The 72,089-nt window shown below is 32.7% G+C and overlaps 2 protein-coding genes, 3 long non-coding RNA genes and 2 pseudogenes across 8 annotated transcripts in view; 4 read left to right on the top strand and 3 right to left on the bottom strand.

Moving 5' to 3' along the window:
* The first annotated feature begins 4,566 nt into the window (after positions 1–4,566).
* LOC105420515 (Tetratricopeptide repeat (TPR)-like superfamily protein) lies at positions 4,567–7,182 on the top strand. Its single transcript, XM_011624435.3, has one exon. It carries the CDS (start codon positions 4,943–4,945, stop codon positions 6,728–6,730), a length of 1,788 nt encoding a protein of 595 aa, XP_011622737.3. The 5' UTR covers positions 4,567–4,942; the 3' UTR covers positions 6,731–7,182.
* Positions 7,183–9,575: 2,393 nt separating this feature from the next.
* LOC148782580 (uncharacterized) lies at positions 9,576–11,560 on the top strand. The gene is made up of 3 exons (XR_016054765.1): positions 9,576–10,042; positions 11,100–11,155; positions 11,311–11,560. It is a non-coding gene; the product is annotated as an uncharacterized LOC148782580 (long non-coding RNA).
* A 2,284-nt stretch (positions 11,561–13,844) lies between these two features.
* LOC18422293 (putative rRNA-processing protein EBP2 homolog pseudogene) lies at positions 13,845–15,171 on the bottom strand (annotated as a pseudogene). Its single transcript, XR_016054764.1, has 2 exons — positions 15,075–15,171; positions 13,845–14,927 (listed from the first exon to the last, which is right to left on the bottom strand). The product of XR_016054764.1 is annotated as a putative rRNA-processing protein EBP2 homolog pseudogene (transcript).
* A 6,572-nt stretch (positions 15,172–21,743) lies between these two features.
* On the bottom strand, positions 21,744–42,392 carry LOC148782579 (uncharacterized). Its single transcript, XR_016054763.1, has 2 exons — positions 42,325–42,392; positions 21,744–21,953 (listed from the first exon to the last, which is right to left on the bottom strand). It is a non-coding gene; the product is annotated as an uncharacterized LOC148782579 (long non-coding RNA).
* Positions 42,393–43,753: 1,361 nt separating this feature from the next.
* On the bottom strand, positions 43,754–47,519 carry LOC18422292 (tubulin beta-4 chain). The gene is made up of 3 exons (XM_006826797.4): positions 47,062–47,519; positions 46,271–46,540; positions 43,754–44,720 (listed from the first exon to the last, which is right to left on the bottom strand). Exons 1-3 carry the CDS (start codon positions 47,453–47,455, stop codon positions 44,041–44,043), a joined length of 1,344 nt encoding a protein of 447 aa, XP_006826860.1. The 5' UTR covers positions 47,456–47,519; the 3' UTR covers positions 43,754–44,040.
* A 24,206-nt stretch (positions 47,520–71,725) lies between these two features.
* LOC148782577 (uncharacterized) overlaps positions 71,726–72,089 on the top strand; it is a 7,029-nt gene continuing 6,665 nt past the window's right edge. For both annotated transcript variants that reach the window (XR_016054761.1, XR_016054762.1), the window contains exon 1: positions 71,726–71,945. This is a non-coding gene — a long non-coding RNA (uncharacterized LOC148782577). The remainder of the gene's footprint in view (positions 71,946–72,089) is intronic.
* The window catches only part of LOC148782578 (uncharacterized), a 3,915-nt pseudogene continuing 3,768 nt past the window's right edge, over positions 71,943–72,089 (top strand). Inside the window, exon 1 of the transcript XR_016054760.1 lies at positions 71,943–72,089. This exon is cut by the window's right edge and continues 3,768 nt beyond it. The product of XR_016054760.1 is annotated as an uncharacterized LOC148782578 (transcript).

The raw sequence follows: 72,089 nt of genomic DNA, 5'->3' as shown, positions 1-72,089 counted from the left end.
TAATACAATAACAAAATGGCAAAACATAACTCTTTTAATACAATAACAAAAAAGAAAAGGTTTCTATGCTCCCCTAAACATAGAAGTTCTATCCTCCCCTTATCCAATCGTTCATTTTTTAATAGAGGGCTAAGATCGGCTCAAATACAATGTTACGTCTCTACATTGTTTTATTTTTTATTTTTTTTTCTATAAACTGTTTTGATACCAAATTTTGGATGTCCATTCTTCTATTAAACTCGCACTAACGAAAAATATAAAAAAATTATTTTCAATAAAATAAATGACCAAAATACTCTTGAAAGTTTCAAAGGATATTTTGGTCATTATTTTTATCGAAAAATTATTGTTAATATTTTTTATAGGTGCACCCCAATGAGAAGATGACACGTACAATTTCATATTCAAAAAAATTGTATTATAAAATCAAAAAATAAAATACTTTGAGACGTCAGATCTAAGATCAAACAGTGAGTAGCTCTCTTGTTAAAAATGGATGGCCAAATGGTAGGGGGAGGATAGAACTTCTATGTTGTAGGGGGAACATAGAAAGCTTTCCCATAACAAAAACCAGGTCGTCGTTTCTATTTGCCCTGCAAAGTTGGTGTCTATGTGCATGCATAGTTAGCAAGTCGGGTAATAATAAAATATTGACATATCAAAATATTGGTAATTAATCAATTTTATTCAAAAAGTCGGAAAAAGAAATCGAGTCAAAAATACGGATTGCCAAAATATAAGGTAAGCTATAGAATCGTAAATATTTCGGATTTGGTTCAAAAAAACGTAGTGAAAAACTCGGATAGGTAAAGATGACACAAAATAGGATTATGATTTGCAGCTATTGTATAAATATACTAAAATCATTAAACAATAATTTTAGAGCCTTACTAGTGTCGTTAGAGTAACACTTAACAAGTTTTTGTTGAAACTTTCAATAAATCCAGCAACAATGCTTGCTTTGTTGTTACATCACAAAACATATCGTAGATTTATTGGCAGCACAAAATGAAACAATACTAAACACAAGAACTAATTAGCAAATAACAAGAATTGTGAACCAAAGTATAGGGTTATTTTTCAAAGAAAACAAAAACAAAAAACGCCCTCAATATAGGATTGCAGCTATTTAAAAGAAAACACAAAGACCCAAATATATAAAATAGCGGTCCATCCAAAAAGCTATGTTGAATACACCAATAAAATATAAAAATAAAAAATAAAAAATAAAATTAATCAAACTTTTCTATGCATAAAAAAAGAACAAATTGCTTAAGAAAATTTGAATCTCACACTAAATTTCTAGTTACCTAAATCTTTAGTATCATTGAATTCTCTCTCTTGCTCTTTATAAAGGCGCTATGGATTTGAAGAAAAAAAAAATCTTTTTTTTTTGTTATGTTACTCTTCTTCTAATTCTGCCTATTATTTTAAAATATACGATTGTTTTAATTACTTTTTTATAGAAATATATTGCTTGTATTTTTCCTACACTTTTTTTAAAGGGAACTCATTGATGAAATGTTTGATGGAATTTTTGTTAAATTAAGATTTTTATTTCTCTTTAAACCAAAATTCTATAATACGAAGTTAATAAAGAAACAAAGTTATAGGGAAGAGGTTTTTTTAAAAAAAGATAAAATACGGATTTATATCAGTTCTATTAAAAAAAGGCAAATTTTTTAAAAAAAAGGCAAATTTTTTAATATCTTTTGAAAAACTCGATGTTCTAAACGTATTTCAAAAACTCGTGTCTTAAACGGAGACTTGCTAACTATAAGTGCATGTGTGTGTGTTTGTCTAATTTGGGGGAAAAAAAAATTCAGACTCCAAATATGAAATCTAAAGTTTGGACTTTAAACAAATAAAATTACATATATCAGGTAAAAAATGGGCGACTCCAATTAGTTGAAAAAAAGCTTTGACGATGATTGTATATCAGTCCTCTTAAACCCGTGGTTTCAAAAGCTTTGACGATGATTGTATATCAGTCCTCTTAAACCCGTGGCTTATAAGGCACTGCTATGATGCCCCAATCTGGCACCAAATTGGATTGGACTAAGGAAGAGTAAGAAATACAACTTAATCTACTAAAGCAAGACTTATAATTCTTGCTTTTGAGCCATATTTTATGAGCTAAGGGTCGGAACTACAGCAACACAAGAACATGCTGCTGGCGTCTTTTGCATGAATCCTTCAAGAACGGTACCAAATGAGGCGTAATGGCCCTTAAATTTTGAGCATAGCGTTTTTGGAGGTTGATCGATATATTAAGATTGTTATAGTGTATTTTCTAGAAATTATGGTAGTCTTTATTTTATTTTGTTATGAGTGATGCAATGAGATTGTAATTTATAGTTTTGTGTAATAAGAAGTTATGGAACTACTAAGTGGTTAGTAGTTATTGTTGTGAGTGGGCAGTTATTGTAGTAAATATGGTTGTAAGAACATCTATTTAAAAATAGGTGTATTGTGGGAAAAATTAGGTCACATGTATTAATGTTAATCTTGAGTATCAAGATTGTAAAGTCTTTGTGTACCTTTGGGTCGGATAGTTTAAGGTTAATCTTGGACGTCAAGATTGTAATGCCTTTTGTGTACCTCATGTTTTTTTTTAATAAAAGCTTCTTCTTCCGCTTCATCTTGGTTGTTATTTTTCTAACTATTTGGTTATGAATCTTGAGCTAGTGTGACATTGTTACACTAATTGAGAAATAGATTGTTTCAGTATTGTTGCATCCGACTTTCTCTACACTATAATCCCCTTAAATTTCAGCTAGACCTGACACCAATGTTGGCGATTGCTAGGTAATCGAACCCTCTTTTCGGTCTGCCGGGGGCATGGCATTGATAGTGCCTTGGCGATTGCTAGGTAATCGAACCCTCTTTTCGGTCTGCCGGGGGCATGGCATTGATAGTGCCTTGACTGTGGCTCAAGCCTTCAAAAACATTTTGCCCTCGAGCATCCGAGATGGGGAATGTCCTTACTTTTGAAGGGTGGTACGAGGATGTCTTGGATTGACCTTTAGCGCTTTCTGATCGCATTTTGAGCTGTTTTGATTGGGGTTGAATTGAACTCGTCTCCGTCATTAACAACTCGCCCGAGCGATTGTTCAGTGTCATGCAACATCCCAAACTCGTGATTTTTTTTATTGAGAGGTCATAATACTTCAGAATTCTCACGATTTCACAGTGATTTGAAATCATTTAGATGGTGTACAGTCGGTGTCGGCAGTTCCAGTATTTGATTCCCTATCTTTTAAGTGTTTGTTTGCTAATACGGGATCCTGATGTCGATTCCCGGGATTGGATCACATGTTGACAGAATGAGATAGCAACACTAATGTCCAGTCTACTGCTGCATATATGATTACACTAGATTGATGCCATGTTCCATGTTTTGATGCAAAATATGCCCAAACACTTTCACTTGATTAGGTTTATTTATCGGAAACCACTTGATTCAGACTATTTAAGGATGCCTATTTTCATTATTGGCCAATAAAGATGAGTTAAACCTCCAAATCCTATGAAAGTTGACCTGAAAATATATTTCCAACTGTGATTACGACCTTTAAATCTTTAAAAATAATGCATATTGAGCAGATATATTGACACTGGAAGATCTTGAAAATAAGTATTCTAAATAATTTATTACAAGATATATGATTTAAAAACTATTAGTTTTCATATCCACACATCTTGATATCGTGATGATAACTTGGGGATCTTCAACACTGAGACTTTTTTATCATATTCCTGCTCGGTACAAATTTTTCCTTCTTTAATTTATGAATCATGGCAAATCATATTATTTTCTTTCATTCGGTAGCTCTGTTTTGCAGCGTTTTCTATCTGAACAAGGTCAAGAAAATGGAGGGGACCGAACCTACGGCGAAAGGGCTCTAAGATGGTGAATTTTTCCATTAAAAAAAAAACTTACAAGTTTAGTGGTCGGCCAAAACAAAGCCTTCGGGTGATTTGATTATGAGGGGTGGTAATGGACCCTGACCTGACCAGTGCCCGACAGCTAGACCCGACTTGGGTTTGGGTATGAGTCCAAAAATTAGACCCAAGGGTCAGGTCCATGTCCAAATCTTGGACCGGATTACTATTTGGGTCCGGTCCCACATTTTCCACTTTATATTAAAATAGATGCAGTTTGTATTGAGCATCGGCTCTAAACAATCAAAGTACAACCCACCTTTATATAGTGTCGAGAATTGTGCTTTCAATACTGAAAATCTTTTTGATAGCCTTAAAATGTATTTTCATTTTTAATTATAAAATTTAAAGCTTCAAAAATAGTGTAGATCGAGCAGATCTATGAAAATCTTGAAAATTGACAACCCAAAAATGAATTACAAGATACCCTATTTTCATAACTTGAAATCCAGTTTTTTCTCATGTCTATGCATCTTGATGTTGAGATGATCAATTTGAGGTCATTTGGACATCAACAATCTCTTCTAATAAAACTTTTGAGGTGGGGTCTAATTTGATTTTTGAGAACCTCAACTTTATATAAACTTTTTTTTATTAAAATATACTTAAATACATAGATATTTTAATTTTTGGATAAGATCCAACAATGTCCGGTCCGATCAGGTCCATGTCCAAATATGGTTCCCACACAATATTTTTGGGTCTAGGTCCCATAACAGTTTTAGAGTCCAGGTCCAAATATGGTTCCCACACAATATTTTTGGGTCTAGGTCCCATAACAGTTTTAGAGTCCAGGTCCAAATATGGTTCCCACACAATATTTTTGGGTCTGGGTCCCATAACAGTTTTAAAGTCCAGGTCCGGCCGGCCCCGACCTGACCCTGCCACCCCTAAAATAATTGATTGGGGGTACTCCCAAGTTTTTCCAAACCATGTCACTTTTTAGCTTGAACCATCATCGTACACCAGAAAAGAAAGAACTCGGGACTTTTCTGTAATGCTCTTCTTATCTCTCTCTAGATGCTACACTCGTTTGTTTAGCACACAATCCTTATCATTTGACAAGAAAACCTTCCTCTCTCTCCTGCAAACCTGTTCCCACCCTCACCAATTGCACCAAATCCACGCCCTCCTTCTCACTTCTGGTCTCTCTCACAAAAACTCCCTCTTAACCTTTCTCCTCTCCACCTTTGCTCAATGGGGTCATATGGACTATGCCCACCTTCTCTTTCAACAAATGCACAAGCCCAGGCCCTTTATATGGAACACTCTGATTCGTTCCTACTACAAAACCCACCTCTTTTCTCATGCTCTCTCGCTGTATGACCAAATGCATGTCTCGAATGTTCGCCCTGATGAGTTCACTTTCCCCTTTGTGCTCAAGGCCTGTGCTGGTCTCATTGCTCAAAGGGAAGGATCTCAAGTTCATGCTTTAATTATAAAATATGGGTTTGATTCAGAAGATATAGTTCAAACTGAGCTTATCATCATGTATGTGAGATTTGGTGAATTGGATTTTGCAGAGAGGATGTTTGAAAGAATTCCTAAGAGAGATTTGATCTCTTGGAATGCTCTAATTGGGGCTCTTGCGCAAAATGGGCATGCCAATAAGGCACTCGGAATATATACATACATGCTCTCTACCAGAGAAGTGAAGCCCGATTCTCTCACTCTAGTGAGCGCCCTCACTTGCTGTGCTCAATTGGGATCGTTCGAAATAGGGCAAGAAATTGTGCAATACATTCGTTCTCACAATTTTGAATCCAATGTGTATATAAACAATGCGATCATGGACATGTATGGAAAATGTGGGGATGTTAAATCGGCGAGAAAAATGTTCAACAAAATGGATCACAGAAATGTTGTATCATGGAGCACCATGATCGGAGCCTACTCGATGAATGGGTGGAGCATGGAAGCATTGAGCCTTTTCTCTGATATGCGTAAAACCGATGTAGTGCCAAATTATGTAACATTCCTTGGCATTCTTAATGCTTGTAGTCATGGAGGTCTGGTAAAAGAGGGGATGGAGCACTTTGATCTCATGACCAAAGATTACAGGATTGAACCAAGATTAGAGCACTTTGCATGCATGGTCGATCTGCTTGGGCGATCAGGCCATCTTTATGAGGCGTATGATTTCATAAAAAGCATGTCCATGAAGCCCGATTCTGGTGTGTTTGGTGCTCTATTGAATGCATGTGTAATTCATCGAGATATTGAATTGGCGCAAATAATTGCAGACTTACTTTTCGATCTAGAGCCTATGGTTGCTTCTTATTATGTCTTGTTGTCGAATGTATATGCACAAGCAAAGAGATGGAGCGATGTCGAGAAGGTGAGGCGAAGGATGAGAGAGAAGGGCTTGAAGAAGGTGGCAGCTTATAGTTCCATTGAATGGGACGGCAATGTTCATCTTTTCTATGGGGGCGATAAATCACACCCTCAATCTAAAAAGATATATGAAGTTTTGGAGAAGCTGGGGGAGAAGATGAGAAACGCAGGCTATATGCCAAAGACTGAGGTTGTGTTGCATGATGTGGAAGATGAGGAGAAAGAGGTTGCTCTAGGACACCATAGTGAGAAGCTGGCCATGGCGTTTGGATTGATAAATTTGAGCTCTAAGGAACCCATAAGGGTGATAAAGAATTTAAGGATATGTGATGATTGCCACTCTGCTGCTAAGTTCATCTCTAAAATAGAAGGGAGAGAGATCATCTTGAGAGATAAGAACCGTTTCCACCATTTTGTTAATGGGTTATGTTCTTGTAAGGATTTCTGGTAGTCAGGTGCTTGATTCTTCTTTTAACCAACCATAGTATACACCATAATCCATCGGATTAATTCTCCAAAAGGGTCCTCAGCCGTTCCCTCCTGACATTAATGCATGGAGATTAATTGTAACTGGGTAAATATTATGGGGGCCAACCAGCTTCTGCTGATCTGCACTGTCCATCTGTAGAAATGGGTGGTTGATGCCCTCCCAATTGAGGTACACCATAGTGCAATATGTTATAGCTTATAAATCTTAGAATCAATGGGAGTGGGTCCTGGTTTAGTATTCTTCATTAGCGTAGTTGAGAATTTCTTTTTACCAATGAACTGTGAATTTCTCATAAAGGTTTTGAATATATGTAAAGATGGGAGACCAGTAGGTTGTGAGGTGGGAACTAGATGCCTCTGAGCTTATAAATTAATATTCAATTTAATTGAAAGGTTGGTTATTTTGGAGAAAAATTAATTTGGCAAGGAATGGTGAGTCATCTTCTGCTCTGTAGAGCTGACATTGTTTACTCTGTAGTTTATACCAGAGAGCCTTCAATGAGTAGGAGAGAGGTTAAAACTTGAAAACTAACCGAGTTAAAGTATAAATTACGGAAAATATCTCACCCTCAATTTTTAAGTTTCATTTCTCACTAGTTCTAAACTTTTAAAACATATCTTGATGCATGGAGATCCCATGTATTATTTCTTATAACCCCTTGGACCAATTTTATTCAATTTGGCTTTTTTTTTTTTAACCTAAACAAATTTTAAAAGATATGACTTTTATCACGTCTGTTTCTCTGTCTCCAGGTGTTTCCCAAACCCCTCTCTCTCTCTCTCATCCACCAACTCTCTTTCTCCCCCTCTCACTCTCTCTTTGCCAACCTCTCTCTCTCCATGCAACAACAAGCCGTTGATGGCCGACCTCAATCTCCTCTAAAACCCTCTTATTTTTTTTTATAGATTTCATCAATGACAGGGCGCCTCCAACCCCTGCAAAAACCATGAACTTGGCCCCTAATCTCAAGCCAACTATGCCGGGGCTCCTTCCTTTACTCCATTTCCTTCATCTTGGCTCTCACTCTCCCCACTTCTTCCCATCTTTCAGAAAGTTTTTCACACCCCTCAACACAAGATTGGGTATTGCCAACAGTACCCAAAAAAAGTTCAATGTTTGTCTCACCTTGGTGATCCATCTCTGGCTCTCTTTAAATTCTACAATCATGCACAGAGGGGATGTGCATGGGTACTTTATTTATTTGTGATTTTGGTCCCGCCGCTAAACCACTGAGTTAGAGGTTTTTGTGAACTTGTGGGCATGTTTGTTTGGTGGAAGTTTTGGCTTCTAAAGTTGAAATTTTGAAGTTTTCATCTTCATGCAAGGCATAAAAGGGGGTGGATGCCACTCTTTTCCAGACTTGGGCTATGTTTGACAAAACATGATGCCTTTATTCGGATTTTTCAAAAACTCAGAATAAAGACATTGTCGATCTACTATACATCTGAATATTCGTTATCCTATTTTTGGTGCATATTTGACAGTAAATTTCTACATGAAATATTTAATTGTCTAGAAAAAAAAAAGAGAGGGAAGACACGATCGACAATTTCTCCAAGAGTTCGATGAATACATCTTTGGAGAATGGGGAGAAGGACGAGAATAATGAAACCATCATTCAAGTGCTTCCTGACACTCTCAGCGTCTAAAATTTGATCTGAAGGTTTCATTTTCACCCTCTCCTCTCCTTCAAGTGATGGAGAAATAGATAGAATGATGCCCCTTCAATATCCCCAAAATCTCAACTCAGCTCTGAATTTTTAGGGATGACATTTGGATACAATTTGATCCTATCAAAACAGGGCTGACCAGTAGAATTTTAATAGATGCTGCAATGTTCTAAAAAATCAAGCCGTTAGATTGATACCAAACATACATACAAAAAAAGTTAAAAAATTTCCCAAAGCCAAAATATTTTATGCTCCTGCCAAGAGCATATTTACATCAGTGCCACCTTCAACAGACAGGATGAAATAGGAGGCACACTAATAAGCCTCTTGCTCTTTTTTCTGCTGAGTGTTCTCTTGCCTGTTGCTCTTTGTAGAGAGAGAGAGGCAATAACCAGAACCATCGAAAAGAGCATGAAAAGCAGCGACTTACTCCCAGCACAAAGAGAATAGAATCAAGGCATAAGGAAACCCAACCCCTCACTTGAAGGTTGAAGCCAACAAAAAAATACTAAACAAACATGTCACGTGGGGAGCACCCTTATTTTGCTCACAACAGGTCAGCAAAATTCAATCACAAACAGTAAAAATCTCAACAGCTCACATCATGCAAAAGGAACCTTTATCCATGCCCAACTATCAACACAAATAAACTACTAAAAAAGACCATCAAAAACCATCATTGGTGCCCCCTCTTCTACTAAAAATTCAATCCTCTCTCTCTCTCTCTCTCTCTCTCTCTCTCTCTCTATATATATATATATATATATATATATTGTGAACTCCCCATATTAATCTCCAAGGACCAATGCCCCAGAAATGCAGGGAGGCCCCTACCCCAAAAGTAATTTTTACCTCTTCCATTTTGGGAATGTGGGGTCATCCCAAAATCTTTTGCAGGCCCCATTAGAGATCTCCAGAAAAGGAACGGTTTCCAAGTATGGTGCAAAAACATGTTGTGTATTGCAGCAGGCAGAAGCAGTCATCTCTCAAATACACACACACACAGAGAATCAGACAAACACCTTTTCATACAGTTTTAAAAAGTTGTGGAGAATGGTCGGCTAAGAATATGGCAGTGTGTTGAAGCAGTTAGGCCTATCAAAACAATGGTACTTATATAGACTTGGAGGGGGGGGGAGAGGGAGAGAGAGAGCTTGTGTAAGAGAGCTTCCTGGCAAATAGTCCAATGGTGTTGTTTCTCGCCTAAGGGCCTTGCATGAAGACGTGAAGAATGATCTGCAGCCAAGGATGACTTGCCGACATCCTTAGAGAGACAGAGAGATAGAAGTTTGTCGGTACACAGAGGTATGTGGTAGAGTAAAAAGGCAATACAGCACTGCACATGCATGACAAAGACGACTGTTTGCATAAAGAAATTAAAGTATGGAGCAAAGTAGCGTCCATGTGTGTTGCAGAGAGAGAGAGAGAGAGAGAGAGAGGGGGAAGGTTGTGGGCCATGTGTTACAGAGAGAGAGTAGGAAGGTTGTGGTCAAGTTGTCTTTGGCTACGTTGCGTTCTCTTCTTCTCATGCAAGGCCAAGCCGATCCAACAGTCAATAAGCACATGATGGGCATCGAATCCATCTCAATACACTTCTTCAAAGGTATGCGATAAACAAACTTATCCCCCAACATATATGCACAGAGATGTACGTATGTATATGCCTGTGAATGAATCTGTGTGTAAATAATCCAAGGAGTCCTACAAATGTGTTTCCCTTTTTTTTTTTTCTTTTTTTTTTTTTCCTTTTTTTTTTTCAATCAAGTTATCCAAGGAAATGATGCCCTAAGTTTATATGTCCAATCAATCTTTGCTCAAAACAATTAGGCGCATAGAAAGCATAGCCATATCATCTCAATTTACCTAGAGTTGTATACGTGTCAGAATATGATAAGGATATGAGTGCGAGGAAATGGCAATGTCAAGATTGGCCTTTCACAGTAGACAAGTCAAGGTGGGGATTTAGGAATCGTTAAATACTTCTACACACACAAGGTTAGCGCACCCTTAGTCTATCATGCCAAAAAACCATTGACACTTCCCTCCATGTCACATTGCAATTTTCAAACCCAATATACATCGGCTAGTGATAAATCCAAGTATCTTGTGCCTAAGATATTTCATTGATTCATACACCAGGAAGACCTGAATTTTAGACTAATATTCACGACTAGATATTTTCTGCAAGTGCAATTTATCCAGATGATAGATGTTGTTAGTGACAACTTCGTCACCAAATGACAATTTTATCAGTTCTCAAAACAAAAGATATAAAATTCAATTAAAATTTAAAAAAAAAATTCAAAAGAAAAAAGCAGGGCAATTACCAATCCAAAGCCAGAATAGGTTAGATTCGCAATGAATGAATTAGAATAGTGACTGGGATTCTTCAATAATGTATCTAGAAAATAAGAGAGCAAATAACAGCATTTCAACTAGATTACTATCTGTTGCATCCGCAAATGAGTTTTGAGTCCTTCAACTATGGTTTGGGGAAGGAGAATACTAACATCTAACAGAACAGTAACCAGGCTGCAAATTAATTATTACAGTAGGGATTGGGTCTTGGATCATACACAAACCTTGGACTTCTTTATGGCCTATCAAATTTTGACCTCAAGTTCAATATTAACTCTCTCCAGTTTTTCCTTTTCTCTCAGGCCTCTTCTACTATCAAGCAAATTCGGAACTTAGGCTCAATACTAAGTTCCTCCAGGTTTTCCTTTTGCCTCGAGTGCTTTTCATTTTCAATGCCAACATTAGAGTTTTTACATCAATCTTTTTGGTTCTATCAATGAACAAGAAAGTTTGAATATATTAGTCTATGCTAGTAATATTGATTCCATATCTTTTATTGACCGTGTAACATAGGTTCCATATATCCAAGGTGGATGGAGGATCTTAGAGGAGACTCTTGATATTACAGGCCCATTGGATATCTCTTGGTGCCATATGCATAGAGAACATGGAATGGAGACTCTAAAGTATGTTTGAGTTTATGGCATCTTTATCTCCAGGGTAAGATGATATAATGTAATGAGTATCTTGTTTAATTATCTTAAAATCAGGATCTTTCAAAATAAAAAAGTGCATGACACACGTGGACATACGAGTCAATTCAGAACAGATTTGGTAAAAAGTAGTTCTCATTAATATCGATAAGCATGGATTTGTACTCTGGCTAGTGTTAACCAGCGATAGCAAATTGCTCATTGAACATCACGAAATTAGGGGAACCACTGAGATGCTTTCATAGAATACAAAAATCAGACAAATAATGAAAGGCAGCATATAAAATAATAAAATGAGAGGAAGGCATCATGTGCCAGAGTTTATGGGGATCAGATAAAGCTCCAAGTTGATTAACCAGTCAATAAAGCACAAAAAGAACGATCTTTAATTTTAAAAGAAAAGCACAAAAAGAACTATGGAGACAGCTAATCATTAGGAATTTTTCCTAAACTTCTCTAAAAGCAATTGGGCATACACCAGAACAAAGAATGAGACCACGTAATATTACAAAGAGATTATGTAAATGAAAGCAATATAAGCACATCCAACAATATGTCTCATGATAAGTTGTCTGACAGCAACCCTTTTCACTACAATTCACAGGGGCAAGAGAAAGCTAAAAACAAAGCTTTCTAAACTCCATTCAGATTCATGCAAGGGTGAAAGTAAAAAAGATTACCAAAGTTTGGGCATGATTCATCAAGTGGCACGCATCACCATTGGGTTTACCCATTCGGGATAAAAAGTAATGCAACCACAGATCCCAATTGTGAACATGAACCATCAAATTCCTGCTTCTCCAAGGACATGTTAATGATCTATCAAATCAGGATCTTCTACATGCAAAAACCCACCCTATGAAATAAATATTCAAGAATCCCAGCTTTGATACAAGGATTTACAGAAGTAGTATCCCATTTTATTTTCGGAATTCAAGAATAGTCCCCTATATATTATAAATTTTATGGTAAAGTCCCACTTTCGAGAGTGTGATGTATTTTAATTCGATTTATTTTTCCAAGTATCAGATCAAGTTAAAATTTGGGTTGTGCATACTTTTCACCATAACGCACACATAAAAATTACAAAAGATGTCATTTGAAAGGCAGAAAAATACTAAAATACCCCTCAAACTGGTAGGGTATTGTAGGCATTTTTATTAACAAATTATTATTTTTATTTCTTATGGTGAGAAGTACTAATACCCCAAATTTGAGCTCGATGTGATATATAGGAAAACAAAATAAAAAATCAACAGTATGCTCTAAAAGAGTGGGACTTGAGTCTAAACTATGTAACATACGGGACCATTTTGAAATTTCAAAACTAAAATGGGTTCTTCCATAGGTTTCCCTTGATATAACCAACTTTCATTAGTACAATACATTTTTCAAAAAGGTGTATTTGTAGAAATGCGTGTGACTATACACACCACAGGAGGACACATTCACCAATTCAAAGAAGATTTTATTGCGGGGTGTTTGCGTTTTGCAGATGCATACAACCAGGGCTATAGCACCCTAGGTCAGGACCTTGCCGTTTACGTTAGTTGTTCATACAAAAGGATTTTGTGCCAAATGCAAAAACAATTGTTATACATTTCGATTATGTGAAACAAGGTTTAGGGTTACAAGTGTTACCATATGACTTATGGTAAGCTTCAACACATAACCAATTGGGATAGACCCATCCACAAGGAAGGATTTGTATATTTCATATTAAAGGCCATGTTTGCAGGTGAAGTACAAAACTTGAAGTTCCAATATTGCAAAAAGAATCTGGCAGCTGAACTTGTTAGTGGAAACGATCATTTTCAGGCCAATACTTAGATTTGCAGAGCAAGGATCACCTCAGAACTGAAGGCTGTAACCAAAATTCTAGAAAGATATTTAAAAATCAAATTAGATGAAAATACACTCGGAGTATTGTCTTCTTTTCTGTAAAAAAGCAACTTGCTGAAGGGCAGCACATGTAAACGTGAAATGTTTTTGATAGTTTCTCTTCTTCTTTTTTTCTGAGATATATATTTAACGTGAAAGTTATTCACATAAATAAATTTAAAAAAAAACCATAGCTCAATGAAGAAATAGTTGAAAAAAAACGCAAATCAACACATTAAAGTTTGACAGTTCTTGCAGCCAGAAATGAATGAATTGCAGAAGGTGCCCTCATATCACAAACTTCATTATTCCATTCCTTAGTTCAATGGGTTTGCCCACATTCCTTCTTTTTTCAACAGATTTGCCCGTATTCCTGACTTTGGTTGTTTTAGTAGGATATACCACCATTTTGCATTGAAAGAAAAAGTAGGATATCCAATCATCCTCAATATCACAGCAAATTATAAGGCAAAACAGGAAATAGGTAAAACAACATCCAAAATGGATCCCAGATTGAGACACTCTTGATACTTTATAATATGATTATACATAAAACTAGAATAGATGATTCGGCAGCCTGTTTTCTTACACCAATTGTAACATCCTCACAAGATAAACTCGTAATTGAAGAATAAAAAGAAACAAAATTGGACAAGCTAAAGGATCTAGGAGGGTAAGCCAAGCAGAGGCAAAAAAGAAAACCAAAAAACAAAAGCAGCCCGTCTCATGGGATTGAAGTGATGCAAGATAAAAAGTGGAAGTTGGCTCTACCTCTTCCTTTGCTTATTCGCTTGGGCAGGCCTTTGTTAAATCCTCTAATAACATTAGCTGATTCGGCATTGTTCTGTCTCCTCAAACCTTTCTTTCCTCCATGCCCAAACTTCATGTTCCTATATTCCCTGCTTTTCCCACCCTTTCCTGACCCCTTCCCGAACTTCCGAGCATGCCTTGCTTTACCACCAGATCGATCACCAGGGGCCACGCCAGGCCTCATTTTCTTTGGCCTCTCAAACCCCTCCCCTTCTTCAAAACCAAAATCCAAGTCATCTTGGACCCGCCAGTGCCTCCATTCTGGAGCTGCTTCCTCCACTTCTTAACAGATTCAATTTCATGTTTCTTTTGCTTGACTCTCTCCTTGAGCTTTTCGGCCTCGACTTCTTTTGCAATCCCCTTCGCCTCCCTTGCTTTCCTCCTCTCCTCTGCCTCTTCACCATCTCGGCATGGTAATCAGGAGGCCTAAGAAAGGGAATTCCCATGCTTTGCAGTCTCCCAAAAGCGTGCCTCGTTCCTTCGAGAGCTTGGGTGTAGAATGCCATCTCACGAGCCAAATCGTCTCTCTCTCTCTCGATCAACATCAACAGATATCTTCTGAATCCAATTAATGTCTTTGGGCAATGCTATGTCCTCAAGTTTCTCGTGGAGGCCCTCTGCGTTGTAGATGGCATCCTTGGAAGGCTCCATGAGAGGAACATCTTCTTCTACTTCTTCAGATTAGTATTCAGACTCCATTTCCTCTGAATCAGGCTCCATGCCTATTTCCTCTGGTTTCAACTAAGGCATTGAGTTTCTTGGAACCCAAATTTAAAATTGCTCAACCTAGGATAATTCAAGTAAAATAATGCCCTATTATATTTCCACACATCAACATTTTTTTATTATCTAATAAAATATTACATAATTAACCCCAAAAATGCATCAAATAGCTTCTTGTTCAACCGTATATAAAATCTTTTCTTCACAAACCTGAGAAAACTATTTATGAAAAATGCCAGTCCAGCAACTGAATCGACCAATGGGGTAAAAGAAGAAGGCCTACAGGAGAGCATGTAGATTTAAAAGACAAACCAAACGATCCTGCTGATTGCAAATGGCAATAATTGAACTATAATAGTTCCAATCATTACATGACACTAGCCTGCTAGATAATCATCCTGATTTGCGGTTAGACATGAGGAATCAACATATATGCAATCTCCTACGACAGTAAACCTATATATCATTATGCTATAGTTTATTAGACTTTTCTCTCTCTCTTTCTTTCTCTCTCTCTCTCTCTCTCTCTCTCTATATATATATATATATATATATATATATATATATATATATATATATATATATATATACCAAAAGTCTCAATAACATACATATATAAAAAAAAAAAATTTAATCTAAAAATTGGATACGCCATCAAAACGGTAGAACAAAGTCTACCTGTTCAAAATGAACAAGAAAATCTTCAGCTTTTAACAACTAAAATTATACAATCTCATAAAAATAAAGAATATCAATATCTTCATATAGGATTAATTCAAGTAGCTGTTAAACCTTTGACTAGATTAGGATTAAATACTTCAATACTACTATGTCTATGAGATGAAAGACATAATAATTTCTCAGATTCACTCTTAGGAATAATTGAATCTAGTCATATAATGGACCAATTTATTTTAATTGCTTCCCTAATTATGCTATATCATTAAATGATCCTAATTTACTTAAAATATTAACTTTAAATATTAAAACACAAAGATTTGATATGTTACAAGGAACTCAAAATATAGCTATCATCTATCGAATATATTATAAAGTAATGACCACTTCATGCCCCAATGTTATACAAATAGATACAAAAGGACAAACTACTTTCTTTCAAACAAATATTTAAAGATCAAATGTTATTATCCCTAAAACAATCCAATGGTCACAAATACAACTCCCCCAAGAATGGAAAATTCAGACTTCAAATCCAGCAATTAAAACCCCTCAGAATAATAGTCCGAATTAAATAATAGAAAATATAGATGGAGAAGTAGAAATACTGTTTAATAAAAGATCTCCTTCCTTAAAAATAAAAGATGATAATTATCTTCCCTTATCAAAGAACTCATCAAATTTCTTATCATCTAGAAGATCTGTATCTAGTATATCCAAACCTGAAACTGCATCATCTTTAGAACCTGAAATACAAGGATTAGTTAGAACTCAAGAAAATATACATAAACCTATATATCAACCAATGTACACAGATACTCTAGATCAAGATTTTCAATTATTAACATTACAAAAAGAAAATAAAATAAATAAAGAATATATAAAGAATGATTATTTAAGCGAAAACAAAAAAGATTTTCGAAATTGGTACCTATCTACATTTTCAAAAGAATTACTACAAATGACTCATAAAAGATATAATAAATTTTTGAAAAAAGAAAAAATAAACTTAGGATTTTTTGAATGGCTCAAAACTACATTACTTTTAAAAGGCGTAAAAATTCCTGAATTCAATAAACTCCATACCCTTGAAAATCAATATCAAACATATACTACAGAACAACAAAAATATATTCGAAGTATTCATCCTCTTGAAGAAAGCATAAAAATCCTCGAAAAAGATAAGCAAGAAGAATAAGAAACTATAGCTACTCCATACAAAATACTTCCCAAAGAACACTATCATAAAATAGAACTATTACCTCATATATTAGAACAAAATAACTATACGAATTTATGTTTACAAACCATAGGAAAACAGACAACCAGAATAGAAAATATTATCAGACAACCTCAAGAAAAAGTGAAGAAAAGAAAAAGACAATATTATTTAAACCTCCTTCTCTAATTAATAAAGAAATATTTCAAATAAAAGAAGAACATTCTTCTGAATTAATGCAACAATTCATTACCAAATTAGCAAGTCTAGATATCAAAGGAAAGGATAAAGTTAATAAAGATAACAGAACCAGCAGCTATGATGTTACATGAAATACCAGAATTTCAGAATACCATTACTAATATCAAAGATGCTTTTACTCAATCATCTTAAGAAAATACTATCAACAGAATAGATTATGGTAAAAAATGGAGACCTGTATCTCAATCTAGAATGTACCATACTAGACCTACTCCAGTTGATATACAATTTGAAGAAGACCTTATATCCCGTACTGTATCATATTCAGGACGAACTATTGTTAATTGGAATATATACGGAATGTCCGATCATCAGATTCTTGATAAAATGAAATACATGACCATGTATGCCACTGCATGCAAGGTCTCTGGAGCTCATGACCAAGATGTAGCGAAAGCTATTATCTGTGGCTTTACTGGTTGGCTCAGAGGATGGTGGGATTTCCACCTTAATGATATATCGAAACAACAAATATTAACAGCCATTAAACAATCATATATTAAAAATGAATTAAACCAAGACGTCGTTCAAGCCGAAAGCGATGTTGTCAATACCCTCATATACACAATAACCCTTCACTTTGTTGGAAGTACTGCCCTACTAAAAGCAAGATCTGAAGACCTCCTTTCTAATCTTACATGTCCAACCCTTTCTCACTATAAATGGTATAAAGATGTTTTCTTTTCCCGCCTTCTTATTCGAGAAGATAGTAGTTCCGATCACTGGAAAGAAAAGTTTATTTCCGGCCTTCCCTATCTCTTTGCTGAAAAAGTCCGCAACCGCCTTAAAACCAAAAATGGGGGGATTATTCCCTATCACCTCTATACTCTAGGAGAATTATCCGTCGAGATATGTGCTGAAGGGCTAGCTCTTTGTACTGGTCTAAAACTCAAAAAACAACTTGATAAACAAAAGATGACTGGTCATAAAGAACTTGGTGATTTTTACGAACAATTTGGATACAATCTAAATATTTCCTAAAAGAAACCCCATAAAAGAATAAAACAAGAAAAGCGACAAAAATCATACAAAAAATCATATAAGAAAAATAAATACAAAAAATATGAACAACCTCCTAAAGGAAGTTCTAAATATAAAAGGCCTAAAAGAAAAATACCTAGATGCTATAAATGTGGAAAATTAGGACACTATAAAAATAATTGTCAGGTAAAGAAAAAGATAGAATCATTAATATTAGATGAAAATATAAGAAATCAATTATATGAAATTATTCAACTATATGATAATGATAATAATAGTACAACATCTTCCTCATATTCGGAAAGCTCTGATGAAGAATCAGTTATAGGAATAATAAAAGATGAAGATTTATTAAATGAGACATCTTCTTTCTCAGAAAATGACAACAAATGTGCACGTCATACTCTTACCAAAGAAGAATGTTTAATTCTAGAAATTATAGATAAAATACCTAATACTGAAGATAAAAGAACAATAATCAGCTAATATATTCAAATAGCAAAAGCTAAAAATAAACCAACTCCCTTAATAAAACCACCGGAAGAATATAGCTTCTCTGAAATACTTAAGCGAATTGGTCAAAAAGGTAACAGTCATGAATAACGTACTATTGCTGAACTAAAACACGAAGTTAATGAAGTAAAATCTGAACTTAATAATTTGAAAAATAGGGTTAAATTATTAGAATTAACTAATGAATTAACCGATAATCCATCTGAAGATGAAGAAATAGAATTTGATGAGCTAATAACTAATAATAGAATATTAGATAAACCGAAATCTTCAGAAAACAAACAAGAACCTCAGTTAAATTTAATAAATAAAATCTTAAATAAAAAATGGTATACCTTAATTAAAATAATAGTTCAGAATGAATACCATTTCCAATCTATGGCCTTGATAGATTCAGGTGCCGATTTGAACTGCATAAACGAGGGTTTAGTCCCTACCAAATATTTTGATAAAACCATGCAAATCCTAAATACAGCCGATGGAAGCAAATTGAAAATAAATTATAAATTATCAAATGTTGTCATATGCAATAATGGCATCTGTCTAGAATTACCATTTATCATGGTAAAAGGACTTAACCAAGCTGTTATTCTAGGGACTCTTTTTATCAGTATGTTATACCCTATTGTTATAGACCATACTGAATTAGAATCAACGATTGAAGGAATAAAAGTAACATTTGAGCTTATTGATAAACCAAAAATAAAAGAAATAAATAATATAAAACAAAATATACAAAATAAAGAGAAATTTTTATATCAGCTCAAAACTAAAATAAAATATAAAGCAGTTGAACAACAGCTATTACTTCCTGAAACGAAATAAAAAATCGAAAACCTAAGACAACAATTTGAAAAAGAAATATGTAGTGATTTACCTAATGTTTTTTGGAATCGACGAAAACATATAGTATCTCTTCCATATAAAGAAGGATTTTCTGAAACTAAAATTCCAACAAAAGCTCGCCCAATTCAGATAAATTCAAAAATGTTAGAAATTTGTCATAAAGAAATAACTTCTCTCTTAGAAAAGGGATTAATAAGGCCAAGCTCATCTCCATGGAGTTGTGCCGCCTTTTATGTAGAAAATAATGCCGAAAAAGAACGAGGAGTTCCAAGATTAGTTATCAATTACAAACTACTAAATAAAGTTTTAAAATGGATCAGATATCCAATTCCTAATAAAAAAGATTTATTAGATAGACTTGTAAATGCTTGTATTTTTTCAAAATTTGATCTTAAATCCGGATATTGGCAAATACAAATAAATGAAAAGAATCGCTATAAAACAGCATTTAATGTTCCGTTTGGCCAGTATGAATGGAATGTAATGTCATTCGGCCTAAAAAATGCACCATCTGAATTCCAGAAAATTATGAATGATGTTTTTAACCCTTATATGACATCTATGATAGTTTACATTGACGATGTTCTTATTTTTTCAACTGATATACATGAACATTTCAAACATTTAAATATATTTCTCAATACTGTTAAAAATGCAAGACTTGTAGTTTCTGCAAAGAAAATGGTTCTTTGTCAACCTAAAATTAGATTCTTAGGCCAATATCTTCCAAGGCACAATTATTCCCATAGATATAGCTATTGAATTCTCTACTAAATTCCCTGATATTATTTTAAATAAAGTTGAATTACAACAATTCCTAGGATGCTTAAACTATATTTCTTATTTCATTAAAGATTTTGCTATCATTGCCAAACCTTTATACGATCGACTAAAAAAGAATCATCCTAAATGGACGGATCAACATACTAATGCTATTCGAATTCTTAAAAGCAAATCAACAGAATTACCTTGCTTAATCTTATCTGACCCTAATGCTTTTAAAATTATTGAATGCGATGCCTCTGAACTTGGTTTAGGAGGAATCCTTAAACAAAAAATAAATGATAAAGAACGATTAGTATGTTATACATCTAAGGCTTAGAATTCTACACAACAGAACTATTCAACCATTAAAAAAGAAATTTTAGCTATTGTTCATTGCGTGAATAAATTTCAGAGCGATATTCTTAATACCTCAATTCTTATTAGAACTGATTGTAAATCGGCTCGCGATATTTTGTAAAAAGATGTTCAATATCTTGTCTCTAAACAAATTTTTGCCCGTTCGCAAGCGATTTTATCTTCTTTCGATTTTACGATTGAATATCTTCATGGTTCTTCTAACTCTCTTCCTAATTTTCTCACCCGTGAATTTTTGCAGGGGCGAAGGGATCTACCGCCTCTTGAACCAGCCTTAGAAAATTACGCAAGACAATTATTTAATATGAATATCAACAATATCAATAAAGGAAAACTACCTATGGAGATTGTCTCGACTATATCTGACTCACCCCTAAACTCCTATCCGCCTTTATCTCCAGCCAGATCAATCAATTACCCAGAATATTCATCCCAACCAAAATCTGTTCCAGTCTTCACTCCAGCGTCTAGCCCCAATAAATACGTTAACCCAAATAAATCAGCATATGAAGAAATTGCTTTCTTGATAGATGTTACCATTGATGAAAAACATATACATATTGACCCAAATAAATTAGCCCCTCTATATTTACAAAACCACCTTAATCCTTCAAACGGCAACAAGACCAGAGAATGGTACGAAGCTGTCCTTTTAGAAACAAGGTCTATTTCAATTGTACATTTCTTCAATCCCAATACAAAAATAATTGGATATTCGAAAATACAAATAAGGAAATTATTATCATGTGATGATTGGGGATGCAGCCCATCCCAGGGCCGAAAACTTCAGGCCCCTGAATTTCAATATAAATCATATTGATATACTGAATATATAGATGCATGGCATATAGTGTTTGCATATCAAAACCTAAATAATTCTCATACATGGTTTGTCCAGATTAAAATGCCTGTTTTTGAGAGATTTCCCAGTTGGTTCCATTACTGGTTTCTAATCTAGGGATCAGGACCTCAAATATTGCCTGACTCCTTCAAAAGTGCTCAAACAGCATTTGTTGAATATAATGGAGTTAATAATGATATAGACTTCATCTTTATTTTAGGGCTATATATCAGATACCCTGGATAGTAAAATGGGAATATGGAATAAATGAAAATACTCATAATAATTTTGAATATATACCTCGATTGGGAAAGAGAATATCGATTCGATGGTGGGTTGTTTTTAGCATGGACCCAAATACTATAAAACTTAAACGAATACCTCATGCTGCTCATGATTATCAAAATACTCCCAAAGAATTTGACCCAAATACTTTCGTCGAATATATAGGACAAATGCGAAGACAAAACCCTAGAGCAACTAAAGATGAACTGGAGAATCAGTTATTAAAGATCATACAAGAAGAAACCTCAGAAGCCACCTCTCCTTCATCTGAGCCTGACAATGACTTCAGCCAAAGACCCGAATAAGCCCGGCTCAGCCCAGCAATCTGTACAAAATATCAGCTATCAGACGCTTGTCACATCATCCTCCTTTCTATTGAAGCCACCTGTATACATCCAGAAGAAGCCACCTGTACATCTATACAAAAACGGAATAAAAGAGGTCGACAGATGGCATACGCCATAGGACAGAAGAGACAGAAGTCACTAGTCAAGATGCTTTCCATACGATATGGCCGACAACAGTTATTTTTTCTTTTTCCTTTAGCCATGTCATGAACAAAAGTTAATTTTGCTTTATTTTTTAGTCGTGTCATGTCTCCTTCACCCTTTATCTTTGAGTCATATCTGACTTTAAATATTCCTTTTTTCTCATCTACCCTGCCAGCTCACCTTACCCGCTCACCACTGCCAGTCCGATAAGATTCATTTCTTCTCTTTACGTCTTCTCCAGTTTTATATGTCTGTTATTGGGACTTTTGGTATGTTCCAGTTTTGAATATGTTGTTCAACATTTTCAATAACTACTTATTCTTTATTTTTTACCCTTAGAGTATTTTTAGACGATGGTAGTGTTTTATTAGATAAGGTTTTAATAAAATTTTCCATTTATCGGTACGGATAATGACTCTGGTCAACCTCTTACGTCTTGAACGACCTGAACGGCTCTTCTTGGCCTAAATGGTCTTATGACTAGGCGACAATGAGTCTTAACATTCAGACTACCGTATAAATGACTAATTTTAATATAATCTTATCTCCTAAACACTATAATTGGCTAAAAATAGTCTAACAGTAAATAATTTAAGAATTTCTAATAGCTCTGATACCAAACAGCATCCAAGATCTCTCTCTTGTCAAATTCTTAAATTCTAACGTTATCTCAGATTAACAGGCATTTTAATCTGGACAAACCATGTATGAGAATTATTTAGGTTTTGATATGCAAACATTATATGCCATGCATCTATATATTCAATATATCGATATGATTTATATTGAAATTCTGGGGCTTGAAGTTTCCGACCCTGGGATGGGCTGTATCCCCAATCATCATATGATAATAATTTCCTTATTTGTATTTTCGAATATCCAATTATTTTTGTATTGGGATTGAAGAAATGCACAATTGAAATAGACCCTGTTTCTAAAATGACAACTTCGTACCAGTCTCTGGTCTTGTTGCCGTTTGAAGGATTAAGGTGGTTTTGTAAATATAGATGGGCTAATTTATTTGGGTCAATATGTATATGTTTTTCATCAATGGTAACATCTATCAAGCAAGCAGTTTCTTCATATGCTGATTTATTTGGGTTAACGTATTTATTGGGGCTAGATGCTAGAATGAAGACTGGAACAGATTTTGGTTGGGATGAATATTCTGGGTAATTGATTGATCTGGCTGAAGATAAAGGCGGATAGGAGTTTAGGGTGAGTCAGATATAGTCGGGACAATCTCCATAAGTAGTTTTCCTTTATTGCTATTGTTGATATTCATATTAAATAATTGTATTGCGTAATTTTCTGAGGCTGGTTCAAGAGGCGGTAGATCCCTCCCCCTCTGCAAAAATTCACGGGTGAGAAAATCAGGAAGAGAGTTAGAAGAACCATGAAGATATTCAATTGTAAAATCGAAAGAAGATAAAATCGCTTGCCAACGGGCAAAAATTTGTTTAGAGACAAGATTTTGAACATCCTTTTGTAAAATATCGCGAGCCGATTTACAATCAGTTCTAATAAGAATTGAGGTATTAAGAATATCGCTCTGAAATTTATTCACGCAATGAACAATAGCTAAACTTTCTTTTTTAATGGTTGAATAGTTCTGTTGTGTAGAATTCTAAGCCTTAGATGTATAACATACTAATCGTTCTTTATCATTTATTTTTTGTTTAAGGATTCCTCCTAAACCAAGTTCAGAGGCATCGCATTCAATAATTTTGAAAGCATTAGGGTCAGATAAGATTAAGCAAGGTAATTCTGTTGATTTGCTTTTAAGAATTCGAATAGCATTAGTATGTTGATCCGTCCATTTAGGATGATTCTTTTTTAGTCGATCGTATAAAGGTTTGGCAATGATAGCAAAATCTTTAATAAAATAAGAAATATAGTCTAAGCATCCTAGGAATCGTTATAATTCAACTTTATTTAAGATAATATCAGGGAATTTAGTAGAGAATTCAATAGCTCTATCTATGGGAATAATTGTGCCTTGAAAGATATTATGGCTTAAGAATCTAATTTTAAGTTGACAAAGAACCATTTTCTTTGCAGAAACTACAAGTCCTGCATTTTTAACAGTATTGAGAAATATATTTAAATGTTTGAAATGTTGATGTATATCAGTTGAAAAAATAAGAACATCATCAATGTAAACTATCATAGATGTCATATAAGGGCTAAAAACATCATTCATAATTTTCTGGAATTCAGATGGTGCATTTTTTAGGCCGAATAGCATTACATTCCATTCATACTGGCCAAATGGAATATTAAATGCTGTTTTATAGCGATCCTTTTCATTTATTTGTATTTGCCAATATCCAGATTTAAGGTCAAATTTTGAAAAAATACAAGCATTTACAAGTCTATCTAATAAATCTTTTTTATTAGGAATTAGATATCTGATCCATTTTAAAACTTTATTTAGTGGTTTGTAATTGATAACTAATCTTGGAACTCCTCGTTCTTTTTCGGCATTATTTTCTACATAAAAGGCGGCACAACTCCATGGAGATGAGCTTGGCCTTATTAATCCCTTTTCTAAGAGAGAAGTTATTTCTTTATGACAAATTTCTAACATTTTTGAATTCATCTGAATTGGGCGAGCTTTTGTTGGAATTTTAGTTTCAGAAAATCCTTCTTTATATGGAAGAGATACTATATGTTTTCGTCGATTCCAAAAAGCATTAGGTAAATCACTACATATTTCTTTTTCCAATTGTTGTCTTAGGTTTTCGATTTTTTATTTCGTTTCAGGAAGTAATAGCTGTTGTTCAACTGCTTTATATTTTATTTTAGTTTTGAGCTGATATAAAAATTTCTCTTTATTTTGTATATTTTGTTTTATATTATTTATTTCTTTTATTTTTGGTTTATCAATAAATTCAAATTTTACTTTTATTCTTTCAATCGTTGATTCTAATTCAGTATGGTCTATAACAATAGGGTATAGCATACTGATAAAAAGAGTCCCTAGAATAACAGCTTGGTTAAGTCCTTTTACCATGATAAATAGTAATTCTAGACATATGCCATTATTGCATATGATAACATTTGATAATTTATAATTTATTTTCAATTTGCTTCCATCGGCTGTATTTAAGATTTGCGTGATTTTATCAAAATATTTGGTAGGGACTAAACCCTCGTTTATGCAGTTCAAATCGGCACCTGAATCTATCAAGGCCATAGATTGGAAATGGTATTCATTCTGAACTATTATTTTAATTAAGGTATACCATTTTTTATTTAAGATTTTATTTATTAAATTTAACTGAGGTTCTTGTTTGTTTTCTGAAGATTTCGGTTTATCTAATATTCTATTATTAGTTATTAGCTCATCAAATTCTATTTCTTCATCTTCAGATGGATTATCGGTTAATTCATTAGTTAATTCTAATAATTTAACCCTATTTTTCAAATTATTAAGTTCAGATTTTACTTCATTAACTTCGTGTTTTAGTTCAGCAATAGTAGGTTATTTATGACTGTTACCTTTTTGACCAATTCGTTTAAGTATTTCAGAGAAGCTATATTCTTCAGGTGGTTTTATTAAGGGAGTTGGTTTATTTCTAGCTTTTGCTATTTGAATATATTGGCTGATTATTGTTTTTTTATCGTCAGTATTAGGTATTTTATCTCTAATTTCTAGAATTAAACATTCTTGTTTGGTAATAGTATGACATGCACATTTGTTGTCATTTTCTGAGAAAGAAGATGTCTCATTTAATAAATCTTCATCTTTTATTATTCCTATATCTGATTCTTCATAAGAGCTTTCCGAATATGAGGAAGATGTTGTACTATTATTATCATTATCATATAGTTGAATAATTTCATATAATTGATTTCTTATATTTTCATCTAATATTAATGATTCTATCTTTTTCTTTACCTGACAATTATTTTTATAGTGTCCTAATTTTCCACATTTATAGCATCTAGGTATTTTTCTTTTAGGCCTTTTATATTTAGAACTTCCTTTAGGAGGTTGTTCATATTTTTTGTATTTATTTTTCTTATATGATTTTTTGTATGATTTTTGTCGCTTTTCTTGTTTTATTCTTTTATGGGGTTTCTTTTAGGAAATATTTAGATTGTATCCAAATTGTTCGTAAAAATCACCAAGTTCTTTATGACCAGTCATCTTTTGTTTATCAAGTTGTTTTTTGAGTTTTAGATCAGTACAAAGAGCTAGCCCTTCAGCACATATCTCGGCGGATAATTCTCCTAGAGTATAGAGGTGATAGGGAATAATCCCCCCATTTTTGGTTTTAAGGCGGTTGCGGACTTTTTCAGCAAAGAGATAAGGAATGCCGGAAATAAACTTTTCTTTCCAATGATCAGAACTACTATCTTTTCGAATAAGAAGGCGGGAAAAGAAAACATCTTTATACCATTTATAGTGAGAAAGGGTTGGACATTTAAGATTAAAAAGGAGGTCTTCAGATCTTGCTTTTAGTAGGGCAGTACTTCCAACAAAGTGAAGGGTTATTGTGTATATGAGGGTATTGACAGCATCGCTTTCGGCTTGAACGACGTCTTGGTTTAATTCATTTTTAATATATGATTGTTTAGTGGCTGTTAATATTTGTTGTTTCGATATATCATTAAGGTGGAAATCCCACCATCCCCTGAGCCAACCAATAAAGCCACTACATCTTGGTCATGAGCTCTAGAGACCTTGCATGCAGTGGCATACATGGTCATGTGTTTCATTTTATCAAGAATCTGATGATCGGACATTCCGTATATATTCCAATTAACAATAGTTCGTTCTGAATATGATACAGTATGGGATATAAGGTCTTCTTCAAATTGTATATCAACTAGAGTAGGTCTAGTATGGTACATTCTAGATTGAGATACAGGTCTCCATTTTTTACCATTATCTATTCTGTTGATAGTATTTTCTTGAGATGATTGAGTAAAAGCATCTTTGATATTAGTAATGGTATTCTGAATTTCTGGTATTTCATGTAACATCATAGCTGCTGGTTCTGTTATCTTTATTAACTTTATCCTTTCCTTTGATATCTAGACTTGCTAATTTGGTAATGAATTGTTGCATTAATTTAGAAGAATGTTCTGCGTTCATTTGAAATATTTCTTTATTAATTAAAGGAGGAGGTTTAAATAATATTATCTTTTTCTTTTCTTCATTTTTTCTTGTGGTTGTCTGATAATATTTTCTTTTCTGGTTGTCTGTTTTCCTATGGTTTGTAAATATAAATTCGTATAGTTATTTTGTTCTAATATATGAGGTAATAGTTCTATTTTATGATAGTGTTCTTCGGGAAGTGTTTTGTATGGAGTAGCTATAGTTTCTTATTCTTCTTAGCTTATCTTTTTCGAGGATTTTTATACTTTCTTCAGGAGGATGAATACTTCGAATATATTTTTGTTGTTTTGTAGTATATGTTTGATATTGATTTTCAAGGGTATGGAGTTTATTGAATTCAGGAATTTTTATTCATTTTAAAAGTAATGTAGTTTTGAGCCATTCAAAAAATCCTAAGTTTATTTTTTCTTTTTTCAAAAATTTATTATATCTTTTATGAGTCATTTGTAGTAATTCTTTTGAAAATGTAGATAGGTACCAATTTCGAAAATCTTTATTGTTTTCGCTTAAATAATCATTCTTTATATATTCTTTATTTATTTTCTTTTCTTTTTGTAATGTTAGTAATTGAAAATCTTGATGTGGAGTATCTGTGTACATTGGTTGACATATAGGTTTATGTCTATTATCTTGAGTTCTAACTAATTCTTGTATTTCAGGTTCTAAAGATGATGCAGTTTCAGGTCTGGATATACTAGATACAGATCTTCTAGATGATAAGAAATTTGATGAATTCTTTGATAAGGGAAGATAATTATCATCTTTTATTTTTAAGGAAGGAGATCTTTTATTAAACAGTATTTCTACTTCTCCATCTATATTTTCTATTATTTAATTTGGAATATTATTCTGAGGGGTTTTAATTGCTGGATTTGAAGTCTGAATTTTCCATTCTTGGGGGAGTTGTATTTGTAACCATTGGATTGTTTTAGGGATAATAACATTTGATCTTTCAGTATTTGTTTGAAAGAAAGTAGTTTGTCCTTTTGTATCTATTTGTATAACATTGGGGCATAAAGTGGTCATTACCTTATAATAAATTCGATAGATGATAGCTCTATTTTGAGATCCTTGTAACATAACAAATCCTTGTGTTTTAATATTTAAAGTTAATACTTTAAGTAAATTAGGATTATTTAATGATATAACATAATTAGGAAAGCAATTAAAATAAATTGGTTCATTACATAGACTAGATTCAATTATTCCTAAGAGTGAATCTGAGAAATTATTATGTCTTTCATCTCGTAGACATAGTAGTATTGAAGTATTTAATCCTAGTCTAATCAAAGGTTTAACAGCTACTTGAATTAATCCTATATGAAGATATTGATATTCTTTATTTTTATGAGATTGTATAATTTTAATTGTTAAAAGCTGAAACTTTTCTTGTTCATTTTGAAAAGGTAGACTTTGTTCTACTATTTTGATGGCGTATCCAATTTTTAGATTAAAATTTCCTTTTTTATATATGTCTGTTATTGGGACATATATATATATATATATATATATATATTTATATTTATAGGGAAAATTTTTTATAGAGCCGAGGCTCTAAACAATCAAATTTGAGCCTACCTCAAAATTTTCACTAGAAGAGGTTGATTTGATGCTCAAATATCTTCAAATTGATCATCTCGATATCAATAGGCATGGATATGAGAAAAAAACGGATTTCAAGTTTTGAAAATAGTATATTTTGTAACACGATTTTGGACCGTCAATTTTCAAGATTTTCAAGTTTTCATAAATCCATCGATCTACACTATTTTTTAAGCTTAAAATTTTATAAATAACTATGAAAATATATTTTAAGGCTATCACAAAGATTTCCAAAAATGAAACCACATTTCTTGATACTATTTGAAGGTAGGCTGTAATTTGATTATTTAGAGCCTAGGCTCTATACAAACCGCATTTGAAGGTAGGCTCGAATTTGATTGTTTAGAGCCTAGGCTCTATACAAACCGCACCCATATATATATATATATATATATATATATATATAAGTAATAAAAAATGCTGGCTTAGTAGTTTCCACGAGAAAAATAAACCTATGCCAGACAAAAATTAGATTTTTAAACCATAATATTTTCCAGGGAAGAATTATTCCCATTGACAGAGTAATAGAATTTGCATCCAAATTTCCAAATATAATTACAGGAAAAACTAAATTACAAAAATTCCTTAATTGTTTAAATTATATCTCAAATTTTTATAAAGATCTGGCTTTAGATGCAAAGCCTCTATTCCTGATGTTAAAACAGTCAGTTCTTATGAGGAATGATTGATTAAGCAGATCACTTTGAAATTTTGTGATAGCATGAATAATTGCTAGTATTTTCTTTTTTATTGTTGAATAATTTTGTTGAGCTAGGTTCCAAGTTTTAGAGGTAAATCGGACCAATTGCTCTTGATTATTCACCTTTTGTTTTAACACAGCACCAAGTCCTATTTCTGAGGCATCTATTTCTACTATTTTAAATGTTGTAGGACTTGATAGGGCTAAGCATGGTAATTCCTTAGACTAGACCATGAGATAGCTACCAATCTCTTAAACATCCCTCTTGTACTGATTTTCATGAGCATCAGTCCACACATCCTCCCTGGTAGCTCCACATAAAGAGGAATTAAAACAAAACATGGAATAGACACTGGGGGGCATTCCGAGAAATTTGAACAACAGTTGAAATAGATAGGGCCGTTACAAAGACTGGATTCTACTATTTCTAACAAGGAATCAGTGAATCTCTTATGCCTGATATCCCTTAGACATAGTAGAACAGAATTATTTAATCTTGTTCTTGTCAAAGGTTTAACAGCTATTTGAACCAAACCAATATGCAAGTATTTGTATTCTTTCTTTTTATGATATTCAATCATCTTTGGGGAAAGTAATTGGAATTTGTCTTGAGTTTCCATGACAAAAATACTTTCTTCAATAGTTTTGATAGAAAAACCACTTTTAAAATCAAACGTTCATTTACTATAGACGTTTGAAACAGGTAACTTAGGTATGTTCCAATTTTTTATTTATCTTTCTATATTATTTATTATTACTTCATCTATGTTATTAACACGTAATAAAAGAGCCGAATGGCTTGATACGCCACCAGATATACAAAGTGAGGACTGAAAGAAGAAAGTAGAGGAAAAACTTCAAGGAGAGAACTGGAGAGAGCAGAGAGAACTGGAGAGAGCAGAGAGAGAATTGGAGAGAGCAGAGAGAACAGAGAGAGAGGACTGTAGAGAGTTGCAGAAAGAGAAGACTGTAGAGAGTTGCAGAGAGAGAGAGGACTGTACTAAGGAAAACTCATGATCACTCCGGATGTTTCAAATGAGTGGAGTCCTTCCTCTTTTATAGCCTCTCCAGTTAAACCGGATTTGAAGAGGTTTGAAGTCCGCACCGACACAACAATGAGATTCCTTCGGTTGGTGGATACAGTGGACCGTCGGTGGCTACAGTAAGATGTTGTCGGCTGGTGGCTACAGTAAGATGATGTCGGCTGGTGGCTATAGTAAGATGTTGTCGGCTGGTGGCTACAGTAAGATTTTGTCGGTTGTAGGCTGATAGTGACTTTTGTCGGTGGCTATAGTAGCTGAGACACGTGTCCTAGATAGATTGGAGTCGTTCTGGTTCCCCCTGACTTTTCTTTATTTTGAAGAAAATTCTATTCTGACGCAATCGTCACCGTTCATCGGACTATAATCTTCTTGATCTTCACTTTGGGTAGAGGTAGACATTATTTCTTCATTATTTTCTATGGCTTCCCAGAGTTTCTTTTTAAACTCTTCTTTGGATAGTTTGGGGTTTTGTTGCTAAAATATTGAAACATATTCTGATATTCCCATCTTTTGGGATCAAATTTGACGTATAAACTTCATTTTATTTTGTCAAGATTTAAGGAGTCATTCTCATAACTATCCCACCATTTGATATAGATTTGTCTTTGTAATTCGGGAATATAATCCCGTCTATCCATATCATCTGCTAAGACCTGATACTCCCATTTTAAAATCCAAAGGACCCGATATAAGGTCATAAAATATATGTGGTAGTCTCTTTTTAAACTATTTCTATACTCAGAGAATTTTCTCTGTTGCAGTTCTTTTGGTAGTATTTGGTTGTAGATCTCCATATGGAGAACATATTTGGACAATTATTTGGCTCAGTTATTTTGAACTGAATATATCAGCTATGGGAATTTTTTGTATTCTGGTATAAGAAGACTTCATCCCAAGCCTTTATGTAATGATAATAATGGTAGGATTTAATTTTAAATCCTTTCGTATTCATGATCCTTGGCTTTAAAGGATCTGATCCCCATTCTTTGTAAGTAATAACCCTCTTGATTTGGAACTTTAAATATGCTACTTCATTATCATTATTTCTGGAATGTTGAACTATAAAAACTGATCATGTTTCTATCAGGATGCATTCGTACCGTTATCTGCTTTCTTCGTCCATATTAGGATGCATGTGCTACCTGAGGTATAAAGCAGCTATTTCAATCGGATGTTTGGACTGATGCTCATTTTCTATGATCAGCAAGGGAACATATGTTGTCTCTAAGTATATAGATGTTGCACTAGGAGTTTGAGTGCTTATTGGTGTTTGGAGGGAAGATATATCAATATCTTGTATTTGCCTCCGTATTAAAGCATTTGGTGTTGATGGAGATGCCAGGGATGATTCTGAACTAGGAACTATTTCCATCATTTGTTTTTTGTTTTGCTGGCTCCTTCAGTCCTCCCTGCAAAAATTCTCGAGTCAAGAAGCCAGGCAAATAGTTGGTATTACCATTAATATGTTCAATAGTAAATTCAAAAGCAGAAAGAATACCTTGCCATCTTGCAAAGATTTGCTTTGATACGAGATTTTCAACATCTTTCTGAAGGATATCCTTGGCTGCTTTACAGTCAGTTCTAATGAGGAATGATTGATTAAGCATATCACTTTGAAATTTTGTAATAGCATGAACAATTACGAGTATTTCCTTTTTTATTGTTGAATAATTTTGTTGAGCTGGGTTCCAGGCTTTAGAGGTAAATTGGACCAATTGCTCTTGATTATTCCCATTTTGTTTTAACACAGAACGAAGTCCTATTCTGAGGCATCTGTTTCTACTATTTTAAATGTTGTAGGACTTGACCGGGCTAGACATGGTAATTCCTTAGCCTTTGTTTTAATTTTTCTTACTGCCTTGGTATGTTCTTCAGTCCATTCTGGAGGATTCTTTTTTAACCTCTAGAATAGAGGCTTTGCATCGAAAGCCAAATCTTTATACAAATCTGAGATATAATTTAAACAGCCAAAGAATCTTTGTAATTCAGTTTTTCCTGTAATTATATCTGGAAATTTGGATGCAAATTCTATTGCTCTGTCAATAGGAATAAATCTTCCCTGGAAAATATTATGCCCTAAAAATCTAATTTTTGTCTGGCATAGGTTTATTTTCTCCCGAAAACTACTAAGCCAGCATTTTTTATTGCTTTTATGAATGTACTTAATTGTTTCCAATGTTGATCAAGTGATTCAGAGAAAACAAGTATATCATCAATATAAACAATCATGAATTTGGTATAAAGATTAAAAATTTTGTTCATGATATTTTGGAATTCGGATGGTGCATTTTTTAATCCGAACAGCATAACATTCCATTTAAATTGCCCAAATGGAACATTAAAAGCAGTTTTGTATTTATCTTTTTCGGCAATCTGGATTTGCCAATAGCTTGATTTGAGATCAAATTTTGAAAATATACCGGCATTGACTAGTCTGTCCAAGAGGTCTCTTTTGTTTGGGATTGGATATCTGATCCATCTTAAAACTTTGTTAAGTGGTTTGTAATTTATAACCAATCTTGGAGTCCCTCTTTCAATTTTGGAAGCCTTTTCCACATAGAAAGCCGAACAGCTCCATGGTGATGAGCTTTTTCTGATAAGCTTTTTATCTAATAATTATTTTCTCTTTTTTAAAGATTTCGAGTAACCTATTATTCATTTGAATAGGTCTTACTTTAGTAGGAATTTTTCTTTCTTGGAAATCTGGTTCATATGGAAGTTCTACTATATGTTGCTTTCTATCCCAAAAAGCATTGGGGATATCGACACATACATTTCTTTCCATATCTATTTTTAAAGATTTGATTTTATTTTGAACTTCTAGAAGAGATAATTTTTCTTCTATTTTTTTGTATTTTATTTCTTCTTTCAAATAATACAAAAAAAATTTTTTGGAAGAAATCTTATTTTTAATATTATTGATTTCATGGACTCTGGGCTTTTCAATAAAGGTAAATTTAACCTTATGCCCTTCAATACTAGCATCTATCCCTGTGTCTTCAATCTTAATTGGATAAAGCATATTTAAGAAAGAGTCCCAAGAATAACAGGTTGACTTAAACTTTTTACCATTATGAATGGAAAATTGAAACAAGTACCATTATTGCATACTACAGTATCTGATAGCTTATAATATTTAAGCATTTTGCTGCCATCTGCATTATTAAGGATTTGAGTAGTTTTGCTGAAGTATTTAGTTGGTATTAATCATTCATTAATGCAATTTAGGTCTGCTCCTGAATCTATCAGAGCGGTAGTTTGGAAGCTGTATTCTTTTTGAACTACGATTTTGATATTGGTAAACCATGTTTGGATTATAATTTTGTCTACTAGGTTTGCATATTTACAATTTGGACCTTTTCTATTACATTCATTCCAGCTTTGGAGGTTTCTGATTTAGAAAGGGTGTCTTCAACCTCAGGTGGTAAATTAATATTATACTCAATGATCAGATTATCAAAGTCACCTTCTATAACTTCTTTAATTGCTTAGCTGATAGGATTTTGAGTTAATTCTAATATTTGAACCCTTGCTTTTAGAGCTATCAACTCATTCTGACTTCATTAATTTCATATTTTAGCTCAGATATTGAAGGTTCCTTTTTTATACATGTTTTATTTTGTACCCTTTTCAAAATATCCTGAAAGCTATAATCTTCTTTTGTTGGGACAAGAGAATATTTGGGTTTTCTTGATGAGGTTTTTGACATATTGATATATTGGACGAAGGCTTTTCTTTTAGCCTCTGGATCTGATATTTTGTCAATAAGGTCTATAATTAGATCTTCTTCTTTTGTGAGGGTATTAATGCTTAACCCGTTCATATCCATTATTGCCTTGTAAAAGTCACATTGGTAATTTTCCTTTTCTTTTTTTGGGTTATTTTCATTATCGGAGTCTGAATTAGAACTGCTGATAATGATATCCTCATCATTAATTTCTCCAATTAACATTTTCTTCTTCTGATTCAGAGGAATCAGAGGTTTCATCTTCTATTTGGAGTATTTCAAATAACTGTTTTTTAATATTATCATCTATTTCCAAAGAGTTAATCTTTCTTTGAACTCTGCATTTGTTTTTGTAATGGCCGACTTTGTCACAATTGTAGCAGACAGGGATTTTCCTTTTTCCCTTATTCTTAAAAGATGGTTTATCTTGTAAGAATTTTTTGAAAAATTTTTCTTTTGCCTTTGAGTAATGTTTAAATTTTCTTTTTCTAAATTTTTCATGTTTTCTTTTATAGAAAGGCTTTGAAGGAGGTAGAGTATTGAATCCAAACTGTTCACAAAAGTCCCCTAACTCTTTTCTCCCTGTTATTCTCTGTTTTTCTAATTGTCTTCTAAGTTTCAAATCTGTACATAAAGCCAGACCCTCAGCACAAATTTTCAGCTGATAATTCACCTAATGTATATAGAGAATAAGGAATAATTCCACCATGCTTATTTTTAAGCCTTGTTTTTACCTTTTCTGCAAAAAGGTGTGGTAGACCAACTATGAATTTTTCTTTCCAATGGTCTAACTTATTACTTTCTCTTGATAGTAATCTTGAGAAAAATACATCTTTGTACCATTTATAATGGGAGAGTGTGGGACATCTTAGATTTGATAATAAATCTTTTGACCTTGCTGCTAACAAAGCAGTGCTTCCTAGAAAATGGAGAGTTATGGTATATATCAATGTATTGATTGCATCTCCTTCTTGTACTATATTATCTTGGCCATCTTCTTTTTTAACTATCCATTATTTTGAGGCATTTAATATTTGGTTTTTTTATTCTTCATCCATATGAAAATCCCACCAACCTCTTAACCATCCTGTGAATCCACATATTATGGCTTTGGCTATCTTACGGTCTTGGTTTCCACTTGCCTTGCAGGCAGTAGCATACATAGTTATATGTTTCATGAGATCTAAAATCTGATTTTCGGCCATGCCATCTATGTTTCAATTTACTATAGATTTTCCTGAATAGGAGACTGAGGTAGAGATTAGATCTTCTTCTATATGTAGATCTACTGGGGTAGGTCTAGGATAGTACATTCGGGTCTGGGACACAGGTCATACTTTTCTCCCATAGTCTATTCTATTGATGTCTAAGCTTTCCGTTTTAAAAGCTTTTTCCATATCCTCAATTTCTTTGTCATGTACCTTTTGCAGGACCTGCACATCTCCTTCCTTGGTGTTGGAAGGCTGGCCCTTTCCTCTTTCATTGATGTTTAATTTTTTTAATCTTTTCACCAGCTCATCAATTACCTCACTATTGTCCTCTTTTTCATTTATCTCTAGCAGGCTGAATTTTCCTGCTTCAATAGTTGGAGGAGGTTTGAACAGGACGGCTTCCTTTTTGCTTATCAAGGTTTCTGAGTTCAAGAGTTGGTTTACTGCATTTTCTATTCTTGTAGTTTGCTTTTCTATTGTTTGGAGGAAAATATTTGTATAATACTCTGTTCAATCATATGGGGTATTCCATCAAGCTTAGCCATATTATGGTCGCTTTCTTTGGATCTTATTTTGAGAGGTGAGGCTCTAATTTCAATTTTCTCCCTCAATTTTTTTCCTTTAAGCTGTAAGCTAGTCTCAGAGGGATGAATGGACTCGATTGTTTCTCCTTTGGTGGTTTGAAAGGATTTTTCGACCATATTTACCTCAAACTTTGGAATTTTTATTCCATAATCTTTTGATATGTATTTTAACTATTTAAAAAACTTGACAGTTGCCTTATGTTTTATCATGAAACGATTAAATTTCAGGTGAAAGGCATCTCTTAGTGGTTCTTTAAATTCTTTGAAGAACCATTCTCTTATTAGTCTATTTTCTTCAAAGTAGAAATCTTTTCTAATCCATTCTTTGTCAATTTTAAATTCTTCTTTTTGAATAACATTTACATCAAAGTCTAGGTCAGAGGGAGTTGGTTCTTGTTCTTCTATTTCAGAAGAACCTGGAGTATCTACCCTATAGACTGGTTCTTGAACATGATTTGGAGTCCTATTAAGTCTTTCGATAATAGTTCTCCTATAAGTGGGTAATCTTTCATATTCTGACTGTGGAATCGAAGAGGTAGAGCTTCTGGGAGGATCCCTGATGCTAGGTTCACCAATTCTTAAAGTAGTCTTTCTGGAGGATGGAAATCTGATTTCTATCTCTCCATCTGAATATTCTATTATTTGTTCAGGGTCTTTGTTCTCAGGGTTTTTAATTTGGGATTCAGTTTGTAAGGACCATCTCTCAAATAATTTTACCTAAGACCATGCCACTGACTTTGGTATGACAAGATTTGATTTTTCCATGTTTGTTTGGAAAAATATGGTTTGTCCTTTTGAATCCATTTGCCTAGCATTTGGATATAAAGTATTCATTACCTTATAACATATTCGGTAAACAAATGCTAGATTTTGAGAACCTGGGTCCATGTCAAAACCTTGAGTTTTAAGGTTTAAGGTCAGGACCTTTAATAGATTAGGATCTGTTAAGGCCACCGATAAATTTGGAAAACAGTTGAAATAAATAGGGTACAGAGACTGGATTCTACTATTCCTAACAAGTGAATCTCTTATGCCTGCTGTCCCTTAGACAAAGTAGAACAGAATTATTTATTCATGTTCTTGTCAAAGGTTTAACAGCTATTTGAACCAAACCAATATGCAAATATTTGTATTCTTTCCTTTTATGATCTTCGATCATCCTTGGGGAAAGTAATTGGAATTTGTCCTGAGTTTTCATGACAGAAATACTTTATTCAATAGTTTTGATAGAAAAATTACTTTTAAAATCAAACGTTCATTTACTATAGACGTTTGAAACAGGTACCTTAGGTATTTTCTAATTTTGGATTTGTTTTTCTATATTATCTATTATTGCTTCCTCTCTGTTATTAACACGTAATGTATTACTAGTAGTAGCTGACCTATTAGATAAAGATCTGATAAAGTTTGCCATTGTAATTCGAGTCAACCGGAAACAGTCCCTACACTTTTCTGGCTCTTCCTGGCCTTAGTGATCTTTGGGTCACGACGACTTTGAACTTACTACTGCAAACTCTTTTCAAAATTTTATTTAATAGCTCAGTTATCTACTGGTGATACAGTTGGACCACTGTAATATAAACAGACTCTAATACCATAAAGCGGAATTAAAACAAAACATGGAATAGACACAGCATAAACATAAACATTTATCAAAACTTAATAATTAACGCACTCTCACATTTGACAAATACAGAAGCTGATGAATATATATATATATATATATATATATATATATAACCTCACTACTGTTGATGACTTCATTGGCTACTGCAATAACGATGATTTCAACCTACCCCTTGCCCTTTTATTCCAAATAAAACTAAAACAAGATTTATTTAAAAAAAAAAAAAAAAACAAATGCCCTACCCTTATTTCATTTCCAAACAAGCTTCAATAAACAAAACACACAATGAAGAAGAGAACTTAACATTGTTTCAAGCAAACTAGGACATATGAAACAAAATTCATGAGGAACTAGATAAAATAAATTTGCAGAAAATTATTAAAGGTGAAGACTGCACAAGTGAATGAAAGAAACCAGTTGAAGAAAGTTCTTAGCTACACAAGTCAAAGAAAGATCTTAGCTACACAAGTCAAAGAAAGAAACAGTAGGCCGCAGGATTTTGAAGTAAATTTATTATGGGTTTGGACTGCAGCGGATCAACAAACTTGTCCAAAGTTAAGGGAAACCAGATTCGCTAGTTAGAGGAAACCAAGAATGGGTTTAGGATGGGAAGGATGAAAGAAATTCCCTATGTTATAAAAAACCCAAATACAAAAATAACCAAAAGTAATAAGAAAATGAAAATGTTGATAATTCATGCACATCTTGTTTGCATAAAAAGATATAAACAAACCCATGTCATAGTTGTATATCTTGGAAAAATATATTAGATTTCATGAAACCATAAGCATTATTCATTAAAAAAAGAAAGGTAACAAAAAGAGCATGGTAGCTACAACATTCATAATTGGAGCTAAGTAAAATTCAACAAACCCAAACATAAAAAATAACAAAAAAGTAATATTTCCATAGTTATCAACTGATGAAAAAAACTCGCACACCAAATGCATTGAGAAACTCTTGTAGTTCTTCAAAAAACATAAACAATAGCCACAAGTTCATTTGCTGCTTTTTCAATATTTTTATCTCTTTGTTTTGTTAACACTTTGCTGAAGTCATTGTTGGAACGACATAAAAAAGAAAATTCCAGAAGTTGAAAAGCAAAATAACGATATGATAACGTCCAGCTAAAAAGGATCAAATCAAATAAACATAGATCAGTAACAAAAATATTAAATACAAAGGAATTGAAATTAACCAAAACGGCTCAAATAACCAAGAACCAAGGAACACAAATCTCGTAAAAACCAATTAAAAATATATCAAGCTGCCATCTTCCTGAAACCAATAGTATATTTAATCTATTTATTCAAAACATGCGAACTAAAGTCACTGTAAATAGAATCCTTATTTAGCCACTTCACTGTAAATAGAATCCTTATTTAGCCACTTTACATGAATGAATAAGAAAAAAGAACAAAGACGAAAGTGAACTCCAAGAACCTCTAATAACCCAATAAGGTGCAATCATGCCAAGAAGGAACTCAACCTAACTCATTAAGTAAGATGCAATCATGCCTAGAACCTTTAATTTTTACTGCAAATTAACTCAAAATATGCCAAGAAGAAAAACATGAAATGCCTAACTCGAGTAAAATGCAATCTATTAACAAATTTCACAAGACCGAATCACTTTGCTTTACCCAATGTTTGAAAATGGGGCTCAGGAGAAGGAACTCACCCCCTTGCAACTCAAAAAAATCTTAATCAACTCATCAAAGTCTATGCTGAGTGACCCAATGAGCCAAATAAACACAAAAAAAAAAAAATGGACTCAGATTTTAGTACAAACTGTTTGAATAATCAGTTTGTAACTGAGCTCTATTTTTTTATAACTGAGCCCTGATCGACTGGGCTGTTGTGAAAAATCTGTAAACTCGCGAAATAAACACAAAAATAAAAGGACTCAAATTTTATTACAAACTGTTTGAATAATCAGTTTGTAACTTAGCTCTATTTTTTTTGTAACTGAGCTCTGATCTATTGAGCTGTTGCGAAAAATCTGGAACATCTCCAAATAAACACAAAAAAAAAGGACTCAGATTTTATTACAGACTGTTTAAATAATCAGTTTGTAACTAAGCTCTATTTTTTTTGTAACTGAGCTCTAATCTATTGCGCTGTTGCGAAAAATCTGTAAAATCGCCAAATAAACAAAAAAAAAAAAGACTCAAATTTCATTACAAACTATCTGAATAATCAGTTTGTGACTGAGCTCTATTTTTTTTTTGTAACTGAGCTCTGATCCATTGGGCTGTTGCGAAAAATCTGTAAAATCGCCAAATACACAAGAAAAAAAGGGACTCACATTTTATTACCAACTGTTTGGATAATCAATTTGAAACTGAGCTCTGATCTATTGGGCTGTTGCGAAAAATCTATAAAATCATAAATAAAAGGTATGCTATTCACTCTGATTTTATTATATAAAGCACATCAATACTATTCGATGTGGTTGGGGCAGTCAGGGGCAAATACCTCGAGAAAGATGAAGAACACGGATCAGGGCTCAATAGGAAGGATTAGAGCTCAAAGAAGAGATAGAGAGAGAAAGATGAAAAACATCAGAGTCAATAGCATACCTCAAGATCAATAGCAAGGATCAGAGCTCAAAAACAACTGAGTAAACCCTAACGAGAAACTTTTTTGAAACTTTTTTTACACGCGAGCTGGGAAGAAGAATAGTACCGTGAAGTTCCTATTTGAACTTTTATTTTTTTATCAAACACGAAACATAAACAATACTAATAAGTTCCTACTTCCAAAAAAAACACTTCCTATTATCATACACGCGATATATTCTCTTAAAAAACTACTCAACTACTTGTGTACAAGATTTGGTACCTTGTACAAGTAAGGGCATTTTAAGTAATTTAACCTACCCTGAACAATGGGACCTTTCTTTCATTTGGTTGGGGCCTCTTATAGGGGTGGGAATGGGTTGGATATCCGTCGAGGCCGACCCAAACTTGACCGGACTAGTTATAAGTTGGACTTAGACCCTAATCAAATTCCGGTCAATTGGACTTAGACCGATCAACTGGGTTGGGTTTGGCTGGGCCTATAATAAAAATATATATCAAATTCAGTATATCTTTTATATTAGGAAAATTATCGTTAAGGTATTAATTTTAAGAAAATCGCAAAAAAAAAAAGCATAACTTCTCAAAACTTCGTCCACACCTTTTTTTTCAATTTTCGGCATTTTCTGGACGAAAAAACCTTTTTACGGTTGTCTTTCTACCGTAATGCATTGCGACTATTACGGTAATTTAAATACCGTTGTAAATAGAGATAGAATTACGGCGCTTCTAGTACCGAATAACATAAGCATTTATTACGGTACTTTAATTACTGTAATAATATAGAGTATTACGGTAATAAAAATACCGTAATACTTTAAATTAGTATTACGGTACTTTAATTACCGTAATAACATAGAGTATTACGGTAATAAAAATACCATAATACTTTAAATTAGTATTACAGTAATTTACGTATCGTAATATTGCTCAACTCGACACGAAAGATGTTTTACTCTCTCGAGCCTACTATTTATTTACTCCTTCAACCAAAATCTACGCTAGCTGTAATTTTTCAAATCTCAAATTTTTAAGATATAATCTCTACTTAATTTTTATATGGTTCTCAAAATTTTAAAACGAAAACACGCTTAAATAGGTATTTTTGAGCGAGGGGGTAGATCCACATTGTCCTCGCATAAGAATATAGATTTTTTGAAAATGGTAGCCCTGATACTAGTTTCGGTTTGATCAAACTTTTTTGTAAATTATTTTTTTGATATTTTTATTAGGTGTGCCTGAGAAGCACCTACGCCAATTTCAAGTGAAGGCGTGACTATAAGATCAGCCTAGATTCAATCTGGACCATTGGGTATAATCTTACAGATAAGCCCGCCGACGTACCGTAGCATCTTTATATATATATATATATATATATATATATATATATATATATATATATATATATATATATATATATATATATATATATATATATATATATATATCGTAAATATCAGTGAGCATTATTTGCTTCTTTAGCGTGCATGGCGTGCTCTACGTGAGCATTTGTCGCATAACTCTCGTAGCAAAAGACTGATTGGGGAGGGATTTCTTTTTTTTATCTGGAAGGTTTGGATTACTAAATTGTTTTTTACAACAAAAAGTACATTTTAAGTTTTTTAACACCCAGATATTTCCATCCAAAGATCGGATGCCTCGTTCAATCTTTGGAAGTTCATCCTTTTTCAAGAACTATCGAGCACGTAGATAGAGCGATTTGGTTAATTTATTTATTTGTAAGGTTTTCAAGTTGATTGCTAGATTCAAGAGGTTACATCCCAAAATTGGTCCTAAATGTGCTCCTAACTCGGGTTTTGTCCGAGGGAGCGAATGAACACTATACTCCTGCAAGAGCAACAAATTTCACTTGTTTCGAACGTCTCTCTCCAATTTGCCTTTGATCCAATAATCTGGTAAAGCAAGGGAACCCCAATGGAATATTCTTATCTCTATTGACTGTAGCATAGACAAAAAAAATAGGAAGAAGGTACCCACTTTCCTTGTTGAGGCCGTCCTCACATTTCCTTGCTATTTGAAATAAAGTTTGATATAGAGGAGACAAGGATCACCTTCCCTAAGTCATTGTGAGTTGGAATTAGTCATTGTGAGTTGAAATTAGTCATTGTGAATTGGAATGAAAGTTGTAAGATGTGTTCGGGGGAGTTATTGTCTATCGATGGCCTCTATGATAGAATCAGTCGGGAGGCTCGAGAGGCGGTGGTTTACCTGTGGCGGCATGATCTTTTATACGGTGGTCCTATAGAGAGATAGAGGAGAGAGAGTAGCCCATCATTTTTTTTAATATAGAATTTCAAATAGCCCATCAAATGACATATAAAAAACAAATTCTGAAATTTATCAAATTACATGTAGTATATGTTAAATAGTTCTAACTTTGAGATGTAATTTTTTAAAAAATAATTCACATCAATAAATAAAGAAAAAGTTTATCTAAGGTGTTAACTTTATACTATAGAAGTAAAGTGCACTTAAAAAACTCAGCGACATAGGTTGTTTCGTCACTCGAAAAATTTTCAATTAATTATCTTGACCTAGATATATATGATATAAAAAAAAAAACTAATTTCAAGCTCTAAAAGTAGTGCATCTTATAGCATATTATCTAGTCCGTCCAATTTCAAGATTTTTGAGTGTTCATTGATATGCTAGAGTTGTACCATTTTTGGAGCTTTTAAATTTTTTATAGGGGTAAAAAATGTTATAAAAGTAATTGGCACCTCGAAAAATTACTATAGAAGGTTGTTTCAATGGTATAAAACTCTTTAATTGATTATGTCGAAGCTCCCTATGATCATCCCAACCTCTTGATATATAAAAAAGTGAAAATTTTATAAGATCTTAAAACAATGCAACTTGCAACACAATATATTGGACCAGCAATTTAAACATTTTCGAATGTCTATAGATTTGTTCCATCTGCCTCATCTTTTGGAGCTTTAAATTTTCTTAGGGGTGGAAGTAGATTTAGAGGTCATCATGGGGGTTTCTGACACCAAAAACTACATCTTCAAGGAGAGGTTAAAAGTACGTGTTACTTTGATAGGTTAAAAAAGTATGTTACTTGGTAAACATTACACCCTAGCTTAATCCTTAGCCATTATAGGCTAATAAATAAGGCTTTCACCTTGAATAAGCAACCCTTGCTTAATCCTTTGCCATTATTAGCTAATAAAACGCCGAAAATTGACCTGATTAGATGATTTTCTCTTACAGATTTCATGAGAGTCGAGGCCCTCGTATTATATTTGACTGTAGCTTGGATAGCCCCTTGTGTTAGCATGGAAGATGGCTGGAAATCTTATCAATGTGCTCGCTCAAAAAGCGATAATTCACTACAAAAAGTGTGCCTTCGATTTGAAAACCAGATCCCAGTACAAAGACTATTCCACTAGGCACAACGATATATAGATCTGAGTGTGTAATATTTCTATAATGCAAATACTGATCAATCTTCAACACCAGGAACAAGCACAGAACTCAGAAGCCCTAACCAACCATAAAGTCCTCATCGTCCACACACGCCAAAATAGCAGTAATGACAGTAAGGAGAAGAGGAGGTAGCAACAAATCCACCAAAACACCACTCTCTAAACTCCTCCGATACACTACAACCACCCACTCAGATAAATAGATAGATCATAAACAGAGAGAGAGAGAGAGAGAGAGAGAGAGAGAGAGAGAGTCTTGCGATCAGTTCTCTTCATGAACACCTTCATCCTCATCTTCATAATCAGCCTCATCATCAGCAGTGGCGTCTTGGTATTGCTGATACTCAGAGACCAAATCATTCATGTTGCTCTCCGCCTCAGTAAACTCCATCTCATCCATTCCCTCTCCAGTATACCAGTGCAAGAAAGCCTTCCTCCTAAACATAGCAGTAAACTGCTCACTCACCCTCCTGAACATCTCCTGAATGGAAGTCGAATTCCCGATAAATGTAGAGGCCATCGATAACCCTTTAGGAGGAATATCACAAACACTCGATTTCACATTGTTAGGGATCCATTCAACAAAATAAGAGGAGTTTTTGTTTTGGACATTGATCATTTGTTCATCAACCTCTTTAGTCGACATTTTGCCTCTAAACATAGCAGAGGCAGTAAGATAGCGGCCATGGCGAGGGTCAGCAGCACACATCATGTTTTTGGAATCCCACATTTGTTGGGTGAGTTCAGGGACAGTTAGGGCTCGATATTGTTGAGAGCCACGAGAGGTGAGAGGGGCGAAACCGACCATGAAGAAGTGGAGGCGAGGGAATGGGATCAGGTTTACGGCAAGTTTCCGGAGGTCAGAGTTTAGTTGACCAGGGAACCTTAGGCAACAAGTGACTCCACTCATGGTGGCTGAGATGAGGTGATTCAGGTCACCAACTGCAAGAGAAATGCAAAGAAGCAAGTGTTGATGAGAAGAAGGCCAAGAACAAAACAAATACGTGACAGAGAACATGATTTCAGTGATCTTAGTGTATGACTAAACGTATGTCCAATCAGTGAATGCAACAGATGCTAGATTTTGCCTTGGAGTAGCATAAACTGCAAACCATTGGACTATGGTAAGCCATGGTCCACTTTAACTACTGTAGATGAAGCATTGGACCAGGATAACCGCAAAACAATACCCCACTGAAGACTGTCAGACGATATACTTTCTTTACGACAAAACCAACTATTTAGAATGTAACATTAACCTCGTGTAAAACCATAGATCTGTTGCCCACAATTAGATAAGCGGACAGGGCAAACAGGAACACTTGATGGATCCATTTGTTACCGTTGGATATGCTCGTTTCTACTGATCTATTTCTGTCCCACACAAACCACAAGATCATCTCGCCAAGCCAAAGGCATCTCAACGTTGTCAAAGTTTTCTCATGGTTTATATAATGGGTGTGGTTTCTATAAGGTTGCAGCCTTAAACAATCCAATTAAGGCCCGCCTTCATATTTTATCGTAATATATAATTTTGATGTAAAATATTCTTAAGATTATCTCAAAATCTAATTTTCTATCTAATTATAAAATTTTAAACTTTAAAAATGGTTAAAATCAAGTAGATCTATAAACATATGAAAATGTTGAAAATAGACCGTCTAAATAATGTGTTGTAAGATACACTATTTTTGGGACTCAAAATCTTTTTTTTTTTGCCATAGTCATATATCTCGATGTTGAGATGATCAATTAGAGGGTTTTTCAACATTCAAACAACCTTCTCCAATGGATTTTTGAGGTGCATCCGTAGTTCGACATTTTAAAGTTACAACCTTATATAAACTTTCTCCTCATATAATTAATTAATTATAACTTCCAAATTAATAATTATACCATTTTTTAAGGGAAACAGTTTATATAAATGCGATGCTCTAAACAATCAAATGCAACTCAAAAATTTCATTAGAAGAAGTTGTTTTAATACCCAAAAATCCTCAAATTGATCGTCTCGACCTCAAGATGCATGGACATGAAAAAAAAATGGATTTCAAGTTTTGAAAATAGTGCATCTTGTAATGCATTTTGGGATCGTCAATTTTCATGATTTTCAAGTTTTTCATGGATCTGATCGATTTACACCATTTCTGAATCTTTAAATTTTACATTTGGAGATGAAAATAAATTTTAAGTCTATCACAAAGATTTTTATTGAAACCACATTACAACTTTGAGTGTTTAGAGTCTCGGCCTTATACAAACCGCACCCTTTTTTTCTTTTTTCTTTGTTGATAAAGGATGAGGTTTCTGTAAGGCCTAGGGCTTTACCTATAAACCAATTTCCTATTTTAAAACACAGAGAAAAGAAGAGGTTTGGTCATTATGACTACCAATTATTGAATTTGAAAACCCATAAAAGAGAAATAAAAAATCTATGGGCGACCCAAATCTAAATCTAAAGCATTAGAGAGAGAAAGGAGAGAGAGACTTACAACTAGGGGTGGTGAGCTTTAGAGTGCGGAAACAAATATCATAGAGGGCTTCATTGTCAAGCACCATACACTCATCAGCATTCTCCACAAGCTGATGCACTGAAAGCGTCGCATTGTAAGGCTCCACAACCGTGTCCGACACCTTTGGCGACGGAAACACTGAAAAAGTAAGCATCATACGATCTGGGTACTCTTCCCTTATCTTTGAAATCAACAGTGTCCCCATTCCCGAACCAGTTCCTCCACCCAATGAATGGCAAACCTGAAAACCTTCAACAAACCCAAGAGAAAAAATATCTCTATCAGACCAAAAGCCAAAACAAAGTAAAAGATAAAAATCATATTCCTTACGAAATAAAGAAAAAAATCTCGCCTTTAACAGTAAACCCCAAAACAAAAGGAAACATAAACATAAAAAATGTGATCTTTAATGAAGTTAACACAAATATCAAATCTTCAATTAACAAATAAATTAAATTCCTGGTGGCTAATTTTTTGGTCTTTAGCATAAATCAAATGTTGGGTATTTAACCAATCAACACAAACACATCAAAAAAAAAAAGAGAGCCAATTAACACAAAACAAATCAAATGTTGGTCTTTAAGAATAAAAAGCTGTATAATTAACAAAGAAGCATAAAAAACGGAACATCAGTCTAATGCATCAAATGTTGGGTATTTAACAAAGAAACACCATAATCAAATGTTGGACTTTGATATTTACAAATTAAAATAAACAAGAAATGTTGGGTCTTCAGCAATTTCAACCAAAAAACAGATCACCGTTCTTACCTTGAAGACAATCACAATTCTCAGCCTCTTTTCTCACAACATCAAGAACCGAGTCAATGAGCTCAGCCCCTTCAGTGTAATGGCCCTTAGCCCAGTTATTCCCAGCCCCTGATTGCCCAAAAACGAAATTATCAGGCCTGAATATTTGGCCATATGGACCAGTCCTCACACTATCCATGGTCCCTGGCTCGAGATCCATGAGCACGGCCCTTGGCACAAATCTGCCACAACTCGCCTCATTGTAATAAACGTTGACTCGTTCCAGTTGAATGTCCGAGTTCCCAGTGTACCGACCCGTCGGGTCGATTCCATGTTCATCGCACACAACTTCCCAAAACTTTGAACCGATCTGGTTCCCACATTGGCCGCCCTGAACGTGTAGGATCTCTCTCATCTTTTTCTCTCTCTAGGAAGCACTTTCCCTCTCTAGGTTTTCCTCTCGCCAGAGGCTTTTGGGTGGTTTGAGTTCCAGAGGAGAGGAGGGATATATGGAAGGGGACACTGGGAATCGGACGGTGGAGAATGGGTGGGGGTGATTTGTTGATGCGATGTGCGGTTGAGATGTAGGGATCTGAGATGAATGGACAGTGAAGATCGAACCGGCTAGATAGAGTTGGGGCGTCAATTATTGTTTGCTTGTTTAATGCGGTTGACAGGTGGAGCGCCAAAGCAGACACCACGCCGGCGTAATGGAGTTTCCAATTTAAAATATGGTAATTAAGGACGTAAATGCCCCGCAATTTTAAGATTATTTCCAGGCACGATCCTGCTCTTTTGAGTACGATGACCAATGTACCCTCCAATGAATAAGCAAGGGACAATGTGTGGAACTAAATGGTCATTAGGTTTATCACCGTCAAATTAATGGATTGACGATAATGGTGAGAGAGTATTGGTCCTTAGATATGAATAAGGATATAGACGAATTTACAAATAGACTACTTATTTTTGGAATAAGAAAGTTACAATCATTCTTTTGTTCATTGGATTTCAAATTGAGTATCTCAGTGTATGAAACTATCGATATTTGTCCATGGGCCAAAGGCTTTTATTTAATGGGGTTTCACTCCAAAATGAAAAAAAATCACTAGTTATCTCTAAGATTAATCCAAAAAAAATCATATTAGTGGACTATTTTCTCCAAAACAATTGACCTCTAAATCAGTCCATTTGTTGGACAATCAAATCTAATGATATGGGGCTCAATTTTGTCCCTTTTTTTTTTTTTTTTTCATAAAATCGGCCGTCATATGAATCTAGAAAACCCTCACTCGGTTTGGGACCATTTAAAGTATGGGACCATAGAAAACTAGTGTCCTTGCCTCTTACATAATTTCCTCTCCCACTATCAACCATCTGACTACTTATCTCTCTTTTATTTCATGAATCTCACAAATCATAGCAAACTTGATTTTTATGATGAGATCGATATAAAACAAAAAAAACAAAAAAAAGAAACACACTAAAGAGGAGACTTTTTTTTTTACCTAACATAGGCTTTTTATAAAAACAAAAAGCTTATATAAGGTTGAAACCTTATTAGGTAGAGCTATAGGTTCACCTTCAAAATCCATCGGAAAATATAGTTTTAATGTTGAAAAACCTTTTGATTGATCATCTCCACATCGAGATGTATGACCATGAAAAAAAAAAAAAAAAAATCTCAAAAATAGTGCATTTTACAACATATTATCTACACCGTCCATTTTCAAGATTTTAATATGTTTATAGATCTATTAGATTTTAACCATTTTTTATATTTAAAATTTTATAATTAGATATAAAAATAGATTTTGAGATAATTTTAAGAATATTTTGTATCAAAATTATACCATGATAAAATTTGAAGGCGCACCTTACCTCGACAGCTACGGATGCATCACTGCACCCTTTATAAAATTGGGGTTTATTTGGAATAATAGTTTTAGAAAGGGTGCAGTTTGTATAGAGCCTAGGCTGTAAATAATCAAATTAGAGCCTACCCTTAAATAATATCAAGAAATGTGGTTTCATTACTAGAAATTTTTGTGATTGCCTTAAAATATATTATCATTTTTATTTATAAAATTTAAATCTCAAAAAAGATCATAGATAGACATATCTATGAAAACTTGAAAACCTTAAAAATTGACGGTCAAAAAATGCATTATAAAATACATTATTTGCAAAACTTGAAATCCATTTTTTTTCTGATGTCCATACATCTTGATGTCGAGATGATCCATTTGAAGATATTTGACCATCAAAAACGATCTCTTCTAATTAATTAGACTCAAATGTGATTGTTTAAAGCCTCCGTATATAAACTTTGCCCTTTTTGAAAGGGGGTATAATACCCATTTTCCGTGGATAAAACTCGTGGAAGAATTAGCCACTCCAAATAAAAATCCGAGAGTCTTGGAGAAAATGTTAAGGGCATTTTCGGTAAATTGGATCGAGTAAATATTTGAGTTGAGCGGTCAATATAGAGGTTGGTGTGGGGTCCATGCGTTCACATTTTCTTAAACGAGAAGATTAGTTTTTAAATTTTTTATATTTTCATACGACCGACAAACAGTTCAAGGATCGATGGGAAAAGAGATTCTAATCACACCCTTTGTTTGTTTGTCATGTGTTTGCAAGGTGGATTATATGCCCGCATGTCTCATGGGTAATTGACCACAATGACCGTTAGATTCCATCAAATTATCCAATATCGCCTCACCTCTAAAGAACCGGCTCTACGCAAAATTACTCATAATCGTAACCACCTTAAAATTCTTTACACCCATTAGGATGTGTTTGTTTTTATCAAATATATCTTCTCAATAACTGAATATCTTTAAATTTTTTGAAAAGTTGAATGTATTGTTTTGAAAAGTTTAAATAAGTTTTAAGCTCTTTGATAATCTATTGGAATGTTTAAAAAGTTTTAAGTACAATATTGGATAACATATACATATTAACTATATAAAGGGTGCGATTTGTATAGAGCCTATGCTCTAAACAATTAAATTAGAGCCTATTTTCAAATAAAGTTGAGAAATGTGGTTTCAATACTTAAAATTTTTGTGATAGCCTTAAAATATATTTTTATTTTTATTTATAAAGTTTAAAGTTTCAAAAATAGTGTAGATCGATATATTTATGAAAACTTGAAAACTTTTAAAATTGACGGTCCAAAAATACATTACAAAATGCACTATTTTCAAAACTGGAAATCCATTTTTTTCTCATGTCCATGCATCTTGATATCAAGATGATCAATTTGAGAATATTTGGGCATCAAAACAACCTCTTCTACTGAAATTTTTGTGGTAGGCTCCAATTTGATTGTTTAGAGCCTCGGCTCTATATAAACGTTTACCCAATATAAATATGTAACATATATAACATAATATAATATTTTATATATTTTATGAATGTATATTTGTATTATATATAACATATAATATAATATAAGATATTTATATATTATATATAATACATAGTATAATATAAGATATTTGTATATTATATATATAATATTTATATTATTATTTAGGAAAAATGACCTTTACCTCCCGAAACTTTCATCCCGATTAGCCCTTTGGGTTTACCAAAATCTCTTGTACCCCCTCAAATTTAAAAATTTGGGAATGTTAGCTCCCTAATTGCGTTTTTCTTTGTTTTTTTTACAAATTTGATCTTTTTATTTTACAAAAATTTTCCTTCCCTTTCTCTTCTATTGCCTAAAACCAATCTTACCTTCGTGGATCCCACTCTATAAATTTAGACATGAAAAAAAAATGAATTTTTTTTAACATTACGACCTATTTTACAATTGTATCAATATCATTTGAATTTGAAAATTGATTAATCAAGATATTTGTTACTATTTTTAATGGTTTATTATTATTTATTTATTAAAAAACTTTATCAAAATACTTATAAGAGATAGAAATATGTAACAATTAATATATTATTGTTGTTATTATTATTATTATTAATTAATTAATTATAATAATTATAAATTATTATCATCAATAAAATTTATAAATCAAATCACAAAAAAATTATGGATGACTAACGTATGGGTTTGGTATTTTGTAAAACAAAGATATCAAAGTTGTAAAAAGAATATAATTTGGGGGCTAATAGTCCCAAAGTTTAAAACTTGAGGGGATACAAGGGATTTTGGCTAACCCAGAGGGATGATAGGAATGGAAATTATAGGATTAGAAATCATTTTATCTATTATTTATTAGATTTTATATACTATTTATTTAATATAATGAATACATTACTTATATATATATATATATATATATATATATATATATATATATATACATATATATATATATTTATATATATATATATAATATAATAAATTATTTATTTAATATAATAAATATATCATTTATAATATAAGATATTTATATATTATGTATATAATACTTATGTTATTATTTATTATATTATAAAATAAATATTATATATAATATGATAAATATACATTGTATATAATATTTAGCATAGCATATAATATTATATTAAATATTAATATATACTTAATATATATATAATATAGTAATATTATATATTACATATAATATATAATCAATATATACTATATAATATAACTTATATTAATAAAATAAATATAAATATATAATATAATAGGAAGCTACGCAACACCTATTATATTATAGGAAAAAGTTTATATAAGGATGCAACCTTATAATGTAGAACTACAGATGCACCTCAAAAATCCATTGGAAAATGTAGCTTTAATGTTGAAAAACCATTTGATTGATCATCTCAACATCGACATGTATGACCATGAAAAATAAAAAGATTTTAAGTCAAAGAAATAGTGCATTTTACAACATATTATCTACACCGTCCATTTTCAAGATTTTCATATGTTTATGGATCTACTTGATTTTAACTATTTTTTATATTTAAAATGTTATAATTAGATATAAAAATATATTTTGAGATAATTTTAAGAATATTGTACATCAAAATTATATACCATGATAAAATTTGAAGATGCACCTCTTACATCTACACCTACGGATGCATCCGTATGCCAACTACACCCTATATTATATCACAAATAAATTCTTTCTTGGGGTTTTTTTATCATTTTTTTTTGAAGTTTTTTAATATCCCCGAGTGGGACACCTAACTCGGGGATATTCAGGGTGGCGAGCCGAGTACATGACCCGAACACTCGGAACTCAAACGAGTAGTCAAACAGTGCATAAAAACCTGGTCTAGGAACATTTTATAGAATGCAAAGAGTGTTGTTGTGCTTGGAAAAATAATGTCGAATGGAGATGATTTTTAGGTAGCTGGATGTCATATGGCATCAACAAAAAAGTGCGTACGCTACCCTCCCGTGAGTAGGTTAGTAGCCTAAGGGAGTAAATATATAGTGTGGTCCGGACGTTCAAGAGATCGCATATCGCTAGATATCTATGTGGGGTCAGGACTCCGGACCCGATACAACACCAACTGTTATGAGGGGAAAGAGTAAAGCCTGCTCAATAGTCAATAATTAAGGCACCAATGCCAATTCAAGCTTCATTAATGATCTTCCAAATGTTTTACCTACAAACCCCAAATGGAGAATTCCCATTTTTTAAAAAGGAGACGTTGATTTGTTTGGACAAGCAAATAGCTGGCTACCATTTGTTTGGTCACAGTGAGCCTACATTTGAATTTAACTTTAAAGCGTGAAAGACTCCAGGATAATAGACGGAGTAACAATGCATTGAGACAGTATAGAGTTCGAGATGATTTTGGAAAGAACAAATATCTTTATAAGGCTTTGGTTTGTATATGGTTGTAATTTTAAACAATCAAATTAAGGTACACCTCTAAACTTTGTCGAATTTAATTTTGGTGTCGAATTTTTTAGGATTGCGTGGAAATTTATTTATTTTTAATTATAAAATTTAAAACTTCAAAAAATATTTAAATCAAGCATATCTATAAACACATGAATTTTTTAAAATGGACGATCAAAATTATGTATTGCAAGATGTATTATTTTTAGGTCTTAAAATCTCTATTTTTCTCGATGTCGAAAATGTGCCAAAGTTGGAAAACCTTGCCATTAATCATCTCGGTATATATATATATATATTGATATTTCAAGTCTTAAATATAATACATCTTGTAACAAGGCATCTGGGCCATCTATTTTCAAGATTTTGAAATACTTATAGATCTATTCGATTCGTAATGTTTTTTGAAATTTTTATTTTATAATTACGATTAAATATGGATTTTTGATGCCATCATGAGCTTTTTGACCCATCTATATCTTTCGGCAGAATTTGAGGTGAGCCTTGCTTATATAGCATAAGGCGGGCAACTTATACAAACCTGACCATTCTAATTATGGGAAAAGTTTATATAAGGTTGCAACCTTAAAATGTAGAATCACAGATGCACCTCAAAAATATATCGGAAATGTTGTTTTAATGTTGACAAAACACTCTAGTCGATCATCTCGACATCGAAATGTATGAATATAAAAAAAAAAAAAAATTGAGTCTCGAAAATAGTGCATCTTGCAACAGTTATCTAGACCGTCCATTTTCAAGATTTTCATATATTCATAGATCTACTTGATTTTAACCATTTTTAGAATTTAAAATTTTCTAAATAGGTATGAAAATAGATTTTAAGATAATACTAAGAATTTTTTACAACAAAATTACATGTTATGATAAAATTTTAAGGTGCGCCTTAATTGGATTGTTTAAGGTTGCAACCTTATAGAAACCGCACCCTTCTATTATTGATCCAATGTTTAGAAGTAACTTGGCATAACATTCCCCTTATGGATGGTAATCTGGATTCCACTGTTAATCCCTAAGTTTACAAAGACCCGGTGTGAGACGTGGTAATTTTTTTTTTTTTTTAATCATTTATGAGGGCTTCATACTCCTTTGAAACTGAGGGATCACTTGAGTCATAAGACACTCATGAGATGAATTTGCCTCTATGAAATAGAGATATCATGATTTTATATATAAATCAGAAATCTCTCATCATGTAACACTACCAGCATAAATTGGCCCCAATTTTTCACAACGAAGACCTTTCAAAATCAGCTCTAACCATTTCATTAGAAATTAGGGTCAACAAAGGTCCAAAATAGATATGGTTCCTAATTACCATATGCTAAATACCAAAGATACTTGCCAGATATGAGAGGGTCCACCAACAATTTTAAATACTGCCAAATTTTGATCATATGATGCACCCAGTGGTTTAAAAAGCGGATCGGTGACCCGGATCAGGCATTTAAAAAATTCATCCGGATCGACGAATCGGCGATCCGGATCGAGAATCGACTGAATCGGTCGGATGAAATTTTAAAAAAAATCCAAAAAAAATATTAAAATTTATTATAAATATTTTTTTTAGGAATTCAATAAGAAATGACGGTACTTCATTAAGAATTTTCATTTCTTTGCATGAATATACGAATATCGATATGTTCTTTCCCTATATGAACTACTATTTACCATTTAATTTACATCATATAAAAGGATAAACATAGAATTATCATGGATTAAGTACATCATAACACATAAAGCATACAATTCGTAACAGACGATCTAAAAATAAAATGACAGCCGGCATCGTTCTTCATCTTGGTCACGCTAGTGCCATTGATTGATTTCGTGGGAGAATTTATTGTCTCGTTCTAAAAATGAAGCATCCAAATTAGTGGGCACTTGACTATACCCTGAGTGTTAGTGTTTTGTTATGGTCCTAATCCAAAATCCCTGAAGCTTGTCCATCCTTCATGCTCACCTACACTATCGTGGTCATCCCTACCCTCTTGTTGTTGGGACTCGATATGTACCCTCTTGTTGTTGGGACTCGATATACGAATAATTTAGCTGGGATTTGGTAGCCTCAGAATCATCTCTCTCATTTTCCCTTTGACCTCCTTCCCACTCTCCCTTATTAGGCGCAATATCACCAACATCTCTGACGAAATATAGATATGTTAGCAGGCTGCTTCCTCTTTCATGCTGCTCATCACCTTATTCAAGATCTTCCTCACCGATAGCCTCAAGGAACGCTCTCTTGTGCAACATTGGCTCCTCTTCTTTTACTGCCCATTGTACTGCTGTGTCTGTGACAAATATTGTGTCCAAGTCTATCGACTCATAGTCTTCAAGCTTCCTTCTAATTTGTCGCCCTTGGAAGTTTAAGTTGTAATGAACGTAGACTAGTTTATGAAGCTTCTCTGAAGCGAGTCGATTCCTCTTAGTAGTGTGCAACCACTAGAACGTATTCCAGTTTCGCTCACAGCCAATAGCAGAACATGTATGAGAGAGCACCTTGATTGTTATCCTCTTTAAGTGAGGTACATCAGTACCATATATCTCCCACCATTTAGTTGGATTAAAATACAAAAAGCATTGTAAGGGTAAAAACAATTCATAAGATTAAATATATGAATGAACAAAATATTAGTTTGGGGATAACCTGGATCCATATTAGTTCGAGAATTCCTGACAAGTCTAGTTTCGAAGGATCCTATAGCATCCCTATACATAGCAAGCTAAAACAAAATATTTCGTTATAATGCATTATTCCTCACAAATATAACAACTCAATCAAGTTCTTACCCAAATATGAAATAATACCTCTTGTATTGCTGTTACCTGGTTTCGATGGCTTTTGTCCAACCTGGCAATAATGTGTCTGACCCCTTCCATAATCTTGCGGGGATGTTCAGGTGTCAAATAGAAAAATTTTGAGTTGAAGTAGCAACCTAGAAAATATATAGATAGAGAAATGTCATTTAAAATTTCATAAAAAAATAATTTAGCATGAAACATTCTAATGATATAAATATGTATTTACCTGCATAATGAATTGGACGTCCAAATTTGGTGTTCCACCTTCTTTCTATAATCTCGATCACTTTACTAGCAAAACTACACTTCTCCTCAATAGCTGATTTGGCCCTCTCGATACCTTCATAAAGAATGCCCATGATAGCTTTCTTGTCAGCATCTACCATTCTGAACACCGTGACCAAAGGGGCAGTGGCCTCTACGATACTAGAACATTGAGATCAGAACCTCTTATTTGATATTATGCCGTCCACTTTTAGCCCGGTACTGGACTTCGAGAGGCGGTTATTTAACCAATCTTCACTGGTAAACAATATCTTTATTGCACCTTCAGATTCCCAAATAAAGTCCACAACCAAGTAATTTGTGGCAAAACGGGTTATGGCAGGCCTGATTATCTCTTTTTTCTTAAACTGTTCTATGAACAAAAATAAAATTTTAGAATGGTTATATATAAATCTTGATACCAACATCGCTTCCTGTAGAGTCTCATTCACAATTGTGATCTCACCGATCTCATCTAACATAAGATCGATGCTGTGTGCAGCACATGGGGTCCATACCAGATGTTTTCTCTTATCCATCAACTTGCTGCCCGCAGAAACACATGCACGCTCATTGTCCGTAATAAACTGGACTACATGCTTATCTCCCACCTCCTCCACTATCTGATCATATAGTCATACGTAGAAATTTGCATCCTTCTTCGTCCCTGATACGTCTTTGCTAGATAAAAAAGCTGTACTTTTTGGGGAATAGGCCAAGAAGTTTACAAACTCCTTTTTGCTAACTTTATTCAACCAGCCATCGCTCATGAGAGTAATGCATGTTCTTGCAAACTCTGTTTATATTCTTAAATCCACTTTCTAACTTCATCCACCGCTTCATCCAATATTGGGCCACTGAGCTCATATGCCGTGGGGGGTTTTACCCCAAGGCCGGCTCTCTAGATTGCGTTGACAATAGGTCGAAAATATGGGCTATTAGCTGTATCAAAGGGATCCCTTTATATCAGAACCATTTACCAACATATCTGCCCAACATGTTTCTCGTACTTTTCACCATGCCTTTGAGGGTCATCTGTTCTGACTTAGGCTTTGAAAGAAATGGGTCTATACGACCATGACCTGCAATATTGGCACTCCTAGATAAGCTAGAAACAATTTCTTCAATGTATGATTCCTCTTGATACAAATTGCCACCAACCCCTCCATACATATTTGGGCTGGGCCCGCCTTACATGTCTGAGCTAGGTCCACCATGCATGCCCATGTCATAACCACCAGGCATTCTAAACCAGCGTTTCCTCTGGTATGTTTCCTATAAACTCATTCATGTGGCCATCTCCAATTCATTATTATATTGCTCTCTTGGATTATTCCCTCTTGATGGCGTATATAAACTAGCTATCTCCTTATCCATCATCTGTTTTGCAATTTTTTTACCTTTAGTAGCCTTGAGAAATGCCGCCATCTGCCTTCTTACATTACTAGGGACACTATTGCATGCATGAACATCTCCCTTAACCCCTGCCAAGTGTTGCTTGAACCTATGTATCGCACTAGTTATCACTCTTTGACAGTAATTACAAATAATTTTGTCTTTTTTGTTGGGGTCAAGTCTGACCCTATGTTGCCATGCAGGGTCTTCCGCAGATCTTGCCATAGTTCAACTTTAATATGTAAAAGGTTAAAAATTAACCTGACAGTTCAATATGAAAAATAATCATCATGTGTAGTGATAATATATAAGGGTAGTTCCTGAAGTTATATTTATTGTCAATGCAAAATACTTCTATTGACAAAAATATTTTAATTCCTAAAAAAAATTTATTTATGCAACATTATAGATAAAAATAGCCTATATCAGCCACTACATATAGAACAAAAAATTTACATTGATATAGTATCAATAAAAAATATATTTACAATGCCAATACTGTCACACCCCAAGAATTTACAATACTATTATTCCTGAGATGTGACGGACAAAACATATATACATCTATTGATAGGACAAATTTACAATGGCGAGGTCTTACAAAGTAAATAAAGAAAGCTAGTACAACAACAGTATCTTCCAAGGTTGATCTTGACTATCACTCAAAATGAATCCGCAGTTATCCTGAAAAAAATGTTTACCATAGTTTGATGAGTTTGGCTACTCAGTAAGTGATCATCATAATCCTAAAAATAATCATGATTGAAAGATATCAATATTTTCCAAAAAGGAGATCTATTAACAGAAATACATTAACAGGTTCACTTAAAAAAAAATGCATAATTAAGTACAATTCGAATAATTGAAATGCTTATAACACTTTTAACGGCAGTACATAATTCAAAGGATTTCACAAAATACCATACTGGCGTCTCAAGTAGGTCACCTATATACCCCATCAGCGTTCTGATGGGTCCACTTAATCCCTATCGGCGTCCCAGATAGGTCCACTTAATCCTTGCAGGTCCACTTATACCTCACCGGCGTACCGGATGAGTCCACTTAAACCCTACCGGCGTCCCAGATAGGTCCACTTATACCTCACCGGCGAACCGGATGAGTCCACTTCCATACTTAAATTATTTCTAAATCTCTTTAAACATTCGAAAGCAGCAATATCATGTACTCAACATATCACTGAAACCATTAATATGAATTTCACTTAAACCATTAACAACAATCACTCTCTATAACATTTCAAAAATAACCAATCAAATATTTTGGGCTTAAATTTAGAAAGGTAGCATTTTGTAAAGGCATTCTAGCATAATTGCCAATTTAATATGTATAGAAAAACTCTTATAAAAATTCAAGAATACGGAATTATCACAATTTATGGGATATCAATTCACAAATAAACATTTCACAACAATACTATAATCAATTGCAAAAATGTCAAATTTTAAATAATAAGGCAGTCATTTGCACATGAATTTTACAATGTCTAAATATTCAAAACAGTAGAAAGAAATATCACAATTTTACTAAAAGCAGAAATATCACATTTATTTCTAACAATAGACAAGAAAAATAAATAAATTTATTTTTCTAATTTACAGCATTCAAAATTTCTAACATAAATAAAATATCACAATTTTTATTAAAAAGATTATTTTTCAAGATAATGAGGTCACGTGCGCATAAAATTTATTGCGCCTAAAATTCATGATAATAAGCAGAAATAATTATTTCATTTTATTTTTAAAAAGAATGGATTATTTTTCGAGACAATGAGGTCACTTACACACAAAACTGATAAAATAAAGATCCTAAACGGAAATATCACTATTTATTAAAAATAGACTATTTTTCAGAAAGACGATGTCACTTACCCACAATTATTTGAGAGGGAGCTTCCGATAAAAAATTTCGGTTCGAGAGAGAAGTTCACTGTGTTTCGACCAGAGAGAGAGATCTCAAAATTTTGTTTTAGGGTGGGAGTGCTCACATCCCCTATTTAAATTCTTATAACGTATTATTATATTATTTTCTTACGCTCTACCTCATACCTGAGGTGTCGCGTTAAAAGCAGACTTTTATCGTACGGAAACCACGTCTGCTAAAAGACGCTGCTAGCTGCAAGCAGCAGGAGGCAGAAGCGGGCAAAAGGAAAAAAAATAAAGGCAAAGCAAAAGTTAATCCAAAGCAAAAGTTTTTGAAAACAGTGATGGTCCCCAAGGACCATCATACTCAAACAGAACATCACCTATTTATAAGCATATTTTCTCCTTTTTTTTTTTTTTTTTTTTTTGAAATTTTAGGATTGTTACAAATACATATGGACTTGTCACAAATCTTCATTTCGACAAACATGAATTAGTTCCTACAGAGAAAAAAAAAATATTTATGCAACATTATAGATAAAAAAAAGTCTATATAAGTCACACTTAGAATCAAGAAAAAAATTACATTAATATCGTCATCCATAATGCCATTACACGTATATTTGACACAAAAAACATTTACAATGATATAGTCATTCACAATGCCACAAATAAAATTTACAATGATATAGTGGGCACAATCCTAACTTGATTGAAATGATCACAAATAGTCGTACATCTCAATTACAAATATGCAAGAGAATATAATAAAAAATGCAAGCTCCAAACATGGCTACAACTCAATTATCAAGAACATATATTTTTTGCATTAAAAATTTAATAATAAAATTGAAAAATGCAAGATAAAAAATTATCATACATGCCACGATTTTTTTACAATGATATTCACTTTAATTCCTCATGATAATACATTTTAACAACATGTATTTTTGGCATTAAAAATTTAAAAAATTAAAAATACATTTTTAATACAAAACTGCATTAAAAATATGATACAGTTTAACAACATGTATTTGTTAATGTATTTTTTTGCATTAACAACAAATTAAAAAATACATTTTTGCATTAAAAATATAATAACATGTATTTTTTTGCATAAATAATCTATCAACATGCAATTTTTTGAACTAACAATTTAACAATAAAAATTAAAAATATTGTTTAATTCCTCATGATAATAAAAATCTGGTCAATATTTTCGAAAAATCACGGTTTTTCAAAAAAATTGATCATGAATTAAAAAAAAAAAAAAAACGCAGTTCTTCACAGACCCAGCGAACATCAGTCACTCCAACTCAAAAATCCGCCTCAAATCGAATAAATTATATCAAATTGAATACATGTTTCGATAAACAATACTATAAGGAATCAAAGCCCTATAATATTAACACATTATTGTTAAAATATTAAATAAAATCGATGAATTGAGGGAAAAAAAGCGCAGTTCTTCATAGACAACAGTCATTCAAGCTCAAATTGAATAAATCAGATCAAATTGAATACATGTGATGATAAACAACACTATAACGAATTAAAACCCTATAAATTTAACACATTATTTATAAAATATTAAGTAAAATTGATAGAATGGCGGGAAAAAAAAAAAACTCCGCAATCCATTTTTTCTTCACAGACATCAGTTTTTTTTTTCTAAAAAAGTAAGCTCAAATTGAATAAATAAAATCAAATTGAATATATGTGATGATAAACAACACTATAACGAATCAAATCCCTATTAATTTAACACATTATTTGCAAAATATTGAGTGAAATTGATAGAATGACGGAAAAAAAAAAAAAAACGCAATCCATTTTTTCTTCACAGACATCAGTCTTTTTTTTCTCAAAAATCAAACTCAAATTGAATAAATAAAATCAAAGAGAATACATGTGATGACAAACAACACTATAACGAATCAAAAGCCTATAAATTTAACATATTATTTGTAAAATATTGAGTGAATTTGATAGAATGGTGGAAAAAAAAAAAAAAAAAAAAGCAATTCTTATTTGTTTTTCATGCACCCATGGCTTCAAATTCAAATTTGATATGTATTCGTTCAAAATACTCACAAATTATGAACAAAAAATTATGAACAACACTCTTACGATCAATAACCCTCAGATTTTATGAAAAATGATGTCCTATTTTGCTTGAAATCAAAGAAATGGTGGAACCCTAAAACTTTTTTAGCCACATATCCAACTTTTTTTTATCAAAATCCGCGATTTTACTACCTTTTATTGACTGAAATGGCTGAAAAATTTAAAATAAAGCTTGCAAGATTCGATTATAAAGTTGAAAAAGATGAAAAATGATAAGAACATGACAAAAAACCATCAAAATTGTGAAGAATACTGTGCAGCCCGTGTTCTTGACGAGTCTCAACAGTGACTCGCCGATTCACTATTGAGAATCGCCTGATTTTCTCTAGACACGGGCGATTTCCGGTATTGTGGTGGAACCGACATGGGCACTGCCGATTCCCGAGTCGAACCAGGCGAGTCCGCTTCGACTCGCTGAGTTTTCAAACCTTGGTTGAACAAGCGCCATGGAAAATAAGCTTAAATAATTTGCAGTCAATACAATATAATCATTTTCAAATTGCAATAGAAACTAATCTTTTTCAAACTTTTTTGAAAATCATTTTCAAGAATTTCTCGAAGTCAATACAATACAGTCATTTTAAATCATATTAGTAAAATTTTAGCCATAAATAATTTTGATAGCGCAAAGGCAAATCAATTTTAAATTAAGAAGATTAAAAAATCGGTATGCTAATTTGAAATATTTGTCGTATAAAATCGTGTACATATTCTTTAGAAGTGTCAAATCACGCTAACTTATTGTTTAATAAATTACTAAGTTTCAATTGAAATGTAAGAAGAACAAAAAAAAAGTATTCAAAGAAAAAAAAGTCAGTACTATTCTTTGACTAAAAATTGTGTCAGAAGTCTTAGCATATAAAAGCATTTGAAAAGAAAATAGCATGGGCATAAATTTTACAGTATCGAAATATTACTCATTATAAAATCAGAAAATAGTCATAAAAAAAATGTTTGAAATGTAAAACTTTATTTGAAGTTTGTCATTTTGAATAACAATTATTCACACCATATGATTTCCTACGTCCTATTTTTGTCAAGTAGTAAGCATAAGGTTTTTCTTTAAGTATTTCATAATTTACTATGAAAAATCTCGAAATTAATTGTAATCTATTTTGAAGGAAAGAAATTAATAAAATTATACATAAGTTTAATTGAAAACCATACATATTAAGACATTATTTTAAAACTGGTATTAATTGGTGGTTGATACAATATATTTTGATTTAAAATGTTTCAAATCATAAAAATTTTGTTATTGAAACTACAAAAATTTTGTAATAAAGACTTTTAAATTCATTAAAAATATTCAAACATATAAAGTTATTCAAGTACTAAAAAAATAAGAAACTCTTGATTTCATATTTTCTATTTTTTCTAGAAAAGTTATCATAGTTTCTATGGAGCATTCAAAAATTAGTCCCGAGAAAGTTGGGAATTGGTCATAGACATCTTTCATATGTCAAAAGATCTAAAAAAAAGAAGGAAAGATTCATAAGTAAGAATATTTAAATTTTAAACTAAAATATAAAGAGTTTAAAAATTATTTTATTACTGTTATAACTTATAACCAAGATAATTTATTTTATGGAATTCAAAACACTTAATATAAATTTGAATGATTTAGTTTTCATCATATCATTTCTAAAAATGTCAATAATTTTTTTTTTTTTATTCGGCTAAGTCTGAGTAACTCGCCGAGTTCATAGGATCATGTCCGGCGGGATTCAAACCGTAGAGACTGCTGAGGCATGTATAATAGCCATATAATGGGCAAAAAGCCAATAAGACGACGTATGATTATAGCTGGGGATACATAATATATACTAGATTAGGTACGTGTATCGCAAGTGATATTTAATATTAACCATTGAAATATATTTATCATTGAAAAATTTTTAATAAAACATTATTTTAGAGAGAGAATTTAATGCATTTATCTTCACAAGTGAAAAATTTATTAATTAATCATAAATGTGATAGTAAATATTATTTTTTAAAAAATAAAAATCATTTAAAAATAAATTGAATTATATAAATAAAACTAATAAATAAAGTTATGTAGGGTATATCCAATATATTAGTTTAAGACATTAGATCCTATTAACGTCTATATCTAGGCATACTCAAGAAGCATTAATCTTATTATAAACAAAAGAGTGATAAAAATTTATATATTAATCAATACCTAATTTCAAGAATAAGATAGAATAAGATAGGGGAGAGAGATTTAGGGGTGAGAGGTGAGATTAATACATATTTCTTTTCTTAATCCACATTTTATCCATTAAAAATAGACTTGGGAAATAATAACTTGACTGAGAGGGATAAATTATCATAAATAAAAATATGTACGTTTTTATTGGGTTGAGGGGACCTGGGAAATAATAACTTGACTGAGAGGGATAAATTATCATAAATAAAAATATGTACGTTTTTATTGGGTTGAGGGGACCTGGGAAATAATAACTTGACTGAGAGGGATAAATTATCATAAATAAAAATATGTACGTTTTTATTGGGTTGAGGGCTTTTTTTTGCGCATGGGAAATAGTGATTTGAATGTGAGATAGATAAATTATATTTAATAAAAATTATTAATGGGTAATGGGGAATGTGCATTTTCAATTGGTCGTGTTTTTTCCATTGCATTAACTTAAGAAGTAAAAATTTATTTAAAAAGCATGAACATAAGAAATAATTCAAATATACTATTTGTCATAAAAAAAGACTAAACGTGACCAAAAGATTTTTAATTTTATTTTAAATAGAAGAATCAAGAGGGATATAGTATAAATAAAAAATAGTAAGAAAAAATTAGAGCAGACAGGATCACAACATATCAGTTATCAATGATTTTTAATAATTCAACATTCATAACTAGAAAATAAAAGATATTCAAGTATCTCAAAAAATAAAGAATCAAACTTTATATATATTGAATCACATTAAAAATATATATAGTATTGTCATTAAAAAACTAATGTACTATTAAAATAGTCATAAAAACTTCTAAAATATAAAAATTATAATTAAAATATGTAAAGACCAAAATTGGGATAAAAATAAATTTCTTATTTTATTTTGTTTTTATTATTAATAATAGTATTATTATTATTTTATTTGTATTAAAATAAATGCTAATAATAATAATAATAAATTATTATTAGTATCAATTCACTTTTATCTTCTAAGGTAAGGCTCATTGATCTAAAGAAAAATGATTATTTATTTATGTTAAATGATAAATAGACTTTGTTTCTATCTCAATTTTGCCATTTAATTTAATTTTTTTTCTAATAAAGAGTTCAAAAGAGGCAATAATACATTTAGAAAATAGCTAGAGAAAGCTATTATTGTCATAAAAAAAACTGATGTAATGTTAAAATATTCATAAAAAACTAAAATATAACAAAATATGGTTAAAATCATAAAGTGTGAAATTGAGACATAATTAAGAAGGAAAAAAAAAATCAATTTTTCCATTGGCATTGAAGATCTATGGGCTTTATGTTATATGATAAAAATAATTTATTAAATAAAATTAAAATATTATTTCATAATAGAGACATAATACAATTGGAAAATAGCAAAAGAAACCTAGAAGAGACAATAGCATAAATAAATAACATATAGGCAATCAAAATAAAATAATAATAATAAATAATAATAAGTATTATTTTATTCTTATGTTCAAATTTATAATAAAAAAATTAAAACTATTCAAGAATCTAAATCCTTAGTTTTTTCGATCTAATTGAGTTTCATGACCTATGAGATAGATAGATCAAACCATTTATTTTCTACATGTAAAAATGTCATAGTGCAATTTGAAAAAAGGTAAGCTTTCTATGCTTCTCCTACCATATAAAACTTATATATTTCCAACCGTCCATTCTGAATGGAAGGCTAAGATTGCCCCAATCACAATGCCACATCTCTACAATATTTTATTTTTAATTGTTTTTCTATAAACTATTTTGACACCAAATTTTAGACTTTTAATCTTATATTAAACTCGCACTAGCTAAAAATATAAAAAAATTATTTTCAATAAAATAAAATAACCAAAATACCCCTGAAAGTTTTAAGGGGTATTTTATTCATTATATTTTATCGAAAAATTATTTTTAATATTTTTTTATAGATGCGCTCCAATGAGAAAATGGCATATACCAAATTTTGTATTGTAAAATTTATATAAAAAAACTAAAAAAAAAATACTTTGAGACGTCGGATCTAAGATCAAACGGTGAGTGGCTATCTTGATCAAAATTGGACGGCTGGATGGTAGGGGAAGCATAGATCTTCTATGTTGTAGGGGAAGCATAAAAACCTTTCCTTTTGAAAAATATGCCACTATTTTATTACTATGTTCAAGTTTATAATAAAAAATTAGAACTATTCAAGAATCTAAATATTATTACTATGTTTAAGTTTATAATAAAAAATTAGAATTATTCAAGAATCTAAATATTTAGTTTCTTCAATCTAATTGAGTTTCACAACCTAAAAGAGAGATCAAATCACTATTTTATTACTATGGTCTACAAAGAGACTATTTATTTTTATACACATAGTGATCACAAACATTAAATGTCAAATTATATGGTTTGAGGTGAGCCACAAAATCCAAATTTTTTTTCTTTCGAACTTTGTATCTATTTAATGATATTTGTACAACTACCCATTTTGAAACTTAAGAGATGAATTATTGTGACCCATGTATAAAAGATAAATGATGTCCGTATAAACAATCTCGTGGCATAGTGAACCATTCCATCGGTTTAGGTTAGTGTCTTAAAAAATGGAGCACCCAGCAATCCGAGTCCACTTCAAGAGTTCAAAGTCTGCTTCTTGACTCAAAGCATTAAGGATATCACCAAAAGGAAATTTTATGCAATCCGAGTCCACTTCAGGAGTTCAACGTCGGCTTCTTGACTCAGAGCATTAAGGATATCACCAAAAGGAAATTTTATGGTAAACAAGGGAAAAAGATGATGTCGTCACGTTTATGAATCCCTTTAAAAATAAGAGAAAATTACGTAAATATTTGTTATTATAAAAATACCTAAAGCTTTTCGTTATTACATTTATGTTCATTTTGTAAAGTTCAAATCATTTTTTTTTGCAAAGAAATAAGACTATCAACTTCAAAATTTCAAAACATGGGCGCGATTTCGGTTTTTGAAAACCCAAAATGCAGCCCTTTCCTCATACTTTACTGGTTTTTGGCAGACAACTCTCGAGTTCGATGACTGAGTTGTCTTTGCAGACAATACTAACTTTGGACGAAGAAGGTGAGTAGCAGAGATCAGTAGTGGTGTTCCAGTCATTGAATGCTGATGGGTATTCAAGATACTTCCTCAGCTGCTAAGGATATGGGTTTGAGAGGTGGTTGTGAAATGGGAAGGAAGAAAACCCATGAAAAGAGAAGCACAACAGGTGCAAGGAAAGGTGCCATGCGTGAGTTTTTGCAGGAACAGAGTTGATTGAGAGTAAGGATTCTGCAATGAGGTTTATGAGGGAAAGAGAGAAGAATGCAGACTACTGTGCAAGTGGATTTTTGGTTTGATTGGTATTCTGAAGAGCAGAGAGAGGGATTTTCCCAAATGCTTCTGGTTTCAATAGAAACTGAGAGATACTCTGCGATGAGTTTAGAGAGCGTTAGCAGCCAAGCTGAGTAATGGAAAATGAAAGTTTTTGTCAATAAGAATAGAGTGAGAGAGTGAATATTATCCCCAAAATATCCCAAATTTCATTGGAAAATGAGAGTTTGCCTGAAATATATTTGGTGCTTGAGCTGGGCTCTAGAGAGAGAGTGATAGCACAACGGTTAGCACATGGAGTGTATTGATCTGGATGTAGATTGCTTGATTGTTGGCGTTGATGGAGGTGGTTGCCGTCACCACGTCCACACTGATGCACCTTTTCTTATTGCCACAATATTTATTTAATTATTTTATTAAGACTGCCGCTGGTGGCACCAGATTTTCAAAAAATACAAAAATAAAAATTCGGATTAATTTTCAATTTTTTTAAAAATCAAAATATTTAGTAATTTCGATTTTGAAAAATCAAAATATTTTAAATATTTATGTTTTTCAAAAACGGAAAATACTTGGTTTGTCTTTTTTTAAAAAAAATATTATGAAATTAAAATATATATATATATTTATAATAACGGAAATTAAAAGGTATTTTTGTAATAACGATAAATATAACGGATATATACATAATTTTTTTAAAAAATAATGTGTATCTCAAAAATCCAGTAGAGTATTTTGAAGTTGGAAAACTTTACAATTGATCATCGACATTGAGAGAAATGGATTTTTAAAAAAAATGAATTTGAAGTCCTAAAAACAATGTAGTTTGTGTAACATGTTACATAGACTTTCTGTTTTTTAGACTTTCAATAGTTTATAGATTTGCTCAATCAATTTATAATTACGGTTCAACATAGATTTTCAAGTTATTGTAAGATTTTCAACACTAAAACTATTTATACAAGGAGCTCATTTTAAGAAATCTAACATAGCTCTCCTCCTTTACTTGGGCTTGGGATCGGCATAACAACACGGGCCAAACAAGGCGGAGTTTATCAATTAATTTTTTTGATAAGTTTTAAAATTTTGCCAGTTAAAAATATTAACTTCTTTTAGCAACGGACCTAGACCCGACTTGGGACCCAACGGACATACCCGACAAGGGTTCATGTATGGATCCAACATTTAGACTCACAGGTTGTGTCTAGGTCCAAAACCATGACTCAAACACTATTTGAGTCTCGGTTTGGGTCTTGGCCTGGGCTTGGGCCTGGGCTTGGGTCTGGGTTTGATTGGACCGGATCTATACTCATAAACTGTAGGTGATAAAAAACTTCAATTCATATTCGTTTGGGTGTATTAAGAATCATATACAATAAGAATTTATAGACATATTTAGCTATTAAACGAGAAATCAAACGGCTTTAAATATAAAAAAAATATATAATGAGACTATTTACTTTTGGTACAAGTCGGTCACAATTAATATTCGCTATTATATATGAAATTGTGTGGCTGCATTTATTTTATTGACCAAACTCAAAGCTAAAAATAAATTTTATCGTGACACAAACAAGCAATGAGATTTTATATTGGATGGTTGCATTGTATACAATCTTTTAAATTTAATTGCCAGTGACTGTGAACTTGTTGTCAATATGTATTATAAAAATAAATATATCATAACAGCGGCAACGGACTCAATCAGACTCGATGGGTACGAGTATGATCCATCTTTTGGACCCGAATGCATTTGGGTCAGGGTTGAATCTGGGCCCAGCCGAACCCGACCCATCGCCACCCCTACTCACGAGAACCTTAGTCTATACTTCCACGAACCCAATGTTTTAGAGAGAGAGGAACCCTACGTTTAAAGGGAAAGAGAGAACTTGGCCAAGTTTAATTTTGAACTGAGGACTCCCAAAGTGGCAGCGAGAGAGTGTGTGTAAAGTGGCGGTTTCTTCTACGCTTATGATTGATTGCTTTGATAGTTATGGGTGGTCACAAGCTGTTTCTATTGCTTACCAGATAGTGCCTGATGGGCTTGCTCTGATCAGAAGTTGAAGAAGTTTGTTTATTATTTTGTTAGTGAATTGGAATGTGATAAATTATAATTTTTTGTATCCCCATCTTTTTCTTTTATAGTTTTGATGGAAGGGTGACCCCTGGGTATAATCTATTTCAAGTATTGAAATAATGAAATATGATGTGAATTATCGACAGTTTGAAGAAGTATATGTTGAGATTTGGGGACTAAGGCGAAAAGTTGCTCAAGATTATGGGGTCGCGAGGAGCTTACGGGTCAGTCTTCATAGCCATTGATGTCAAAAAACCAACACGTCTCCTCTGTTAAATTACTAAGTTTTGTATGTCAAATTTTGCTATACTATGGGATTCTTATCACTGTGATTTTCACTTCTTTTCTTGTTTATCAGCACCCATTATATTATCCATGCCATGTACCAAGCAAAGAAGGCTTGAAACTGATGCAAATGACATGAGTACTCTTTCTTGGATTGAGGAGATACTGATGGAAATAAAACTTAAAAGGATTGATATACTGATGGAAATAAAACGTAAAGAGGTACTCGAACGGGATGATTAACGATCTTAATGTTTTATAAAGTGTTTTGATCATTTAAATGATTTTTCCTTAAAATATTAATTTAAGTTAAATGATTGAAATATGCTAATTATCTATTAATTCCTAATAAAAGAGACGATCACAATAACATCCCAAATTCCCGATAAGAGTCCCCACCAATTTATCCCAATGGACCCGGTTTCTATGTGGCCAAGCCCGCATATGTAGAACCGTGGGCTTCTTAATGAATCTATTTTTTAGATGGATTTTAATACTTAATTTTTAAGGACATGTGATCTCTAATATGGAGATCATGAATATGAAATAATAAATAAATTTTAAAAACTAAAAATAATAATTCTAGTAAGAAAACATTTGGACCGTTAGTTTTCATTGTTTTTAGATGGAACACGTACTTGCATCCATCTCTAAGATGGATGCTTTACATTTCTTGAAGGCATATGTAGAAATGCGGTCCAGCCTGCATGAAACAAGTATCTCATCTCAATTGCTATATTCAGTGCAATACTTTTGCTTGGAAAAACATGCTGCGCCACATGTAGCATCCAACCAGCCTGTGAGTTGCCTCCCTCTGATTACTGCAAGCTATCTCAGTCTAGGTCAAATGACCAACATTGAAGGACTAATGTAAAAAAAAGAAGTGAAAAAACTAAAAAAGTAATTTGGAACTTCGTAAAAAGGTAGTGTCTGATGAATTAAGGTAGCGTTTAAGAAGGCACGTCTGAATCTTAGAAAGGCACTAAAAGGAAATAAATTTGTATATAATTTAGTATGAAAACAAAATAAAACCTCGTCTCAAATCCTTATCCAGAAAGTACTTTCCACGATGAAAATCTCTATGATGGCTCTAAAATCAAATTTTAATGTCGACAATAAATTTTGAAACTCAAAAAAGGTATAGATCTAGTGGACTTATGAACACTCATTTTTAAAGTAAAATGAACAATTTAGATAATTTGTTACGGAGCAATGATCCAATGCAATGATTATATTATAGTATAATGTAACGACACTTCTAGAAAACCATGTTTATGATATTTGTACGACTCCAAATTTTACACACACACTCTCTTCATCTCAATAATCAATCCCCCCAAAAAAAAAGTTCAATTTGAACCCTAGATATAGTTAAAATGAGTCCCTTCCAAAAACGAATCTAGACTATTCATTTTGTGAATTTCAAGATCTTAGCCTTTATAAACTCAAAATCATTTTTTCCTTTTTTAACATTGTTCATCTAATGATAATAAAGCCATCCAAAAAAATTGAAAATGCAAAAGTCATTCTAAAGTCTAGATATAAGCATCTCACCAAAATGAATGGCCTATGTTAATTGTGCTAAAAAAATACTTTTTAGGTTGTGTTTTCAAAATTATTATTATTTTTTTATTGTTCATTAGAATGAAAAGAGTGTATATTTCAAAATTTTGATCAAACAAATGGCTATAAGATGGTTTTTTAAGGTTATTGCATCATCGGTTGCATGGAATCGTTGCCCTTTGTTACAGTATGCACTATTTTTAGAGTTTGAAATCGTAATTTGTTTTACAACCATAATGTTTAAGTCGAGATGATCGATATAAAGATTTTCCAATACTTTGATTACAATTTTCAATGAGTTACAAAGTAAGGATATACTTATTTGCACTATCAAACAATTTTTCATTTTATAATAGGAAAATGGCTTGATAGGGCTCCAGCCCTATCAAAATAAGCAAAGTCTAACTTCATAACTCATCCAAAAACACAATTCAAGCATGAGAAAATTTCATTATAGTTGTGAAAAAAAATAAGATTTCAAACTCAAAAAATAGTGTATATTGTTATAAATTATCTAGACAGTCCGTTTTACCATAAAAATAAATATTCACATATATGTAAGATCTGTACTATTTTTTAGTTTCAAATTTTATTGCTAGTGTTAGACTAATTTTAGAGCCTTTATCGAGATTTCCTTTGCCGAAAGTGTTTTCCGGATGAGGATTTGAGGTGACGCACGAGTTTGTTTCCATAAAGCCCAGGCCTTATATAAGCCTCATCTTTTATAATGAGTTATGAGCGTAGATTTACCAATTAGCCTACCATCGTCGGCCGTCCATTCCATTGCTCGTCCTACGATCTTAACCGTCCGTCCTTTCAAGCCGAATGATCACCCTTCACCCTACTCTTCAAGGGGTCATGGCTACACTCTCTCTCTACAAAGTTTACTCATGAAATCTTACCAGTACTTTCTCACTCATCACCAACAATGTGGCCTATCCACCATTTCCCTCTGTTTGAAATTGAGTGAGAGAGAGAAGACAGAGAGGAGAGAGAGAGATTATCCTTCTCCATTTTAGAGAGAGAAAGTTGGGGTGCTTGGGAGGAGAGAGAGAGGGCATAAAGGCTGCAGCTTACTCGCGTTACAGCAAGCCACATAGTACGGTTCTCGTTCTTTCTATTTCATCGTTGGGTTAAATGATTCTTGTTTTTTTGAGGTTTTGTATTCCTTAATGGTGTTATTTGTATTCGCCCCAGAACTGGTTATCTTCTTCTAACCCTTCCAAATCATGGCTTTGACAAA

Source organism: Amborella trichopoda, chromosome 4, assembly GCF_054954075.1.
Source record: "Amborella trichopoda isolate Santa Cruz 75 chromosome 4, AtrichopodaSantaCruz75HAP2 v2.0, whole genome shotgun sequence".
Classification (NCBI taxonomy): domain Eukaryota; kingdom Viridiplantae; phylum Streptophyta; class Magnoliopsida; order Amborellales; family Amborellaceae; genus Amborella; species Amborella trichopoda.
Note: the sequence above shows the minus strand (reverse complement) of the source record. Positions and strands in the feature narration are given on the sequence as shown.

What these genes read in the sequence shown, in the direction of transcription:
- LOC105420515 (XM_011624435.3), top strand. Translation starts at nt 4,943, where the DNA reads ATGCTCTTCTTATCTCTCTCTAGATGCTACACTCGTTTGTTTAGCACA.
- LOC18422292 (XM_006826797.4), bottom strand. Translation starts at nt 47,455, where the DNA reads ATGAGAGAGATCCTACACGTTCAGGGCGGCCAATGTGGGAACCAGATC. An exon ending in GAATTGTGATTGTCTTCAAG is followed by an intron (nt 46,541 to 47,061) that starts GTAAGAACGGTG and finishes GGTTTGTTGAAG; the next exon opens with GTTTTCAGGTTTGCCATTCA. An exon ending in AAAGCTCACCACCCCTAGTT is followed by an intron (nt 44,721 to 46,270) that starts GTAAGTCTCTCT and finishes TTTCTCTTGCAG; the next exon opens with TTGGTGACCTGAATCACCTC.